Here is a 72,089-nt window from a genome sequence, read left to right as displayed (position 1 = left end):
GGGAATGCAGTGCCTGCTCTGGGGGTTAGTTATTAGTGAGGGGGCAGTGGAGCAGGGGGCTGCTGAAACTTTTAAGTGTAATGACAGACTGATATGGGGTAATAGGAGGTGGTAAGTTATTGCTCGTGATTTGTCTGGTTATTTCTGGACACCCCTTGTATTAATCAAGTCACGTGTGAAGTAACTGGGTCAGTGTATTCTTAGACCTAGTGTAACCCTGCTGCAGTCTAAACAAGCGCTACAGTTTAATGATGCTTGCCGTCATCACTGTACACAGGATTGCACCGTGCACAGTGATGAGGCACATACAGGGAGAAGCCGAGGGCTCGGCGCTAACAGCTGTTCGCATTATGACCTGCGTATGACTTTCCCATTCTTTAAAATAGAAGCCATACGTTCCCTAAATACACGTCCTGTGATGGAATTACGGCGCTGACATTTTACATTAGAGTGGGGCTGAGTGTGAAAATAACATGTTCTTCTGCAGCTTTGTAGTGGTTGAACAGAGCGTAGTATCAACGGCATGCAGGAGACTAACTTCGCAGTGACGTTCCTCCTACTGTGTGGTATAATCTAAAGGGCCAATCAGCAGGAGAATGATTTTCTTAATACTGTTTTAACACGTAGCCCTGGCCGGCCTTGACTTCTGCTATGTCTATAAATAGCAAAAAGACCCCCTCTTTGGGCTGTTTTAAAAAAAAAATCACAAACCACAGAGGGTAATGGTAGCTTTACAGAATAGGCTGAGCTGTTTGTTTCATAAAAAAAACCCTCAATTATAGGCAAAGGCCTTCCTTCGGGGGCCTGGTGGCTGTGTCGGGACGATGGTGAATAGCAGGGTGGAGTATTTGTTCTGTCTCTCTTTCTAGCTCCCCTGTGCCACCCGCAAGCATGGGCAGCGTTTGCCAGAGTTATCCTTGGCAGAGGCGGGCAGGAAACCATATCAAAGCATATGAAACATGAAGGGAATGTCAACACAAACGCATACTGGCAAAGTGATGAGCGCAGTCCTTCCCCCCCCCACCCCGCTTTACCCTTCAACCCCCTCCAAATCCGCTCCCCCAGGAGAGCACGGATGAAGCCAGCTCTGCATTTCACAGGAACATGCCTTAAGCGTGTAGCCGCACTAAAAATGTCCCTCTTGGAAAGCGGCGAGGATATCATGTTGCTCTTAACAGTTCGGCCCTTGTGTTTGCATGTGAGGAGAGCGTCTGCTGAACAATCACCATATAGCGCCCGCTCCATTCACGATGCATGCTCTCACTCATTTCTCTGTTACAGTGCAATAATCCTCTCTGCTCCAGAATAATTCACCACAAACCCAACACTGCGGCAGAAGTCCTTTTCCTTTCCACTAACATGACAGCAGGCAAACTCTAGCAGCATTACCCCATCCTAATCCTGACAGCACTGCACCAACCTCTATTAGGCAGGGTGTGAAGTAAAGCAAGTGCCCGCGCTCACTCACCTAAGATATTCCAGTGGGGAGATCTTGATCCTTCCCAGGTATCGGCGTTGGACTCCTGATCGCTGCAGCTTCAGACTGATGTGTGAGAGTGTGTGAGCGGCTGGGGTGCTGCTCTCCTGGCTTGTTGACACTGCCCCGCCTTCTGTCTCTGCCTTGGGGCTGCACTCCTGTCGGCTAGGACGTCTGCCGGACAGCTGTTTTGGAATTCCTCTCAGGCTCCTATTCCCTTCTGAAGCAGCCAGTCTCCTCCTACCCCTCCCTCCCCTCTTGCTCTCTCTCTCTCTTTCCTCTCTCTCTCCTCTGTCTCTAACAGCCTCTCTCTTCCCCTTCTCTCTCTCTCTCTCTCTGTGTTTCTTACCCTCTGTAGCAGCACCTGTGCTTGTCTATCCTACACAGAGCTCATATTTTTTTTAGCAGCTCTGTGGTGTTTGAGGATCCTCCCGGCTTCCCGTCCCTGGGTGTAGCTGCGGTGATACACAGCTGACCTGTCACAAGCTCTCTGGTCTTGCAGCAACAGTATCATACACCCAGCGCAATGTGGAGAAGGCGGACGCTGTGCCCGTTGCCTCATGGGATGTCTGGCTATCTCTCCCCGCTGCCTCCCTGCCTCTGTCTGCTTGGCTTTGAGACTGCCTGAATCTGATAAGAGCTATTCTGTAAATTCAGCCGGCAGCGAGCAGACACTTGACTGGCTGTGTACTCGCTGTCTGGCTCTCTCTCTCTCTCTCTCTCTCTCCCTCTCCCACTCTCTCTCTCTCCTCGAGCCTCATATCTCTATGCTTATCTGTCCCACACACAAGGCTCAGTCCCCCATTATTTAACTCCTATTCTCTGAAAAAACACACTGACTTACACCTAATGCTATCTGTCTCCTGCAAGCGCCTGCATTTTTGAAAGAGGTAGCAGAATAAGGCTGTATTGTACTGAATGGGCTAATTACTGCAGAACACCGCAGCACTGCACCACGTCAGAGGACATTTATAAATTGCCTAATGGGCAGCGCATGAGCTACTGCAACCGAAATAGACTTCCTCAGTGGAAGTCATTGTTTTTTTTTTTTTTATCATCTTTTCCTGTGCGTGGATGGAGAAAGCCTCTTTCTCCTGATGGTTTAAAGGCTCTCACCTGATGCCCTCAAGTCAAGGACACCGAGAGCCTCATGCCTGCACTTGATTTTTTTGCAGCCTCTTCATGCCCCTTGCTCTGCTCTATTCCTGTCCAAAAAAAAAAAATAATAATCCCATCTCCTTGGAAACAGGTGCTGCTCAGAGGTGATGTCACGCTCTGTAAAAAAAAGACAATGGGGAAAGCGAAGGAGAGGTGTGCATGGCAAGAAAGAGAGAGGATGAATGTGGGGGGAAGGGTGCTTATGTCTCAATCGGAGGATATATTTGTGTGTGTGTGTGTGTGTGTGTTTGTGCTTCCGTCTGCAGTGAGGAAAACGGGTGAATGCATGTCCCCACAAGTCTTAATAGCACTTCAGCAATAATCCTGTCTTTTCCAACATTTGAGGAAGCACAGCCTTCAACAAACACCGCAAATTCCCTCCCTCCCACTCACCGCTCGATAGCTCATTCTCCTTTATCCGCTTTCTCCTCACGGTCCTACTTTACGTGATAGATGGGGCGGGCGTAATAAGTAGCAATATGTAAAGCTTGCAGCAAAACGAATGCATGTGTAAGGTTGTGTCTGTGTGCGGACAGCTCGCAGTTGCTGAAACACCCTCTATTTAAGTTGCACGGCCGTCATTTGGCACCAGTTAAAGAGCACTTGCGAACGAGGGCCTTTTAGCATGGTGTTGCAGTGTCGCCGGGGGTGATGTCATCGCGGCGTCCATGTGGGCCGCACATGATCTGTAAGTAGAACGCGCACCGCTGTCTTCTCATTTAGGTTGACTGCAAAACCTTGGAAACTCCAGAGCAGCCTGACGTGCTAAATCAACCCCAAAAATAACTCATCCCACAAGATAATTTGCTCAGTAGTAGAGCAATGGGACATTTAGTCAGTGCTAAGTAGAAAGTTTGCACCAATCCAAGGTCAGATCTTCTTTGACCTTGACAGCTCTTCACGCTCCATGCTTGGCGAACTCGCTCACAGTTATTTGGGGCATCTCTCCTCCCCGCCGTTCACAGCTATTCTTGCTCGGATTCGCCCGAGAGGCAAAAGTACAAGCTTCAATACACAATAAGTGCCAGGAATATGCTTGTCATCTCATTTGTTTTTTTCCATCACAAGTTGTGTTTTGGGTTGCGTTACGGGGAGAACAAGCGCCCTCTTTTTTTTTTCATTCCAGTGCATCCAGTTCCATTAGGAGTCATTTCTTTTGGCCCAGTGTCTTTGCCCCTTGAACAAGAAGGCTCTCTGTGTGTGAAGCGGCTCTCTCCACTCTTTAGGTGTCTTGTCTGAGTTGTTCCACTGAGGTCACTTCCCTGCAACCAACACACCGCTCACTGATCCCTGGCCAGGTGAACAAGCCTGTCTCAGTCTATCAGAGAGAAAAGTCAAAGGAAAAACAGGATTTCAAGCCATAAATGGATTTTGTTGCCCTCTCGCTGTTGTGACCTGGTTTTAACTCACGAGGAACAGGATACTGCTATATTTAGGCGATGACTTCCTCCTCCGTCTCGCAGATTTCGCATTTCAAGTTAACAGCTCATCCAATTGACACATCAGATTCTGTATCCCACCCTTCCTCCTCCAGCTGCTTGTGACAGATGTGTTCACACCCATTATGGAGTGAGCTACATCCTTATCACTTGGTGTCTGAGGGTGACAAAGTGAGTGAAGTGAGGAACATGAAACACTAACACAAAGAACAGGTTTGGGATAGACTGTCTTCTAGAGACAAAAAGCTACAAATGTCTTTTCAGCGAATTTTTGGTTTTGATTTGGTCAAGCCAGGATTCATTAAGTGACATGTATAGCTAAACAATTTGAAATTTGCCATACTTTGACCATATTACCAGGCGTGAAAATCCCATTTCATTATTGGGGGGGACAATAAACAGCAAAATTTCAGAGAGTAATTCCTGGGGGGGGGGCATGAAAAAACTGCTGTCTGGCACGACTGTACCACCCTCTTTCTCTCTTAGGCTCCTTTAAAATTTGCCGTACAGCGTTGAGCACTCAGCATGTTCATATGTTTTAAATAATGGTATTGAAAGAACTACAGTCCATCAAAGTAGCTTTACAAGGACTAGAAACTCAAAATAAGCTCTTAAACTAGAAGAAATATCTTGAATAATCCAACTACATCAAACTATTCTTCAAAAAAACATAATTTATTTTAGTGTCAACAAAAAACAAAGCAAGATATGGCATCAAATAGTGACATACAGTATATGTTTGAGCTGTACACTGTCCCTTTTAGATTAAATAAGAAAATGAAACTATGCCACATAACAATGCAACTTTTTTGGCAACTTTATGGATGGAGGGGTCTTGTCCCCCTTGACCCCCCTGGGATTTCCGCCTATGCATTATGTCAATCATCTTAAAGTAACCAGTCCAGATAAGACATCCGTAAAGCATGTATGAACAGCATATAAAGATAGATAGGGGAAATATTGAAAACATTAATTATTGTCATGGTAGATTTATAGAGGGAGCTTTCAGGCCAAGTGTGGAATCAGACCAATGTCAACTCTAAGATGTAATTTCAAAAAAATCTGAAAAAAAACTGCAATTAGATGACAAGTGCAACCACATAAAAACAAAACTTCTCTGAAATAACAAAGATACCGTATTGTAATAACAATTGCATTCCTCCCCACATCCTTCACTCTCTGGGGAGGGGAGGAAGAGTTCAGGCAATTATGCACTCCCTTATTTCAGGATATTTGTCATCATTTTGAACAGCATTAAATAACATTTCATGAACAAAGTGTTCCATTTGTATTTAATATACATAGTGAATACTCCGAGCCTTGAGGCCTGTCTAAGGCCAGTCTATTATGGCTCCATTTACAATCTTATCAGCCTTTTCTCTCAGGGCTGTACTACTTTACTGTTGGTCCTCCTGTGGAAATTTATTTTCATCCTGACAGTAAACATTTCACAATGTTCTCAGCCCTACAGGCAGTACATTGGGAGGGACCCAATACTGAGGGTATTGGCCAGTGTTCTGAGTAAAGGAGATCAGTCGCTAGGAGGAGAGAGGAGGGGATTGTGGGTAGTCTAAACACCGACCTGCTCTGTGGTCATAACCCAGAATGATTTTAATGTGTGTGAGGGCGATACACCACCCTGCATTACAGTCGACCACACACCGGAGGGAGCACCTTGGCTCGTGTCTATTTTAGCAGCGCTTCAAACAGGACAGGAGGCGAAAGGTCAGAGAGTAAAAGTGCCGGGAGAGCAATGTGTCGGCTTTCAATTAAAATTCACTATCAAAAGTTATTATAGTCAATGGCATTCATCAGGTGTATTATACAAAGCTATTGGCAGTGTAATCACCGTGTTCAGAGATTTGGTGCATACATGCAACCTGATTGATTTCTATTGGAATGCCACCCCTGACCTGCAAGAAAAACTTTATGTATGTAGTATAAATTAGATAGTAAAAAGATTGCAGCAGCATTCAAATTGTAGTGGGAAAAATCCACCCTTATTTACTGCTGTAATAGTTGAAGTTTCCCCAAACTAAACATCACATTTTGGTGTAAGTCCCTCAGTCTAAAGAAAAGAATGGCTTCTTTGTTGACTCACCATTTTGAATCACTGTTCAATAATCACACAGGGAGAAATCCGCTGGAGAGGCAATGAGACCAATTTCTGCACCCACATTAGCCTCAATGAACCAGAGGCCGGTGCAGCCACAAAACATGTTTTGTTTTGACTAAGAAGAACGAATCACTTTTTCTTGACCCGTTCAATTCTCACTGCTGTGCTCTTCCTAAGTGTTGCAAGCTGCAGTGTCCATGCAACTTTTTGGCATATTTGAATTTGAAAATTGAGCCAAAGAAAGTGTGAATCAATGTTATCAGTTACATTATGCAAGTTATTTTGAAAAGCAGGCGGCTGTAATTTATTGTGTCATCCAATGTGGGCAACCAAACAGTTCAGAGGATGGAGAGATTTGGTGACCTCGTTGCTCTGGCGGGAGTGGTGATATGACATCAATGTTACTTTCAAGAATTAAATCCAAGAAAATGTGTTTCCATGTCCATCTGCACCTAATGTGCACTCATAATGTGCTCTCATCATTAAACAGAGCAGAAACAAAGTCGCTGCTACATCATTGTTTCTTCAAATAAATGATTTCCATCAGCCTTTCACTGCATTTTCTCTTCATCCATTCACCAACTTATCAACTTCAGCTGAGGGTAGAAAACCTCTTTGTGAATTGTTGTAAGAGATTCTGTGAAATTTCAGCTTTTCTCATGCATAAATTGAAAATTCACATAAAATAGGTAGATTTAAACCCCACTTCTGTTTTCACTGTTGTTCTTATCCATCTCCATTCAACAACTTCACACTCTTTTAGGGGAGTTGGTGAAAGGCATAGTGGGAAATGTTGGAAATCACTGAACCGATGCAGCACCTACAGAAAGCCAGTATAAGAAAAGGCTAAATTACAAGATGACATCCTGGAAAGCCTTGAACATCACAGACTGGTGATACAGTATTTAACACTGTAAGGTCATCTAGGATGGAGGGTGGGAGTGGGTTTCCTTTAACCTTACGGAGAAAAACTCCTTCTTCCACAATTAGACCATCTGACCACATCCATCCCTTATGTGACGATGTCTGGCACGCATCCGGAGAAAGAGAACAAGCGATATATCACATGGTGAGGAGGAGTGAGCCTTCTCATTGGAATTCCAGTAGCACTGCCACAGGCCACCCGCTCGCAATCAGCTCGGCTCGTGGTTGTCCGTTTCCACCAGCCTACATCCTGCTTCAAGCATAACCATAGCACTATTATGTCCATGACAACTGGCAGGCTGCCCTAGCCCATATCATGGAGTGGTGAGAGGCTAAAATACCATCTAATGTCAAACTGAGGCCAGCCTGAGGCCTTGACGTGAGCTGCGTTCACATAATTGGCCGGGCTGCGGGGAAGATATTAGCACTGACGCTGGTTAAGTTGTTCTCGTGTTGTGCTCTTAGAGGTGGTTTGGTAGCTTGAGGGCTGCAGCGTACTTGCGGTGCCTTTAAGCAGATCCCTGATTTATTCCTCGGACTTGGAGACTTGGCCCCTTGCAGTCTGTTTCTCATTACAAATGTGTTTAAGGAACATGCCCCACCATGTTGGAATTTGGAGAATGTACACCGACGTGGTTATATAACGCATTTCATGTGAAGATAGATAGTGCAAGAAAACTTATACTTGGATGCGTTTGCCAAGCAGCAACACTTACAGTACAGTAAGGTTTGCAGGGATGTTTCTAATTGGACACGAGGGCAGGGGAAGAAATAAACATTCACATTCCTTGTGTACAGATAGTGAGATACTGAATGAATAATTGGTCTGTTCCATTTTGACCTCGTAACATATTACATGGTTGTTGCATGGTGCTTTTAGTGTGGGGGGGTTATGGCCTCTTCTCAAATACATCATTGTCAGTTAACCTCCAATCTGATCAAAGGATGGCTTCCTGTTTTTCTCCATGCCTGCTATGATGTCCATGGGGAATCCATGTGTGGTTCCAGTTCATAGCTTTACGGATGTCTTATCTGCACGGTCGGTAAATAACATTCCTGGAATTGAGAAAAAAAAAAGCATGAGAAAGTGTCTATCTGTTGTAAACATTTGGATTTTTGTAGTGCCATTTTATGCTGTTTTTTTTTAAATGTTCCAAATTACACATTGCTGCTACTGGAGGCACACAGAGAGTTCTCAAAGTTATGTTTTTGATTCCAAAATTAATTGCACTGAAAGCAAAAAAATAATGCCAGATGTGGACGTGGATCACATTCACGTGCATTATACTGTACATTGTCAGAGCAACTGTGTTTTGGCCACTTTTCTTCTGCTTTAGATAGAGGAATGTGTGGTTTTGCTCTCAGAAATACGCTTTGTAACATCTGGCGAGATTATCTTCAGCTGCTTTGACTGAGTGAACGGCTCAGGTCATTACCAGCCATGGACGCTTCCATCTGCCAACTCTGAAACACTTTGATTAACTTGATTGCATTCGTGCTTCTTATAAAATTGCTTAATTGTGCTATTTGAAATAGGAAACACATTCTTGAGGGCTTCTCGGGCACTATGGCTGGTTTTAGCGGCAGTTCTGTGCGTGGCATCGATCCCACAGCAAAGCAAATGATTCAGCCCAGCACAGCACTGAGCACAGTGAGGCATAAAGGCATGGGGAGATTTGAGCCAGGGCTTTTTAATGTACCCAGACACCATCTGCTGTGCTCTTTATCAGCAACAGTTTCAATCTGAGACGCTGGGTCTTTTAAACAGTGAATATGACTCAGCATGCATCTCTTATCTATAGTAAATGGATCCAATTAATCTCAGTCATCTGCTGCCCCTTTCCGGGGGAGTTTGGATCATTCCCTCCCAAAGTCAATAATCAACCATATGGCTGCATATAAAATCTGTTGCAGTATGACATACCCAACATTTGAATAAAAGTTGGTTTTATTCTTACAAATGAATAACAGCACAGTTGTCTTACAATAGCATCGACTTACACTGCAGAAAATCTGCATGCTAACAAGTCATTTGGTCTCATATTCAGTCTTAAAATTCTGTTTTTCTTGAAACAAGTGCAAAAATCTGCCAGCAAGATGAGATAACCGCACTTGTTTCCAACGCTAATCGGCTTGTTTCCAGAATTTTCTTGAATCAAGAGTCATTTTCTTGATCCCAGTGGGCTGATCTGCCTCATGCTGCCTTGTTCCCATTGAACGTTAACACCGAATATGGCGCTAAACGACTTATGGAGATTTTTCGCAGTCACTGGGTTGAAATTAATAACATCTCACCAGACTGGTTTGTTAAATTTACAAACAACTGAATGATTTTACCTGCAAAATATCAACTTTTCAGCTATTTTAAGCCATGAGGTAGAGCCAAGGATGATGGATTTGCTGGGTTCAGTGTGGACACTTGTCCAAACTCGTCTGGAAAAGGGAGCAGCACTACAGGTATCACAACTTAAATCCTCTCTACATTGACCCTTCTGACTAAACTTGAGTCCTCTGACCCTGACATTCCTCTCAGCCTCTGTTCATTTTGACAAACCGACTCTACACTTTATATACCAAACACAATGTAACACCCTGCATTCCCAGCTCCACCAACGTAGAAATTACTTCAGAAAGTGTCTTGCAGAGGCCTGTAATAACGGCCTGTTCCTCAGAAACTCTAGTATGTGTCAAAGGCACAGGGAGCTGCTGCGGGGGCTAGGCGAATACCACGGATACCTCAGCCTTTATTGTATTCAGAGCCACTGAGCGTGTAGAGAAATATAGAGACACCAAGCGTGTGCGGTGAAACTGAGCGTGTGCGAAAGACAGAGGCACCAAGAGGCCACAAAAGAGCTGATCATGTGAAAGGAAGGGCATTTGATAGCTTGGAAGCAAACCGTGTGTGGCATCAACACAGTGACCATGAAAGAGGCCATTGATACGAGGCCTAGCTGGTAATTAACTGCATCTTCCACTTGACAAATTGGTAGTTTGAGAGCACAAGTCACTTAGCTGAGGTTATGATCTAATGCTGCATGAAAGCATCCAATATTTGGGATTACAGGTTTACTTCATCAAAGACCTGGGGGCTCTGAGGTTGCAAAATAGCGATTCAAAGAAAACCTGAGTGGGAGCATCGAGGGTGGAAATGATTCATAACAGTCAACCTCCTAATTGAACCTGAATACTTGACTTGTCTACTTTTACTTTTATTTTACTTGGGGAATGTGCTGACTGTGGCAATACTTCAGTACATTTTAAAATACATCCATCAGAAAGTGCACATTTTCTAACCTCTCCATAGACACTGCATCAGAAATTTGTATTTGCGTTGAATTCATGCTACTTTATTTTATTTATGTATACCACATGTTACCATGGAGTTTCAGGAAAGCCAATGAATATTTTTAAAGTCTGTTCCATACAACCATACTGTCCTAAATTCTTAGGACAAGTCATGGAATATCATCTATACATCCTCAGTTGTAAAAACAAAATTGCAAAACAATCTGCATTAACTATACAGCAAATCTAATATATATTTTCCACAGTTTTCATGTTTAGTTTCACTTTCCCTGCAGAATAAAACAGAGTAATAGACTTTAATAAGACCTGTGAATAAGAAGTGTGGGTAGCATTTTGGTTAAGGGAAACAAATCTCATGTTACACGTATATAGATCATGGAAAATAAATGTTTTAGTGATGGAAAGTTGTGAAAAAGTCAAGGAATTTTACTTCAGCATAGAGAGAGAACCCTGATTTTAAGAACACAGTCCTTTTTGACCATACTTCATGTGCCATCATGTATAACAATGATCTTATTTGTATAAAAGAACATTTTGTACGCTTTTCTGAGTATATTTTAACTAAACTAGTTATTTATATGTCTTAAGTAGATTTTCACACCAGCAATTTTTCTTCCACATCAGTGAAATTTCAACAAAGTATCTGCTGCTTGAGCAGGATATTTTGCTACTCCTCCCACCTGCGAGCAAACCACATGCTGAAACAAGGCATAAATCACGGCGATTGTAATTTTAGTGTGCAGCTTAAGGCGTGGACTCCTTAAACATCAATTAAATTGGAAGGTACTGGAGGAGTGAATGTTGTTTTAACTATTACAGAGCTATTGAAATGATGGAAGCCCAGAGTTTGGCTCAAGGTTATAGTGTTTGTCTGTGAGACTATCATTTTAGTAAGAAATCATTATGAGTGATATTGTAAATGAAACAGCACAAGCGTATGAGTCACCTGTGGGAGATTAAGATCCGAGACTTCAGATTTGTTTGTAGAAGCTGCTGTTTTGTACTGTAAGCAGATATATGTGGTAACTCCATGACCCGGTGCATCAAAGACAACAGCCAAAGATCACCATCAGTACTTTACTTTACTCTTCACCATTAAAATGCTGTTTTTCTTAAAACTAGTGAAAAAAACTGACAATGGAAAGATATAATCCCACTTATTTGGTGCTAATCAACTTTTTTCAAGAATTTTGTGGAAGCTATTGTGATTTTCTTGATCCTAATGGGCTGATCTGTCTTATTCTGTCTTCGTTAAACATATTCATACATGTTTCCAGAAATATTTCTGAAAAAAGTGAAACTGCATTGTAAAAAAGTGGGATCACCTCATCCCACTGGCAGGTTTTAATTCATTTTATTTTATTTATTTATTTACCTTATTTTAAGAGTGAATATGAGACTACATGCCTTGTTAATATTTTTTTCAGTGCATATTCAGTCCCCAGATTAACATTAATAACAGTCTGGTTTTATTGTTTGTAGTTTGTCACTGAGTGATATACAGTGTCCTGATCTCCTAACCTCACAGTTTAGCTGCGTCTTAAAGAAATGCTTACTGCAGCATGATAAGATTCTTTTCCTGGCCCATCAACTGTCTTCTATGGCCAGATTAACAACCATTTTTCAACCTGCTTTAAAGTAACATGTGCTGCTACCCTTACCAGACAACATCAGCATATAGGAAGACAGAGTTATTGTAAAAGTGATAAGATCAAAGTAAAAAATCAGGCCGTCAGCTATATTCTGCGACATGATTAACGGCCATATTTCACCCGGTGTCGTTTACTGCGCAGTAAAATATTCCTACTTCCCCGTCCGTGGTAGCCGGGTCATACAGAGGCTGCTGGCTGCCTTCGACTCGGTGAGGAAACACACCGTCCCTCTGGATGTCCTGATTCTCCCACAGGGCAGATCAAAAGGTGATCTACACCTCTCCCATGTGGTTCGTGTTTGACATGGGTGTGAAGGGGGAGTTGGAGCTGGACGGTTTAGGTGCAGCCAGGTTTTGTCCCCTCCGCTGTCCCAGACTCAGGGCTAAATCACACGGGCAGACACAGCTGACCTGCCCCATCTGGGCCTGCTTATCTCTGACTCTCTGGAGCCAAGGCTGGCCGTCAATCAGACCCTTCAGTCACTGATACAGACAAGGCTGCTTGAGTGGAGATGTGAAGGCATGAGTGGTGTGGATTTCAGGGCTCGGCAGTGCGAGACAGTGTGTGTTATGTTGGGGGATGGACGGCGGGGGGATTTGGGTTTCTTTATGTTTCTGTGTCAGTCTGGTTTGAAATGTGTTGGGATCCACAGTGTGGGCATGAGTAACTTCAGCCAGCAAACCATAAAGTCCAGGCCTGTCTGTGATGTACGTATAGGACAGCGGAGGAAAAACAGTAGTTGGCGGGTTTCCAGGGTACTAAAATGTGTGTGTGTGTGTGTGTGTGTGTGGGAGAGAGAGAGAGACAGGGAGATAGAGAGCGACTGAATGTACCCTCAAAAAATATTAATCTTTAGTCTCACATTCGTTGTTAAAATCCTGTTTTTCTTACAGCAGGTGGAAAAATCTGCCAGTGGAATGATCCCACTTTTATCCACTGCCAATCAACTTGTTGAGTCATTTTCATGCCCTGTTTCAACTCATTTATACCTTGCAGTTCTTGAAACGAGTGAAACTTGTGAAAACTGGAAACAAGTGGGTTTATCTCATCCCACTGGAGCATTTTTTCACCAACTCGAGAAAGAACAGGATTTTAAGACTGAATATAAGAATAAATAACTTGTTGAGATGGATTTTTTTTTTTTTTTTTTTTTTTTTTGCCAGTGTATGTAAGTGGGAGACACAGCAGGCGTTTAAGCTTTGTACAGTGCTCATTCTTCTACAATGAATGTCTGTGTTTGTGTGCTTCACCAGGTGCCTGGAATGCATCTGGACAAGCAGGCAATATTTCACTCATATGGTCCTTTGTGCTCGTGAATACCCCACATTTAAGTCAGCAAAGACAGTCGGAGAATTACAAATGTTAACTTAGTCCTCCCTTAAAACAATACCACTCTGTGTACGGCTGAAGAATTCCCCGATAGGCTTTCATTACATTGTTTTGAATTTATATTTCCCAGCGGTGCAGTTCGCTCAGACGTTCCAGTACCAAACAAAAGGAATGTTTCGCATTTCTTTCAGATGATGCTGCTCTGCCCAGAGGTGGCTAAACATTCATTAGTCACTGAATTAGAGTTAATCAGCTCCACATAATTACGGGATCAACAAGAATAATGTCCCAGGAATGTCCTTGTTATTGTTCAAGTGCGTGTCTCTCCGATGACTGACACCATGATTAACAACAACGTGGGGTGTGTTTATCCATTTTCCGTTGCTGCTTACATTTTTATATCCAGTAATAATGTTACCAATTTATTTTTTCCTCTGGCACTACGCTAGACAGACATTTACATTAAAGCACTTTAGCTCCAGACCCAGACCAACTGAGAACAGGGGTAAAAATAGGATAATTTAATAATATTCCTGTATCTCCAGCGTAAGAAGCAGATGAAAATAAGAGGCACATGAGTGAGACAACAGCATGTAGACAGTATCTTTGACAAGTAATCCTGTGACCCTCACAGGATACATCCTTCAGTAATTACACTGAAGTGAATACACAAGAGCCAAGCAGGGAAAAAAAGTCAGACAGGAGCAAACAAGTCATAGATGAAGATAGTAAAATAAGCATAAACTTTTAAATGATTTCTTAAAAGTTACATTAGGGTATTTTCTTCATGTGGCTGTTAGACACTTTGTTTTATTTCCTTACATCAGGATTTTACTATAAACTTTTCTTTTATCCTTGTTTTTATTGTAAACAAAGATGTTCTACCTTTTAGTCCCATTATTCATCATTACATTGTCTTGCACTCTGGTGATTTTATGTTGTTTTGTAAAGTACTACGTTGCCCTGTTTTGAAATGGACTATAATAAAGCTTTTTATATAATTATTATTATAGGGGAGAGGGCAGAGTGATGGCTTATCTGCCCTATTCCACTGATCTCCTGGCACGCTTTCTCCTTCAAACTCAATTTTCTCCGTACCTTTCATTTCCTCGTGCCCATCCACCTCATTTTCCAGTGCTTTATCAGTATAGTAGGCAGCTATAGTGTGTGTATGTGAGATAGAGAGAGAGAGACTGAAATAGCTGAGGGTGTGTAGGCCGGGCCCTGACCACTGGCATGCATGAGGAAGCAGCCTCCATTCCACAGGCCGGCGGATGGTTTAGAAACACTACAGAGCGCACAGCTCAGCAGCCCACATGCAAGTCCGCTCGCCTTCCCCACCCTCTGCTATTCTGGGCCTCTCTGCCACTGTGGTGGCTTTCACTCAGCGACCGCACAAATAAAGCCTGAGAGAGAAAAACATGAGAAACTGAAGCTTCAGGCAAGGAGGGCGGAGATTCATTGTTCATTGTTTGTCTTGTTTTTTTTTATTGCCGTTTGCCATCATCTGGTTTTCTAGCTGATTTAAGGCACCGCAGCACTGCCAAGACATCCTGCTGCAGTCCTCTGTATTGTATCGATAGGATCACCAGCCACCACACGGACATGAGCACCACTCAGTTTAAAGCTACACAAAGACAGAGCTGTATGTAAAAACTGACTCTGCAGCCTAAATGACAAAGTAGGGCAGCAACAGATAAGAGCTTATCATTAACTGAGACGCCATAGTTTCATAGTTTCCCAAATTAAATTTTATCTGGTCCACTCACTGACAGGAAATAATTTTCTCCAAAAAAGTGACTGATCAAACCTTAAGAGCCAACATTAGAGCTCCGCCTCCTGTGGTATCATGTGGTATAGTGCAGGTTAACAATATGAGTATGGTGTGGGCTATTTACTTATTTATCTAAAACCCTTGCAAGTTGACGGTCAGAGATTGGCCCTTGGTGGCCCTTAGTGGCCCTTGGTGGCCCTTGGCGTTGTCAGGCCATTGTGTGGTCATCTGGGGCCAACAATCACCTGTCGTTTGTGCAACACGTCCTGCACCATCAGCCCACGTCAGTCCTCGTCTACGAAGGCCGTGAGAAATTTCTGATCGGTGCTTCAATCAGGGCACAAGAAGAAAAATGAAAATCATGTTGTTGTTGTTGTGCTGACTACAGTAGCTTGCAAGCCAGCCAACCAGAGAAAGATAGTTGTGGTAAACAAAGATCAAAGATATCTTTATTACCCCCGCGGGGAAATTTATCGTACAGTCGGCAGGAACCACAACAAACAAACCGTCTTCCTCACGAAAGAGACCCTCAGGTTGGCAATGCCAGCCAGCTCAAATCTCTCATCAGACATATTTGTGATTTGTATAATGAAACTGATTCAGAGAGGTGTGAAAATCACGGGTTGATGCTAGTTTGTCTCCATATCTTACTGTTACCCCAAGGCTTTCAGTTTACTGTTTTGAAAGACTAGCATAGAGAGATAGTTCCTCTCAAGCTGATGCAGAAATGCTGTGTTCATCCGTCAGCTGTAGACTGTGCGGAGAGTTCATGTGCAATTTCTCGCAGGCAACATGATTTGGCACAAAGCGATCTGACCACTAGCCTTGGTCGGCACCAGTTCTTTGTCATTGGCTTGATGTGTCCTGGGCTTTGGGATTTCTGTGTATTGAATCAAAAAAATGACATGTTGTGCAAGAAAGGCCAGCAGCGACTTTACTGCCTGAGAAAAACTGGCCAAGTTTCACGTCGATAGGTCCCTGATGTCTCTGTTTTACAAGTCTTCCACTGAGTCTATCTTAACATTTTCCATTATATGGTTGTATGACTATATATCTGAGAAATCAAAGAATGCACTTACTAAAATAGTGAAGGCCGCTACCCTCCTGCACTTGGGGACAAAGAGGCAACTAAGATTATTTGGGAACGTCTATCATTTTATCTCAACTATTTATTCCTGTTTTTAGTGGTCTGTATATTTGCTAGTGGTCTATATATTAATTATCTGATTGATATTATTTATTACTTCACTGTTGTAATACTGTTTAAAGTCATTGTTTTAACCCGCCCTTTCGCGTTTTTATGGTGTTTTTATGTTTTATGTACACTCAGGACGCAAAACTAATTGCCCTGCAGGGACAAATATAGTCAATTTGAACTTGAACTTGAAAACAGCTGCCATTTGCTGTCATTTGTAGCTACCAGTGGGCCAAATTTCCTATAGTGTCACTTGAAAATAACAAATATGAAATATGAAATATGCATTTTTGTCTGGAGCTGCTGAAGCATCCATACAATAATAACTGGGAGGCTCATTTTATGCACACCTAGAAAATTGTTATACCCAAACTGGTTTCACTCTGGATTAATATTGTCATCTTTGAACCAGAGAGGATACCCTCATCAGCAGAAAACATCCCTACAATCTCTTAGTCATTTTTTTATCGTCTCACGCAGACTGTCTTAGGATCAGCATGAGGAATTCTTCAGTTCCCCTTTAAGGCCCCACTGGATGCAGACAGTATGTGCTGGATGCTGTACCAGTTCATTGTGCCACGGACAATAAACCATCTCCTTCTCAACTTTCTGTAACCTGCCACCAGAATCCCTCTGCAGTCGTGTTTCATGACACGGCTTCACCTTAGTCTGTCCTGGAGGCCTAATCAGCTCTGCTTACAGATAATCCCACAGTAAATGTTGTGCTGGACTACCAAAGCAAATAAGAGGATGGAAGAGATATTTGACAACCAACCTAATGATATACAGTGTAAATACCAGCTGTGATTAATTGTATTCTGGCAAACGGTGTACTGCTGAAGATATAATTACACCAGTGGCAACAATTTATGCATTAAAAATTGCTGAAAAGGGATGAGCATACACACTTCTACTCTTGTTTCTCCGCTTAGCTTTGAGTGGAGGGTACTCCTCGCTGTGAACTCTGTTTAATTAAATGAAAATTTAAACAACATCCTTATCCAAGATCCTTATTTTGGTCATATTAGCACAGCCATGGCTTGTGTTGGAGGTATCAGGAGACCCCCGATGGAGGCCTTGTTATGTTGTCGCTTTTCTGCACCAATAAAGACAGCTGTTAAGACCATCCATCAACCCCTAAGAGCAGCTGAATTTGTTTTTCCTTTCTAGCCTTTTCTGGTTTGTGCATAGCATCACCGTTATTTTTTCTCCAAAGAAAATATAGATACTTTATTTGACAACTGATGGGGATTAAAATACATCACTACATCTTCCCTTTGGTTGTTTTGAAACTACATATTCAGTCTCAGGTTTCAAGTTTATTTCGGTGGTGAAGTGCATTTATCAAGGATGGTGCAATATGGTGGTGCAGGATGAGGAGGCTAAAAACAGTGCGGCGTGTAAAAACTGTATATACTGCAAAACAATATTTGCAGTATATTCAGCAAAATCAACCCATGCACAAATGATGGCAGGAGTTCCGGATGGGATGTGATGATGAGGTATATTTTGAGCTTGAGGTTGACTTTTGAATCTTGCTCTGCTCTATTTTTGAGGTTGTTTTGTTGTTTTTCAGACACTGGCATTGGGATTGTTCCAGTATGTTGACTTGAGGCTACAGGACATGATTTGTGTTACATGTGATCATCATCATCCTGGCTTTAGACAAAAAAATACAAAGTTTGGAATACTTAAAAGTCAAATATGCAGGAACTGTATATATTTTCAAAACAAGCTTTGCACCAACAATTGTTTTGAACCATCCGCCTTCCTGTCTACCGTAAACGGAGTCTTGTTTGGTAACTCCTAATTATTATTTTCTGGTCTACCTGATGAGGACAGACATACTGTAACGACTGGAGACAGTGACTCAGGCTTGCCTAACCCATCCACATTCATACGGAGATGCAGACTGTGCAAGGCCTTTAGAGCTGAGAACACACACTGCAGCGTGGATTGTGTGTAAGAGCGGATTATCTTGATTGCTGGCTTACTCCACCCAGACCTGCAGAGCTGTTTTGGGCTGATGCAGTATGGATAGTGAAATTCGTTGCTTGTATTACAAAACAAAGACATTACAGTGGATTACAACTGGCAGCATCCCTGCTTCCCTCTGAAGTCTTACCTGTGCTCTTCACACAGGGTTCATCTCTCGGGATCTCAATAATAGTTCTGTAGGCGCCACCTGCTGGCCATGGATGGACTTTCCTCATTTTGCCCGCTGGTAATAATTCAAGCTATAGAAATTTTTGTGTAAATATTTGGTGGGCATGGTGATTTTGATTATATTACACCACTTTCTTTTGGACTTCCCATGCAAATTTGCCATAGTCTGAGGAAAGTACATTAATATGTGGTCTTATGAAAATGCAATCTATTGTTTGAACAAAATTTTGCAGGTAAAAGCCTTAATTATTTGAGGAAAATAAAGATATTGGCTGATATCCATTCTTATGTAATATTCTGGAGTCTGTACTTAGTAAGGGCAGGTGGTGGTGGTGGTGGTGGTGGTGGTGGTGTGTTGGAGTTCAGGGCCAAGAATGTCTTGTTGTTATTTTTGAACCTGTTGTTTAAAGACCTTGTTGTTTGTTCCTACTACAGTTCTGCCTTCAATAAGATCAAGAAAAGCTGCATTTGAATTTAAGCAACATACCGACTGTTAGAGGAAAAAAAAAACAGATTGAAAGCGAGAGAGAAAGAGACACAAAAGAAAGAGAGAGACAATATAACAGGAAAGGATTTCTCAGAAGAAAAAAAAAAAAAAACTCCCACAAGCTTGGTGTAAGCGATGTGTATCTGCTGACAGAGGAATGCATGTAATCTGCTGGCAGGAGTCACATACTGTCCCTGCTGGAAAGGACGAGGAGGAGGAAGGAAGGAATCAACATCATCCGTCCCCTATAGGTCGCCCTGACGTCACTCAGCCACAAAGCCAAAAAAGTCACGGAGAGGTCTCTGATGTAATCTGGCCGCTTCATATTTTCCCAGCATTCATCATTTGTCAGGGACAGTAATTACATTGTGTCATAACTTTAATCATTTCCCTTGTGATTACTCAAGATGACACTACAGAAACTGTGGTTTATGTTTAACATGCAATCCCAAAATGTCATTACAGCACGCACTCCACCATGTTGTCACTCTGCGCAAATACTCAGTGACTATACTTGGATTTATGTATGGCCAAATACTGATTCTTGACCTTTCCTTTTTCACTATAATGTTCTCTTTCTTGTATTTGCGCACCGTGAAATAGCCATCAATATGTCAACAGTAGATTTGTTGCACTCGGCGATCAGTGACTTTGATGATTTTGATTCATTAACTCGGATGAGGACAATGCAAAAATGTTGCACATTCTCTTTTTTTTTATCTGCCAACCCATCTCCATGTAAACATTGTTATGTAATCAGTGCTTATTCAGAAATGATCTCGCCTTCCACTGCTCCTTTGTTTGCCACACAAGGGTGTACTAGGAAGTGACTGTCAGACAGGGGTAACAGGATTTTAATTAGGCAGGTAGGTTCGATGTGTTTACGTGGGTGTGTTTCTCAGTGAGACTAGTGTTTACACACTGAGGGACGGTGCTGCCTCAGTCAAAACTTTCTTTTTTGGCCTCTTTTCTCCCCAAGATACCTCAGTGGAAACATGTATGGCAGTAAACAGTGGACAAATGAGTAGACACAACCTGTTCAGTCCACCAGCTATTAATGCTCCCATCAGCTGACTCTTGATCTGCTGCAGAGGTGCAATAAACCACAGTTGTTGACAACAGGGGAGGGAGTTGTACAGACAAGCAATGGTGAATTTGGATGAAAGCCATGCCAAGCTTCTCTGTGGGCTGCCAGGCTGTGATTATGTACATGACATGCCACAGTAATGTAGAGGACGCTGTTAATTTGATTATAAGGAAGGAAAGTGAATTAGTAATAATCTCCACTCCCCAAACAAACACTGTTCCGGTGATGATGAGCAAAAATCCCTTTGTTAAAGATGATACGATACGACATGAATGACTTTATTGTCCCGTATAAGCAAATTTGTCTCCCACACAGTGTTTACACAAAGTCACTATGCACAAAAATAAATAAAAAGGCATGAATAGTACTGAAGTGAAACTATGAAAGTGTATGAACATGAAGCGGGGTGTAGATGAGCTGCATCACGTCTTCCCTTTACAAGCAAAGGTTAAAAAGAAAGACATTTCAACATCTTTATCTGCAGCTCATTGAAATGCACTAATAGAGCGTGTAAATATTGTTTTTGAAATATTAATAACCATTGACAAGGACAGCCAAGGACACTGAGTCATGGTATCTTTAATGCAGGGCCAAAAAACATAGACACAAAGTTTTCCAAAAATCACATACACAGACAAATCAGCATTGCGTGCCTAGGTGGCTAATTGTGTAATATTAGAAGGAGATGTTGACGGGAACTGTGCACCTATACATCGAATGTGACAGGTACACCAGCAAAGAATTTTCACCGCTAACATTCCAGTTTTACTGTCGAGGGGGTTTACATGAGTTTATGATGATATTTGTTATTGCTTTTGTTTCTTTGGAAACATTCCCTAATTACAAGAGGAGGCCGGGCTCTTCAGGTAGGCCTAAGGATAAGAACATTGAGTACATTGCAGCTAAGATAGACATCAATAGAGCAAGTGTAGGCCTATAAGTTGGACTTCCCCAGTTCCTCATGAATACTAGAGTCAAATGATAACGTGCCTTCAGTTACACAACACTTGCCACATCTTCATAGCTGAATGAATCTTTAAACTATCTGTAAACACGGCATGCAACTGATACAGAAGTTAGTTTTCCTTCCACTGAAGCAGGCACCTTATGCACACGGGAAAAAACACTTGCACAACTGACAGGGAATAATTGAGCTTCACACTCTTGTCAGTGGACTCCTGATAGTAATGCCTTGTTTCACCCTGATTCTTCTCACATGTATTGTTTGACAACTGTAATGGGCTTATTTCTGTGCACAAAAGCGAATCTGTGGCTGTTTTTATTTCTTCCCCTGTGGCATTAGACCTTGGGCAGATGTGTGGTGGGCGGATAAAACGGCACCGACGACAGCCCCTTATCTGCTGGCTTTGACCAAATGGGAGCAAGGCCATGGTTGGATGCGCCTCCCTTATCGGCCCATCTCCGTCTGTGGGGTGAACCCAGGGCCGCTGGCCAACCTTTTTTTTTTTCGACGCCATGCTTCTGGGTTTCAGGTGGGCTTTTTGTTCCATGTGCTGGCTGAATGCAGGCTGTGGGCTGAGGAACAATACTGTGTTCAGAGTGCAGTTAAGAAACTGCACGAAGCGATCATCACATCACTACATGCAAGGGAGCTCCCCGTTGCCCCTGTATCCCAACAAAAAAAAAAAAATGCCTACTATAGATTGTAAGAACTAACAAGTGAGAGACTTCTTTCACCTCTGCCAAGATAAATAAACATTATCACTCACTAGAGAGATTTTTTATAGAACATATCACGTCTTGAGGTCATAAAACATATTGTTTTTTTTTCATAACAAAACAGTTTTATGGGCAATGCCATTAATAAAGAACATTGCAAACTGTCTATGTGCAGGAAGATGAGATAAGATGAAGCTTTAATGATCCCCGTGGGCAAATTAGGCTGTGGCAGTAAAAGGATGATGATTCAGCAGCAGGACTAAAAAAAAAAAAAAAAAATTACATTATAGCCGCACAACTCAAATGTATGAGCAATCAAAAATTGTGGAAATGAATGAATGAGAAAACAATAAGAGCCACATAATAGGCCTTAAACAGTTGCAGTGCCGTCTAAATGTTGCCAAGAAGTTTAACACTCCTTTGAGGCTGTGAAAGTGGAAATCATGAGAAGGAGTGTGGAATGCTTTACAGCTGATCCATACAGATGGTATTAACAGGGCCCTACTTAAATATGAATTATTAAATATGAGACATTTGGTGTACCTGTGGGTATAAATAAGCAAACATTCATGCATTGGTAGAAGTAAATCTAATTATGTGCAAGGTATATGATGTATTGTTATCATATTAGTGGTGACTGGTGGGCCCCCAACTCCAGGTCAGAAATATGTAAATATGGTGGATCCATTGTCCATAAGATAAGAGAAGTGAAATGATCTAGTGACAGACTGAGGGTAAGCATGTTCCATGTAACTGAATAAGATCTGGGCTTTTTTCCTGATAAGGGAACTTTGATGTAGGAAAAAAATCAAAAAACAAAAAAAAAAAAAACTACAAAACAAAAAAGTGCTTGCACAGAATAAAATATGTCACCACTTCTATTTTTCAAGACTGAAGGAAAATACCAGTTAAAAAGCCAAAAGTTCAAACTCTCCCACCTCAGCTCTGTTGCTATTTGTGACGCTGGAGCTGAAGCCAAGAAGGACAGCTCCACTTGGAACGGCTACAGGGTCAAGGTTTATTTGATTATAAATGTATTTGCAAACCCTTTTAATGCCAGTGCACGATCTGTCTGAGCGTACTGCAGGGAAACTGTTAAGGACACCAAATCACCCAGGTGAGTCATTATTTGAGCTTTCTGTTTTTAGAATGCTGATTTTGATCAGCATAACATAATCAGATCGTGAAAGATTTGCAAAATCTTAAAAAAAAATAACCACCATCCACCATCGTTAACGGAGGTAAAAATGTTCACTGTTAGCTGATTTCTGGTCAGGCAATTCTTGCTGTTGAATCTGATGGCAGAACATGCCACAAGATGTGTGTACAAATGGAAGTTTGCTGTTTGCACTGATGGACTATAATTTAAAAGTATTCCATAACATTTTGCAGTCAAATGAAATTCTCAGTTTGCATGTCTTTGCCATGGCTTGACAGTGGCATGTACAGGGAGGGAAAGGGGAAAATTCCCAGAATAAAAAGGAACATTTTCTGGATTGTCATGGGGTTCAGCTGGCTGAGTCGCCTGTCATGTTGGAAAGCAAACTTTAAAAAAAAAAAATAAAAATCTGCTTTTAAAACTAAGTGAATTTTACTCACTCACATGGACTAAATCTTTTTTTCATCTTTCACTGATTAAGTAATACACTTCAATCTTAAAATTGCAGCAATAAAATGAACAGCAAATTGAGCAAAACTTAAACATGGACCCAGAGTGATGTTGGCTGGAGCTGTTGGGTTCAAGGTGATTTCAGCTTTGACTGAGGTCAACTCAACATCCGGTGATTTGCTCTCCTGGCACCCGCGGCACCCCTGGCCAGGCTTCAAGGGGCTTCCCTCTCTCTGTGGTCCTTCCAAAGATTTTCATCCCTCTTGTCTTCAGTTTTATTTATTTATTCTATTCAAACTGTGGGCCTGTAAAGCCCTTTCAGACTGTCACAGTGACTAATAAGTGAATAACACATTCAAATACATTTAAACGTATTGCGTGCCACAATCTGTACCCTGTAATGTGCCAGTGGATTAATGATTCCCTTCAAGGACAGTTGTTTCCTTGCCATGTAATTGAAAGGCCACATCACAACACAAGTTCCAGTGCTGATGTGACTCTGTTGTGGTGAACTTTGGTCATTCTGAGGGTTCATTGATCGTGTGTGAAGATACATTGTTCACGTGTTGTGACAACAAGCTTGAAGAGAGAGACCTTTTCTGCAGCTTTCTGAACAGGCTATCTACAGAAACAAGATGGCAAAGAAATCTGCTTGTTTTTTAGCTGTAGAGCATTTACAGAATAAATAACCCATAAACACTTTAGAAGAAAAATAAGTAGGTAATGACACAATCAGGAGAAAATAAAATTAGATGCACAAAATGAGCTCGAATGGGACATGTGTAGGTTGGGTGGAAGAGTGTGTGTGTGTGTGTGTCAAGGGGGGTTTACTTTCAGTTCAAGTTTATTTATTGCCCTCAATTACTGTTTATCATTGTCCCTAAGGGCTTCACAGGCACATGGTTTATACAACACAAAACGACACCTCGAACCCACATGAAAACACTTCAAGAAAACAAATAAGCACTCCACAGATCTATGAAAAAATGAAATAATATCAAATCCAAATCGATCCACAGGAAAGAAAGAACTAAAAAAAAAAAAAAAAGCCGTTCAGTGCAATGCAAGATAATAAATAAATGCTGATTTACGCTTTAGAAACACAACGGGAGGTTTGCAAATTTTGAAGACATAAATGTATTCAGTTTTCCCGGCTGGAGGTTGGGATAGGAGGGTCGGATCAATTAAGATCAAATATCTACAAAGTAGCCTATTATTAGCCTGTTATAATGAAGCAGATACATCCCGGAACGTTTCTATGTGGCCCGTGAGGCCAGACGGACTGTTTTGGTCGGTACACCACCGAGCTGTCAAACCACCAAGCGACTGAAGTGCCTCCCTGCCTCCCCGCAGTAGGTCTCTATCATTGTCAATTTTACAGTTTTAGCAAGAACATAGTCGTGTAACTCGTTGACGTGATTCTGTAACACTGAAAGTAAACAGGAAGAGTGTATTTAGCCGCATAACCTTGAGGAATAACTTTGTTTTCTCCTTAGCGCGGTGGTTTAGCGAGCTAGCAGGACTTTGAACGGGGCAAACACACAACGCGTGTCTTTACAGTTAGCGTGTGTCATTTGTGTGTTTCTGTCATGATTTAACACCATTTGTTTGGTAGTAAACAGACTGTATGCTTGTACTAGGCTGTTATCGGATTTGTCTATGTGTGAATGGCTTTGTAGGGCTTCCATTATCAAAAGTGCTGGCTAACATACTCGCTCAGCGATTAGTGTGTTTATCCAATTAGCTAAGCTAGCCAGTTAGATGGGCAAACAGGCTTAACGCTGGTTCCCTGTAACGTTAAACACCAACCATGCTGTAGATGAATTACAGACAGTTGTCCATTTGTTCACACTATCTAACTTTAGCACCTGGGATCTATATCGTGTCAGTCAAAGTCCTCACCCAGAGTTCATTGACATATGCCAATATTTACACTTTGACATATTGTCATATGTCAATGACCTCTGGATAGGTGAAACTACTATATATTAGCTTCACTAAAAGCAATAGAGGCTGCTGGCAGGGCTCAGTAAATTATTGAGCAGAAGAGTATGACTATTAAATCAGCTGCCCAAACACAGTACAGCCTGTTTTTTTTTTTTTTTTTTTTTAATTACTCATTGCTCAAATCCTCTCTATACCAGCCTCCCATTTAAAGATTGACTCATTTTTTATTCTGTTTCAGAGTACAAATGAAACATGGCACAAGTTGAAGAGGCACACAGAAACTTTGAGTACACAGTTTAATACTATGAGGGAGCTTGGAGCAATTTCAAACAGCATAATGATCGCTGATCTGTAGATTGAGGAATTAACCCCGGGTCTCTGATAACATGAGCGAGGTATCTCACTGTGGGACACACCCCCCCCATGCTGTCCCCCAGAGGCTATTTTCCCCTAAGCCAGTTTTAACTGGTAGGCTAGGTAGAAGTGACGTCCGCTTCCAAGAGGAGAGACTTCCCCCTACTTTAAAAGCCTGACATAATATAAGCCCTTCAGTCTAAGTAACACCTCATCCTTGTTCCAGAGAAGGATAGTGGTCAGGCGAGATACCTCACTCATGTTGTCAGAGAACCGGGGTTAATTCATTAACCTAAAGTTCTCTTTCAAACATTTTTTTAATTATCTCACCAGGGGATATTGTGTCTCCCATATGGCCAGACAAGCAGACATTAGGGATAGGGATAGGTATAATTGTAGGGGTTTAAGGTTAGGGTAAGGCAAAATTAGGTTTAGGTGTGGAAGGAGTTTGTTAGGTTTAGGAAGGGGGTTGGGTTGGGTATATCGGGTTGGTGGTTTTTAGGGGGAGAAAAAACTACTCTAAATATATTGTCCTAAGTTCATAAGTTTCATAATTATTTTTTATTTTTTTTTTTTTTTTTTTTTTTTTTTTGTGTGGGGGACATTTGTGAGTGTTGCTGACTCCCGGGAATGGGTCTCAGCAACCGCTCCCATATGTCCCGTTGTTTTTGTTTTGTCCTGTCGTACCCCATTTGTCTGACTCCCGGGAATGGGTCTCAGTGATTGTTAACTCCTGTCTAGCTGGTTTTAGTTGAGAATAGTTACCTGTCCTTCCTGTGCCCGACTCCCTAGCCTGGGTCTCAGGCACCTGAAGGCGTTTTATATTTTATATCTAATGTTGGATATTAATTCTTAATCTAACTCCTAGAGTTATGTCTTAGGTTTCTAAAGGTAATTTGTTTTTTGGTCTTATTTTAGTGCTGCTATAAGTTTTGGCAGAATGTTGTTTATGGGCGCTTGGTTTTTCCGTCATATCCGTTTTTTAATTCCTAAATTTCGGGTTGACTATGGAACATTTCATCAGTAGTGTCACCACAGAATCATCGAGGGTTTCGGCCGTTTACACACTAGACCCTCTCCTCCGTGGAGGCCAGCTGGGGTGATCAGATCCCAGCTAATGTTCCAGGCTATTTTTGAATTTTTACTTTAGGATTTCTTGCCAATGTTGTAGACTTGGGCATTAACACATCAACTCACACAGGCGTATTAGGCGCTGAACCCACACTCAGGAGAGTATGTGCCAACGGAGGCTCAGTGATGTCCAATTTTTAGTATCTGGTGGTATGGGGCATCGGCCAGCTGGCAGCCGCACATATCTCTTTAATAGTAGTAATACCCTGGAAGACTGCCCATGATGTTACCAAACCACAAGTGGAATGGGCGCACAGACCTGCCGGGAGTCACACCTGCTTGCTATTGTAGGCTGTAGCAAAAGCTCCTACAGTGTAATGTGAGAGACGTTGCATTGTTAGGGCTTTTCCCAAATGTGGCACAACCCATGACACAAACAGCTGCTCTGACAGCTGTATGTCTTGTTTGTCCTATTGACATACATGCATAAATCCTGAGGCACCCTTTAGCTCCAGCGGTTTGCTCTGACTCAGGGAAGCTGCCTGGGCTCGAGGCTGACACTTGGGGATGTGGCAGGCCGGCCAAGTCACCACTTGGGCAAATATCTGCTGTTGGTGTGGTGGGGGAGGGAGTCCAAACATAGGACAGGCGAGCTTGGTTTGCTAGCCTGTGTCAGTGGGTCTTAAGAGAGAGCCATGTGCAATCCTTGCAAGTAGCTGGTGAAGCTAACACGGCCTGGCATGTTGCAGCCCAAGGTACGTGGAGCAGTTAGGATGTGTGTCTGTCCCGGAGATGTTGGAGGATGTTCCTCCTTTTCGAAGAAGACGTCATATTTGCCTGCCAGTCAGGACCGGCATAGTGGAAAATAGCTCCTGGGGGACAGCATGGGGGGCGTATCCCATTGTAAGATACCAAAATGAATGTCTGAAAGAGAACCTATATTACAGAGTTTTCACAGATCTTCTTGGACTTCTTCTTATGGGATTGAAGAATGGAAATGCAGGTCAAATGGGTGTGCTTCTCACTTAACATTCAGTTAGTTACTAAAACCATTCAACCTAAATTATTTGTAATATGCTTTGTTTGTGAGATTGTTGCAGCTCTTAGCTGAATAGCTTGTTAATCCAGCAACATGTTTACAAAACTAGTATAACATATCACTGTCTCTTTTCTGCAGGCCTGCAGGATGGCCCAGGCAGACAGCAAGGTGCTGGTTCTGGGAGCGTTGGCAGGAGTGGCTGGAATCGGCTTGGCTGTGGTCTGGTACCAGGGCATCAAGTCCAGACGAAGAGGCTCCTGGCCAGGCTTCTACCTCAATGGCAGTAATGAACGCGCTGCTGGTGTCACGATGGTTGATGGTCCAGGAACACCCAGTGGCCAGGCTGAGGTGCTGGAGCGCCTTGAAGCCCTGATTCAGTGTGTGTCGGAGCTGAAGGATGAGATGAAGGCGCTGAAGAATGCTCTGCCGACACTTCCGGACCAAGTCAGAGAGGAGCTGAGGGGCCACAGCGGGGCAGAAGGGGGAGTTGGGGTTCGCCGATCCAGCCCTCTCCACAGGACCACACCCACACGAAGGAAGAGGGCAGCAGGCTCCGTCAGCAGGGCCAGAGCTGAGGGTCAGAGCTCAGAAGAAGCAGAGAGTGAGGGAGGGTGAGTACCGTTAAAACCCTGTAACCCTCACTGAGGAGCTACATTTAAAATTCCTGAATTCCAGTTTTATAACATATGATTTGACATTAAACATGAGCTATGGTCAGACTAGTTAATTAAACTTCTAAGCCCAGTTTAAAGCTTGTCTAGTCGGGGGTGGGGGTTACTTGGGTCTGACTGTCAGCCCAGAGTTTTCTTTTTAGTGAACACACTTAAGGCTGCCATCTCTGGTTGTTTGGCCTTGCACAGTTTTTTCAAACATGTTTGGTTTTGTTGGCCTGAGTCTGGTTGTCTGGTGTGAAGTGGTCCAAGCCAAGACTCACCAAAACTGAAATCTGAGAGTGTTGCTGGCAGCAGCTGCTGGCATAGATACAGGGAGGAGAGGAAGAAAGCAAACTGGAAGAGAAGTCATATTTAACATCACCTACTCATGCAGATATTAGACAGCAAGAATTTCCATTGTTTTCCTTATTACCAGTGAAAATGTCAGTTAACAATTATACCCTCTAATTACATTCAAGACTTTAACATTTACAAATGTTTACACTTTGCTCACATTGCATGGAAATTTATCCTCAGGTAGCTTATGATCATTGCATTCATATCAACGCCATCCAGTATATATGGAAGCTCTTTAGCCCCATAATAGAATAAATAGAAATTTAGAAATAGAAATTTAACCACTCTTGAACCAATGATACACGCGGAAGTTTTTGGGGCAAATTTAGGGTGAAATTTGATGGCAGTTTTTCTCACTGAAGACAGTTTGTCAGTTGGAAATCTAGCTGAGCTAGATCAGAGAGCAAGTTTTGCTGGCATGGTAATCAGTTCACTGATAGCTGCAAACATTACATTTCCTTAAGCAAAAAGTCTAAATGATTAACATTGTTTAACATTTCTCATTTGCTCACATTGAACCAGTGACATGCGCTGGGCTCTAGCCTTTCACTTCTTCTAGCTATCTTGTCAACTAAACATGATTGAGTGCATAGTTGGCATAGTTCAATACTATCCGATTTCCAAACCACTACAAAATGCTGGCAGATGATTTAAGAATCAGACCATTTTCTTCTGTAACATCAGCATGGCAAGGCAGGCAAAGCTGCTGCAAGTGATCTCCAATATCTTCAATATTTTGGATGCTTGCTCTCATGACAGGTATTTGCTGTCCGCATTACCAGGTGCTAAAAGGATCTTCATTACAACTGTTATGTATGTAGAAGCAATTCATAGGCTTCTGCTGTCTGTGCAATGTCATTAGCCTCTGCCACTTTGTGGTGGAAACCAGCAGCAACTAGTACAGATAACAGTGTTTGTGGCTATTGTCGTCTGGTGTTTGCCTCATGACTTCTGAATAAATGCTGTACTTGTTATGCCCATTTCATGGATAGTAATTGCGTTCTTAGATAATGACTAAGCATAATTGTGTGTCTTGCTCTATTTCCCCCCAGTGAGGAAGAATGGATCAGGGCAGAGCTGAATCAGTGTATTACTTTTCCTCCTGGATTTGGTACACATACAGGCTTTCTATTTAATGTTACATTAAACAGTGGCGTCCAATGTTTTAATGGCCGTTGACACTGAAGAGTTTAAATAGGATAGGGATGGTGCCTGGTGTTTCCAGTATGTTCTGCAGCAGAGGGGGAAAAACGACGTTACCTGGCTGGTTAGGATCTTTAATGATTGTGTAATGAATGCCCTAAGCCTCACCTTAAGATATGAGGTGCAGAATGTGGTAAAGCATCGTATTAAATCGTTACAGAAGAAAAATAACAAGCAATAGGCCTACCTGCAAAAATGCTCTCAATGATTTGTTGAGCCACTTAATTGTTTAGAGCATTCACTCAGAATAATTACCATTCTTTACAAATGGCACATACAGAGCAATTTTTGGTTATGTGTTGCAGCTGCCAAAGAATTTTTGCAGGAATTAGCCTGGAGATTAAAAATGCAGAAAATCATACTATGTCAAAGCTCAAGTAATTAGGATACTGTAATTTTCTCTGTATTTTCAGTGCTGGTTTCTGCTTTGCAAACAAGCTTTATCTTTCAAAATTGAATGACCAGGCAGTGGTAAAATAAAGGATAAGGCTGACTTTAAAGGCAGCCACTGGTAGTTGTTGTTCAAGAAGAGCAACAAAAGCATATAGAAGAGGTATGGCGTGCCAAAGTGGCAGTGGGAGGAGTAGTAAGCAGTTATTAACTTTTAATTTGTTGCAATGGAAACGCATTTTTAATTAGGAAAAGAGAACAGAATACCAGCCTGAGTGCAAACTAGCTTGCCAAAAGGGCCTTGAGGACAAAAGCGATGTTCATGAGGGGCAAATAAGGGCTGATTAGTCAAAGGAACGTGTGGTAGATTATTGGTGATGATCATTTGAATATATTCTTACTGCCCAAAAAGCCAAAGCTTGCTCACTTGTGGGATTTCACAAATAACTCCAGCACATGCACAAAAGAGATACATGTGGCAGGCATGGCTTTTTTGTGAGGACGAGCCCACGTTCTGGTCCACCGTTTTGGCTCACATTGCTTGCCCCATGTTGCTCCTCTGCTGGCCTCTCATTGAAAATTAATTAAGGCCAGGCGATTTTTTTGTTGCCCATGTAAAAAGCCTTTGTACTGTAGCTGTACCACTCATGTACCTCATGTAACCTTACACATAATACCAACAACAATAATGATAATAATAATAATAATGATATTAAAAAAAAAAAGAAGAACTCTGGTATCGGTATCGGCAGATGTCTAAATTCACAAATCGAAATTGAACTGGAACTGAAAAAAAAAAAAAAAAAAAAAAAAATGGATACGTGCATCTCTATTCGAGTTAGCAGCAGAGGAATCTTGCACCACATGCCCAGTCATCCACCTCAATCCACAGCCAAATACCTTGATCACACGCCAGCCTAGAATAACATAAACAACAGATGTCTCCTTTTGAATGGACTGCCACTTAAATCTCATCTTAAGAAAACAAATATCAGCAGTTAAACGACGATCATTAAGCCAAAAGGCTTTACATTTTTCAACAGTCAGGCAAGCTCAAGGTTATCTTGGACATGAATGAGATATATTCTCAACACGCATCTCAGAAATAGTATCAAATCTGTGAACAGGACAAACAACGTTCAGTTTGAAGATCTCAGCGCATGGCAGCAGGAGATTTGAACCAGGATCTGGATGGACTTTTTGTCCAGGGAGCCAACAGTTGGATTGATTCTATCTTTGCTTCTTCTCTGTCGAACAATAACATTGACCTAATACTAACAATAACACTACCTAGTCTGACATGCTAACTAAGCAGTTTGGAGGTGTGTAATGGGCCTTAGATCAGTGCTGTATGGCTCCGCCCAATTACTGCTCCAATTTATTATCCTGGCAAGAAATGTACAGCTGCCTTGGAGCAATTTTTTACAGCTACAACAAAGCAAGGCAGGCCAGCTGAACATCCCGTGTGCTCGGGATAATTAATCAATGTTGTGTTTTGCTGTCTGCGTTTTCAAAGAAACATGTTCCACACGTAGGCAGGCTACAGCAGTATATTTTTCTTCAGCAGTTTACAAGCCAAGATATGCTCTTATTGGGTTTTTGAAGATACCACAGTATGATGCCAGGACGACTCAGATGCAATCCAATGTTTTGATTCATCAACAGAGCATGTCTTGGGAACACACCTAAACCGACAAATTACAAACATCTATTTTAGTAAAAATGTCAGGGTGTAATCTAAGATACCACTTTTTTGGACGCATTAGTGTTGAACCTAGAGAAGAAGATAATGTTTTAGTTTATTGGAGAGGTTGGGGAAAAAGGATGTAACTGCATTTAATTTTGAGAAAATTTACTGGGAGGGATTGAAGGTGCTTTTTCAGATAAATTTAAAGTCATAGCTGTGAATCATAATGAGTAGCACTTATAGAAATAATGTCAAAAGATGCTGAAAGAAAGTCTAATTACTGCAGGCAGGTGCAACACATGGCTCGGGAGCCAGATGTGACCCAATGACCAATAAAGTCTGGCCTATGACATGACCTTTTGGTCTGGGATGATATGCTTATCTTGATATGATACTATCATGATACTTGGGTACCGATTTGATATGTATCACGATTTTTAATTATTGTGATTCTACAAATATTGTGATTTGATATTATGATTTATTTTTGATTTTTAGCTTTTTGAATTATCCTCTAGTTTGTGGATGTAAAGTTTCATGAAGCTCTGATTATCCTAAAGGTGGGTAATTTTACACAGTGATGTTCCCAGTATGCATAAATACACCAGTTTAGAATAGGCCAAAATAACACATTTGTACTGCATGCAACAAACTGCATGGTGTTTGCCCCAAATTGCATGGGATTAGCATAAAGTGGGCATGTCTGCATAGGGGAGGCCTGTTGGTGACCATAGAACCCATTTTCATTCAGATAACTTGGGGTCAGAGGTCAAGGAGACCCCTTTGAAAATGACAATGCCAGGTTTTTCCTTGCCAAAATTTAGTCAAACCTTGCAGCGATATTTAGTTCCCTTGCTGACAGAGCCGACTCAGAAATTAAAAAAAAACTCATCATTCATTCATTTTCCAAGATGCTTATCCTCGTAAGGGTCACTGGAGCCTATCCCAGTGCTCACTGGGCGTAAGGCAGGTTAACACCCTGGACAGGTCGCCGGTCCATCACAGGGCAGACAGACAAACACCTGACCTGCATGTCTTTAGACTGTGGGAGGAAACAGGAGCTCCCGGCAGAAACCCACACAGACACAGCAGAGCATGCAGACTCTACACAGAAAGGACTCTGGTTGGCTGGGAATCAAACCCAGGACCTTCTTGCTGTAAGCCGATAGCGCTGACCACTGCAACACCATGATGCTACACTGTGCCACTACCACTGTGCCACTATGCCATTCACATGCAAAATTTTGAGAAATGATTTTCTAACATTGTCATTATTATAGTTGAAGTTTTGAATGTATATCCATGCCAGATTCGCATATATTTGTGTTTGTGCAAACATAGATAATTAGGTAGGAGAAGAGGAAGAAGCAGTTTTAAACATGCACTTTGTGGTCCTCTGATTTATCTCTCAAGCCACCGCTGGCTCCCATGGCAAATTAGTTGTGCACCCCTGGTCCAATGGTGTGGCCTTGCTCAAAATAAGAACGACACAGGGTTAAAATGTGAAAGGTGCTGAGATCATCCTTAAAGTATCCTCTTGCGTTGTAAGAGTTTGTTGACACTGGAAATAAGAAAGCTCCTCGCCAGGGAATACCCCGCTGTGTAAGTGGTCTTTCATTTGGCATGAAGTGCTCTATATGATGGATGAACAGGGTCATTTGGGGTCATCCTTCCCCTTGCTATGTAAACATCACCCTCCCTTTTGGCTACCGAGGCAGACAGAGGTGTAAAGACTGCCCTCTAGCACATGTGGATCCAAGGTTTTGAGTGACAGTCAGCGGCCTCATCAAATGCTCTTAATTACAGCCTAGGTTATTATGCTTTAAAAGAAATCACATCACGCACACACCTCCTGTAATTAAAGAGTCTTTCCCGCCGCTCTGTTATTTGTATGAGCAGAGGGTGTGGGGTTAGTGGGAATGGTGCAGTGAAGAAATTCCAGCCCCTTAGGGAATGCCTGGCTTTCACCCAGAGGAACCAGTTACACCCCTAATCCTCACATCCATTTAAAGGGCTCTCCATGTCTATTGGGCTGTCTTGGAATAGTATGCAGTAACAGCATAATATTGCTGCACAATATCCCCATAAGCACCAAGATGCAAAGGGTTGGGCAATGCTTCTCAGTATTGTCATTGCTCATTCACTGGGATCTCAAAGCCTTAAGAATACAGCAAAGATTAGCAAGATTAGTCAATACTTTGGTGCGTGCAAGATGCAGGTTTGCAAAGATTTCATTTCAACATTTTACAGGCTCCAAATACATGCAGCATACATCTTCAACAGCAGCAACTTCAGTAACAAACTGATGCATCATGTAAACCATAAATACACAAAACACTATTTATTAGTATTTTTATTGTTTGTTGTTTTTATTTGTTTTGGTGTGTATGTAATCATTTATTCATTTTTACAATAGCCCTTATCTTTCTAGAGCTGACTGTTTTGTTGTTTCTAGAGCTGTTGTTTCATGTTTGTCTAACCTTTTCCAAACCACTATTGACTTTTTAGTTGAAGTGCAAATAACTGCAGTTGATTGATTAAGAAAAAACAAAACTATCTCGTAATCTTTTTCAAGCAGGTTTTCTGGTGTGTTTGTAGAGGTAATCCAACTGTGACCACTGTTGTCATATTTACAGATGAGGCAGTGTTGCTCAAGCCTGAGCCAGCATAAGACGACACGTTACTTTGTAAAATACTGCTGGGGAAATGTGACAAAATCAGTGTGACATATCAGAGTTGTGGAGGCGGATGGACTCAGAACAATGAACACGTAGATCTAGCCAATGAAAAGGTGAGGGTTTCAATTGTTTACTCCATTTACTCCTTACTTAACGGCTTCCTCAGAGCTACCTCTACTTGTAAGGAGATCCATCAATCACATTGATTGTGTGCCAAGCTGTCAGAGGCCTCATTTAAAAGTGTCTTGTAGGAACTTGTAATTCCTCCAACAGTTCCCACTGCAGTTTATTCACATTGCATTGCTGTAGCTCAAGGACATTATAATGTCTTTTTTCCTTCTCCAGAAAAACAGCATGTGTGACACTGGATAGTTGTTGATTTAAGCACAGCAGTTTTGTTTAGTGACGGGCATGCCCGGTCAGCACGCATAGAAATGTTTATAAAGAGAAAAAGGAACTCATTGTCTGCTTTGTGATTAAAAGCTTTAGTATAACTATTCTGTGACATCATGCTAGATGTCGGTGAGTGTCTAAGACATTTACATTAACAGGCTCAAATTCCTGCTTGCGTTGAAAGGCATTCAGGTCAAATGAGCATGTTTACTTAATTTTTAAAAATGTAGTGGTATCGGGTGCACATAAACCATGTATCCTAATCAGCTCAGATGTAAGATGTGTCCCCACAGTCACCCTGGCCGGTCTCTGACCTACATCTGTCAAGTACAGCTGCCCACCCACAGCTCCATTGTACTGTAGTTACCTAGGTTTACTTTGTCATGCTCCAGGAATGCTCATACTTCACACATAAATTTGGGGGCTCATGACAAGTTGGCCTTGCTTCCAGAATCAGTGATTTTCTCCCGATTTCTGTTTTGCATGGAAAGCAAAACCTGTTTTTTGTTTTTATCTGAGGTATGATCACATTCTTTTATAATAATGGCACAGAGGGTCAAAGGATTTTTCTAAATGAGGCTCCTGAGTCTTCTGCTGCTGATCGTCATGCAGATGTGTACATCTGGCTGCACTGTTTCATAGCGCAACAGCATGCAAACCACATAGCTTAATATTTTATGTTTTTGCAAAGGAGAGTAAAAATGCAACATGAAATTCTGCACAGGAATAATATGAACAGCAGAGCCTTCTTGGTTGGGTTTCCTCATCTTCTCATTCTTTACAGCAGTGGTATTCAGTTAAAATTTTAGGTGGTCCAGGTACTCAAAGGTCCTCCCCAGCAAAGTGAGTTTCCGTAAAAATAGAAAATAAATTAAAATATTGTTCACTTCAGTTCTCATCTGAACAAGACTGGCTCTTTATCCTGAGCATTTATCAGTAATCCAACAAGAAGATAAAGAGCCTGCTGGAAAACTGAGGTAACATTGGGCAGAATAAAAACACAGCAGTTTTAAGGAATGAAATCAAAGTGATTATTTTGAACAAATGCAAATTTATTTTTAACACATCTTTGACATTTTTCTTTTCCTTTTTCTCCTACATTTGCTTCTCTCTCTCTCTGAATGCAAGCGCTTCCTGCTGTACATTCGCTTTGATTGACTGAGATGGTTGAGTGTTTTAAGTAATGCACAGGACACCGATACAGTAGCCACGATGCTATAAAAAGTTTGTGAACTGTTTAGCAGTCCAGGTGGAACCATTAGGGGGCCTGGACCTGAACCAGAGTTGGCCAATCGGTGGTGTCTGCTTTACAGTATTCTGCGGAAACATAGGTACCATGGTTTTTTCCGCAGTGATGTCAGTGAGGGTTTTTCACAGCCTTTTTCTTTTTCTTTCATTTCTTGAGGCACATTCATATTTTTCTTGTAAGTGTAGTGTAGGCGTCACACCCCCTTCACCCTGTGATCGTATTAGATTGAGAAACATTTCTTGCCTCATTGCCTTTTGGCAAGATTCATTACAAGCCAAAGCGCCTTTTGTATATAAATAAATTCTTTGTGCAGATGTGATATCTTGGGGCAAAATCTCAGCCTCCAGACTTATTATCCCTCCTATTTTATAGAGCTGGGACAAATCAGTTACAATGTCCTTTAACAAACCTGCTCCTCTAGTGAGGCTAGTAAAATTGCCAGTTGCTGTTGCTCAGTGTCAACATGAAAAGCAATCTAGTGGGAAGGTGTTAACACACAGCTTGACTTACCGCCATTACTCATGTACTCATAATGTCACAATATGTCTTTGACAAGTGAATGTGACCTTATTGCTCAGCCTTCACTTTGTTTTTCTGCATGCCATTACTTATCATGACATACAGGGGGCATTGTTGGCACCTGTTGGTTTCATGATGCTGAAGGTGGTAGAAACCAAGTGATGTCACCACCTGGGTTGTTCAGCAGCTAATATGTGGGAATCATGGGAGTTAAGGGGTGTCTTTGTAGAGATTCAACCCCAGTTCCACCCTCTGGGCACCTGGAGATGTCTGCACACTTTCCAGTCAGCCATTGTTGTGGAGCCAGCTTTCACTGGCCCTGTCACCAGTGTTACTCAGACTGAATAAGCTGGGCTGAATGCTCTCAGGCCCAGTGATGTTGGGATGGTAACTCTTCATCAGGTTTGTTTTGAACATTGTAGCCGTGGCGACTGCCATTGCTAAGCTCCCTTGAAAGACTCTCTCATTCCCCCCGGATTCTGTTTATTGAATGGCCGACCTCCCCTAGTGGGTGCACACTCAGTCGAAAAAGATGGTTAGAACTTGCCAGCCCGAGCTCTTGTATCACTTATTCTGTGCAAAGTGTGACAAGGTTCGACACAATATCAGGTGCTAGAAAGATAGAGAAATGCTTGTGCTGCGTTGCTTGGTGCATAGAGCCAAATACAAACTTAATTTTGCATAAAGGTTTAGTGACACTGGTCGTGTTTAGCGTAATGATGTTATGTTTAATATTCCGCAGTTCATTATCAGACTCTGTTAGCATGGCAACTTTATTGGAATATTTTATTTTGGATGTGTATCCATAGAATTAGATACAGTTTTAAACCACTGAACTCTGATTATCCCCTTAAATTTCCCCTTAAGTAGTTTAAACATTAGAATAAATATTTATTCCATATTGTATGACAATGCCTCATATGTATTTTTTATCTGCAGTGCTTCGTTGAAGCTACATCTCACTTTTATTTAGTCGAATATTCAAAACCAAGATGCAAGTTGTTTCATTTGTTTCATAGCTGCACCATTACATTAAATAGAAAATATCTAAATGCCATGTGCATCATTTTATACACATGGCATGTTTAGAATTTCCACGAGAATTTAAAATAAAATTCGGTGTGTTTTAACAAAGCTTGGCCAGGTGGCATGCATTTGTAATGCTGAGCATGCTGATGGGCCCGGCCAAGGTTGAAGAGGTTTTAATGTGTTCAAATGTGTGCAAGACCACTAGTATTATATTTTTACTCGATATATGCACCATGACTGTTCAGTCAGAAGGTTTAGACTGCTTCCCCTTCCTCCCCTTCAAGGTCAAAAAATGGAAAACATACATTCCCAGTTTTTAGCCTTTACATTCTGCCCCAGAGTATAATCATACTTATGCAGATGTTCAAAGACATCTGGTGTCTTGAATGATCTGTGCCATACTCTCTGCACTGGCCTCACCTTGAGCGTTAAGTGACCTAACTAAAAACAATAATTTTAATGTTAAATGTTAAATTCATAAATGTCCTACTGCTGATTGATGTCATTTTCTGTGCTGGCACTCTCACAGTGCAATATTAAGCAGATTGATTGCACTGAATGCATGTTAATGTGTTACTTTATATGTTGTCTATTGTAGATGAATATATGTGTATTTTTCTGTGCTGGCCTTGCAGACTGATTTTTCCCTCTGAAAAAAAAAAAAATAATGGTATTGTGTTTTATCATGGTGTATTGCGAGACACTGGAGGGCGTGGTGGTATATGTACTTAGTCACAATGTTGAAATCACACTTCCAGACTTGGACTTAGACGTGCTTGTTCTTTCAAAGCAGTGCTCTGCTAGTAGCATTTGAAGGATAATGATGGTACGCGCACACACGCGTGCAAACTTATATACACACTAATACAAATAGATCCTTTGCTTTTTTTTCAGTCTTTCAACTGAAGTGATTCATGAGCCATGGAATGGCGTGACAGGAATGCGCTGATCACTCAGTACTTTGCTGCCTCTCTCACCAACTTCATTGAGTAAATAACCGCAGGGAGGGAGGGAGAGAAAATGGACTGCTGAATGAATGAAAGAACAAATGAATGAATGAATTAGTAAATGAATGAATGACAGAACCAGAATAAAATGACAGTCTTGTCATAGTTAGCAAAGGCTGGGCCTGCCTTGTGCAAGACAGTGCTCTGTGCAGCATGTTGTAAGACAAAGAGAGAGACCACAACAGTCGGAGTAAATGACCATTACTCAAACTAAAACCCAAATATTCAGATGTTTAAGCTGAGTTGTATTGGCCAATAAAAGGTTTGAGCCCTGCCTGCAGGTTTTATGGTGTACTCTGGGGTCACTGCATAGACAGGGCAATATGAATCTGGGATCATAAAAAGGGCTTTGGTGTACTGTCCCACAAGGTGCACAGTATGAAAACAAATGGGCAGCAAAACAAAGGTATTCCATGCCTAATTCCTTATATGGATTACGGCTAGATTGATTGTTGTTTTCCTACAAAGCGAGTGGATGTGGATGTGGATGAGGTGCAATCCAATGGCCCAAAGAGTGGCTTGATCAGGAATCTTCCTCCCAAGAAAACTAACTTTAAAACAACAAGCAGGGGGAGTGTTTGAGCTAACAGGCTGGGCAGGCCGACCACACACAGAAACGAGAGGAGAGATTGACATCTGATTTTATACAGAAGGCATTTATACCACTGGGTGTGCCTCCTTGAATCTCACTCTAGTTGGCCTCAAAAAAGGGGAAAGAATACGCTTGTAACAATGATGTTTTTACTGTTTTGCGTAGAATGCACAAAACATTTACCTTTGCCTCAAGACACTCTTAGACCACTTATCCTATGGTTTTTTCATTGTTTTTCACCTTTTTTTGTTACAAATTTTGATTCAGAATCAGTTTGGTGGTACCAGACAAGGTCTCCATGCTTTGCTGTGTCTTTGTGCTGTTGCCATGCTATGTTAGCCAATCTAAAGCCGTGCTTTTGACAGTTGTTGTTTTTCTTGACTGAACAAAATCTGTGCAGCTCATACACCCTCATATTATTCCTGTAATCACAGCACCCTGACCTGAAGGTGTGTGTGTTCGGGGGTGGAGTCTGGATGGAGCCTCCAGCATGAGGCACCTGTTGGGTCCATAGTGTTTCTGTCTTTGGCCCGCTGCGACACATCCCTCCAGAACCATGGCTTACAGACCAAAATATTCCCTTAACCGCCAATGACGCACATGCAGCCGCTGCCAACACTTAATAGAGGCTTTTCATATTTTCACCCTTCTCGATGTCTTTCATTTCTACCTTTGCCATTAATACAGTTATTTTTTACAGCTCCTTCTTAAGTGTTAGCTTGAGGTGTTTGGTGCTTACTTACAGTAGTTGAAAGGGGACCATAAAACATCTAATGCAAGTGTTGCGTGCCTCACCCTGACAAACAAGTCTCCCTGTGTTCAGTAGAAAAGCCTTTAGGTATCCATGTTAAGACGTCAAGTTTTTAACATCCAGTATTTATAAACAATTTAGGGAGCCTCTTTGTGTAAACAAACCTGTAGCCCTTTGCGTGTAAACATGCAGTGAGTGTGGATCCATAATCATCATCTGGCAGAGAAAAGGCCTGTAAAAACTACTCGTTATGACTTGATTTTGATTGATCTTAGTCATCGTCTGAGAAATTCCTCAGCTGAGGTATTTTCATTCCACCGCACAAGGAGAAGATGGTTTTACATTGAGTTACTGGGATACAGGCCATATTCTAGTAATCCAGGAGAACTGCCATAGCCAACGCTGAATGAGCCACTCAAAGCTGTTTATTGACACACGCCAAGGCCAAGTTGTACATCTTGCTGAGGACAGATTGGACACAATGATACTTTGTGATTGGAACCAGCCAAGTTCTCACCAGTAAAGTTCAGTTGCATATGACGAGAGCAACCTGAAACTGTACTTTTGGTTTTGCTAATAAATGATCCCCTGTGTTTTATTGTGTCTTCAGATATATAACTGCACTGACAGACTCTGAGGAAGAGGAGCCAAATGATGAAGGTCAGAGGGGGGAGGAAGAACCTGTAGACAATCTGTCTGTCCTTCTTGCGAGAATCGACTCTTTGCACCACGGCACCGAAACCGACAAGAGAGAAAGTCTCAACACCCTGCTAGACAACAGAGAGGAGGTGTGTCGAACTGGGTGTGAACTACCTTTTTGGATTAGGTTGACATTTATAAGTACTGTTGATAATGCTCTTGCTAATTATAACATCATTTGTCTAAACACTTTGGTCAACCTTTCTGTCTTTGTTGTAGTTTGGACAGAACTCCGTGTTTTTATGGCGACTAATCCGGGCTTACTGTGATGTTCATGACGTCAGCTCCAGCCTGGAGGAAAAGAAAACCTATGCAGAGACTGGTAATCTATCATAATTATCTATTAAATCTTGTTATATACCTCATTTATCATGGTTTTCACTCTGGGTGCAAAGAGATGTAAGGTCATAAATATAGCTTTGATAGCGTCTAAACCCTGAACATTAGAGTCTCCGGAACAGAGAGCTCTGATAGTAGCCCTGGCACACAGAATGAAGTGCTGACTGACTTCTGGAAAGCCCAAGTCCGCATCCGTCTCTGTTTCCTGTAATGATCTCAGTCAGCTGGTTTGAGTTTTGGAACCACAGGCAATTGGCAGAAAGTGTTTGGCAAGCTTTGACCAAACTCATAAATTCAGTTGTCTGTGGTGACGTGACGGCCTGCGATGGACCAGAGACGATCAACTGCAAGTAGAAACTTGTAGCTTTGTCGGCATTGTCCACATGAATCAAACGCTGGAAAATCAGGACATTAATACTTAATTGTAATTGTAACGTCATGTATTATTCCTCACTTGAAACAGTATATCCACTGTACAGTTGCAAAGTGCTGCTGATAGTAACACAGCAACATTGCCATTTTAACATGACAATTTTTCATTTTTGCATCACAAACTGTACTTGTGTGCTTGTAAAAATAATTAAAATAAGTAAAATGATTAAAATTTGGAAGAAAGATAGAGGAAATTTAAGTTAGGTTTCCGTGCGCACATATTTATTTTTATTGGCACTCGAGTCAATGGAGCAATGTGTTTTTTTTTAGGCTGATACTGATATCGGATTTCTTCAAATCCCTGTGCAAAACAGGTTCAGCTTTTCTGACAGGCCTGTCTCCAAACCATGTTAGTTTTATTCTGTTGCTATTCTGACGGTTGTATAAAGACACACTAAATATGGTTTTTGGACTTATACCAGTATTACTATTTAAAGCTGATATTAGCTGATACTGATGGTCTGTCGGTATGCAAGCCCATCCCTGCTAGTTGATGCATTATAATTATGCAGAACGCCTAAACAAATAATTAGGATTGCACTCAACAAAGGGGACAGTGTTGTTTATTTAAATTTCATGTTGGAGAAAATGCTTTTGGCCCTCATAACCTTTCCATATCTCTACTGGCTTATTTCCCTGAGATCTTTTAATAGCAGAATACAAAAACTTACCGCACTCGGCTTGTCTTGTGTTACACTCTAACCTTACGTGGATCATAATGTCTTTTTCTTAAACAGAGGCTGTTGTGTGATCATACTGAAGTTCAGACTGGATTGACCTGTTTCTCTGTAATCCTTCCTCATTAATGTGCCTCTAATCAGTACAGGCCAGGTGCTTTCCGCAAAGATACCATTGTCAAAGGGTTTGACAGGGTTATAGACATGGATATTTAAAGTAACAGGGCATCATATTGAGCCTTTATTCAGGCCTTAATAGAGCAAGTGGAATGAGACAGTTGCCACTGAGTGATGAAGGATTTAAGACTGAGCTCTTTTCCTGGATTGCATATCACTTTTGTTTTTATTGCTGTAATGCACTGCCTATAGTTGTGTCTTGATTTATGTAGCCGCTCTTATGTTTTCTCAGTCAACACACCCCTTAATTCTACTAATCCATACTCTTTTCTTCTGTCATGTGAACAAGAACGTCCTGGATGGATTGTGGTGTTGAGTTTGTGTTTCAGTGCAGCGTCATTGTCTGTGGTCTAATATCCCTCTTTCCCCCTCAGGAAAGACAGTTGGAGAGGAGGCGGTGAAGCTGAACCCTTCATGTGCTGAAAGTCATCAGTGGTAGGTTTAAGTTTCCACATTCATTCATCCTCCCACCGAGTTTGTGTATTGTTGCCGCTGGTGCGCCTCCATCAGAGAGGGTCTGCACAATGCTGTTGGTTAAAAACTACTTATTGGAAATGTTCTGAAAATGTGATGTTCACATAATAAATTGATCGTTGCTATTGTGCTGTTAGCATTAAGACTGCAGCTAAAGTTTGGTAGATTAAAATAGCCAAAGTCAAAAGCAGTATCTGACTGAATCCTAGCAACATTGCTGGGATTCAGCATCCTAAACATCCTAGGCATTCGTACAAATTACTCCTGGCACAGTGGAAACCGCTTGTAGTTATATATATAACTACTCGGATATATAACTCTAATAATACTATATCCTATCCTACCAAACTGTTGCTTAGTATTTGTGCTGCTGATGATATTTTACTGTATTTTGAAACAGTGAGTAAAATTCAGTAAAGAGTGAAGTTGTCCGTTTAATAACTTTATATTCATATAATAAGTATGAAAATGTCAATTAGATGGTCATCTGAAAGAAAAATAACAAAAATCAATTGTAATCATCCACTTAAAGTGATCACCTATAACCACTGTAAACAGTTTCCACTACTAGTTCCTTTGTTCATAGTCTCTTTTGCAGCATTTGTTGCCAAAATCTGTGTGAAAATCTGATGGAAATGCATTCGTCCCAGGCCACTGTGATAAACACTTAGCCTTGATACACGGTTCGCTGTTTACTAGATGCCACCGGGGTGCATCATGGATCACCAAGAGAGGCAGGTCACCAAAGTTAACAAGTATCATCATGTAGCCATCATGATGTTGTAACCAAATTTCATGGCAATGCTATAATAATTTTTGAGACATTAGTGCGCAAGATTAAAAGTATCACCTGCTGGTGGCGCTAGAGGGAAGATCATGGGGTCACCACAAGTGATGGGTTTCATGCTGTGAGCAACGGGAACGTTGTCACCAAATTTTACAGCAATGCACCAAAAAGAACTGGAGATGTTCCACAACTTATTCACATATTGTCCGCTGGTGACATTAGATGGAGGGTCATGGTGTGGCCAAAATAAACAGTTTTCATCCTCTAGCCAACAAGAATGATGTTGCCAAATTGACAGATTTGGATACGTCCAGCTGACTGACACGGTGGCATAAAGCCTTGTGCTTCTCAACAGGGCAAAAATATTAAATAAGATCATTATAACTATTCATTGTATTGAATAGTGTTGATCAAGCGCGTCCTGAATGAATTGTGTATGGCAACTAGTATTCTTCTTGATTTCTTCAAGGTTCAGGAGAGGGACTGATTTGTGAATTGACCCAAAATCTGGTGCGTACACAAGGTCATTCAAGTGTAGCAGGTGAATAGAGGCTAGTGTTACCACCTCTGAGGCACATTGTGGTCTGCAGCTCAAAGAGTGTTGTGTTGTAATGGAGTCTGTCTCTCTCCTCCCTCTCTCCTTTGCTGCTGTGTGTTCATTCTGCAGCCTGAAAGGTACGATCATGCATATCGGTACGGTGATACTACCAAGAAGGTGTTTCCAACCATCCTTGGAAAGCAAACCACTTGATGACATCATTCGGTGTCTTCTGGCCCCCTTATTGTATGTTAAATCTGCAGTAATTAGAATCGCACAAACAACGGCCATTTAGATTCATTTGACAAAAATGTGGAATAAGCATATAATTGATTAGCAATTCTGGGAATCATGGAGACTCAGCCATCAAATTACATGCTTATTCTACGCATTTGTAAGCTGAGCCTAAGGGTCCTAATTAAATCATTCCTTTGCAATTTTGGTTACTGGAGCCTTACTTACTGATGGTACAATTATCCAGTTAACTTGTTTCATTGCTCATTTAATAGCTTTAGCACGAGACAGTATGAAAATACACAACAGCTACTGTATTTTCTGCAGAGAGGTTTGGGTGGGCCTCTAGTTCAGAACGATAATCTTGGCCTGGAGGAGCTGATCAGTGACTCACACCGGTCTTCTTTCTTGGAATAGTTCAACGAAATCATCATAAATGAATCATAAGGGATCTCTTAGAAAGCTGATTGATGTATAGGGGTAGAAGAGACACTGATTTAGATGTGTGTATGTATGTGTGTATGTTGTGTGTATGTGCTTTACTTGAACTCTGCCTCAGTTCTGCCTTGAACTCTGGTTAAAAAAAAAAATTAATAAAAAAAAAGACAAGTGAGTAAGTGGAACATTGCACACCATATGTGTATCCTGCATGTTCTGTAGACCTCCATGTTTGGGAGATAATCGTAGCTGGCCTCTCAGCATCCCCTTCCTGCAGACCCCACCCCCTCCACCTGATAGCATCACTTCCCTTCCAGTTCCCAGAATGTAAACATGGCCTGGGCTCACTCTGATAGCCTGACGGTTGCACTGCATTAACACACGCATGTGATTAATGGTCCTCTGTTTTTGCAGTTGCTGGCAGTCGCTTCACACCATGAGCCATACATATTTAGAGCTTGGGGTCATCCTGGTCACTCTGCAGGCTGTAACATGTAAAGCACCAGTCACTCTTTGGTTTGAGTCTATCTCATGACCTTTCTTTGACCTTTTGTTTTTCTCTCCTAACCTTTGTCACTCAGACCTAAATATATTTTATGTACATTTGTGCTACAACTGTGATATACGAAGGCTGATTCAGCGTAGACATGAGTAGGCTATAGCATGCAAGTTCAAATTTGGTGTCTCCAAAGAAAACATGCAAAGAAAGGAAATCAACAGCCTTTGCTTCCTACGTGCTTTTCGACAAAAAGCAAAACAGGCAGTTCGCAAAAACAGTTGCTCAGGGAAAAATCCCCTCGCTTTTAATTAGCTGTGCAGAGTGGGCCTGATGGCATGGATACTGTTTGCATTCGTGCAGGCCCCAGTGCTGCATTCCTCATCTGAAACACCGCTCATGTCAAAACATGACTGCTGATCATACACTGAATCCACGGCTGGAGCAGAGCTGATGAAGATTGCACCAGATTAAGTTCTGAGATTGGCCTGGGTTGGAAAACAACTTTTGGCTCTGTGCAGGTCCCAGAAAAATGGCAGCATTGAGCATATAGAAGATGTTGACGCTGTAGTCCATATTTTTAATTTTTTTATATTTGGCTGCACATGGCCTGGATATAAAGCTTATGAAAAGGGTTTAAAATTTTAATAATCTTTGTTTGTATAAGCTAACACTTTCCCCAGTGTGCATTTATTACATTCCCCAAGTGAGTGTCATGTGTAATTGAACTCCAGTTTGTGGTAATTCTCCTTTTACAGGTGTGTGGAGTTTTCTCATGGAAAACAGACCCGGAGTGCCTGGTTGAGCCAACGCTCCTGTTTGCTCTGCTCGTTAGGAAATAATTAGCATTAGCTCATGCACATACCGCAGCACTCGAGACGTCAAGTGAAAGAGAAGGCCGTGTTTGTTTAGTTAATTAAGAGCAACAGCTTAAAAAAGCTTAATGCTTAATCCTATATCCACTAATGGAATTTGTAAGATTCTTAAACTGATCAAAAACACTGTCTAAGTTGAATGGACGGGGAAAAGTAGATAAAGCCGCACTGTGAGAAGGGAGGAGATGGAGACTGGGGTTGGTGCCAGGCAGTGTCGCAAGGCAGTTTATGTTTGAGGTAACTGTTTACCTACTATACCGGTGTCGTGAGAAAACTTGTCACCTGTTTTTCCGAATGCTGCCAAGCTAGTCACAAATTTGGCAGATGCCATTTAGGTGCTCTGTGTGTCAGTTCCTGCACCGCCACAGAAACTGCTGGCAGGGCAGTGTTGACGCAGCCACGGCGAATATCTTATACCAACTTTTATGTTGCCATCCTGCCCCGTGTAATTTTATTGAAGTCTTGGCAGAATGTGAGAATGAAGTGAGAGTATGAGTGCAGTGTCCATCGAACAGTCATCACTTCTCAAGAGATTGTGCATACTTTCCCAGTTTATGTCATGCACAGAAGGACAGCTCTGAGCTTTTCCCAGGAGAGGCAGAGGTGGATGAGGACTCTTTTGAGCTCAGATGTGCAGGGAGGCTGTCGACTCTGTAAAAGAGCCCTATTGAGCCGAAACCTGTCAGTCTCTCACCGGCCCTCAGCACCGTCTCCACGTAGCTTCTGAACTCCTCTGTGTATGTCAGCCTGGACACCTGCACCTCTGTCCTTTCATGTAACTTTCAGCAAAAGCTCCCCAGTAGCACAAAGGTGTTGTATGTACTGATGGTGTTTATTATGATATTTTATTGCTGTTCTTTTAACTGTAAAGTCATCCATTGTATGTATGCTTGTATATTGTAGACTTAGTTTCACTCTTTTCTTACCTTTACTTTAGGAAAACTTTCTCATACCACTTTTATGCCAATCACCTGCGTTTTACACTTTTTTTTTTGGTTGTTTGTTTTTTGTTTTTACCTGTGACTACCACTGGAAAAAAAAAGTGGCTGACACGGTTTACATTAGCAGAAGACCAAAGGGTGGCAATTTATCGGTAACTTTGAGTTACAGGATTGCCTGCCTAAAATGTAGAGCATTCCCTGTATCAAGCGTTTGCAGGTTACAAATTAGCAGGTGACCCATTTACACCTCTGCTGATCAGAGCTGAAAAGGTATTATCCTTGCACCTTGGGCCCCAGAGTATGAATTCCCTCACACATCAGCTTATGTGTGTGTGTGTGTGTGTGTGACAATGAAATAATAAACCAGTACGGTAGAACTTTCCGATAAACCACTTTAAAATGTAGTAAAAAATATTCTGTAAGTGAAATATATTTTACAATGTGTGTCTGTGTGTGTATAGAAATGTGAAAGTGCGTGTGAACAGGCATGGTTTCCTGCACACGTCCCCAAACGGGGTTGCGTGGCATGCTTTCGTGACAGCGAGCGTGAAGCCTATTTATATAATCTCGGCAGGCTGGCGGCCGCGAGACGTGATTGCATTCTTCCATCGCCGGCTTTGTTTATAGGTGCGTTTTCATTGATCTCACTGTGTGAATTCAGCCCATGTAAATCCCTGACTATAGGGCCCCTCGGATGGTACAAAGGCCTCTGGATTAAACAGGAAGCCTGTGGCAGTGCCAGTCGGAGGGGTGGGAGGGTGGGGGGGAAGTTGGAAGGGGGTCAGTGTGACCTCTGGAACAACAACTTTGAAACTGAACACATGCCTTTGTTGCCGCGGTCAAAGTTTGGGTCGTTCTGACATCACTGTGCTCACTTCCCTCATGCTTTATCAGTAGCAATGGAAACTTTGTGTGCACTTACACCTCTAAGCTTGTTTGGGGTGTTTTGAGCCATTGAATAAGATCCAGTTCTGTGGGAAGACTTGACACGCAGTGACAATCATCACAAATCCCACCTCCCACGCAAAAACAACTAAATACATCAGCACACTTCACTCATTCCCACACAATCGTTCACACAGGTTGTCCTCGAATTCCTCGAGTTCCTCCTCCTGTTTCGGTGCAGGTTTTAGCCTGGAGCGCTGCCTGGTCCTCTCTGTCTTTGAATGAGCTCTCTATGTTTGGATTTGAGGCCTGAAATCAATCTGCTGTTTCCGCCAAGCAGCTGACACTTACAGGCCCTTTTGTTTTTGCCCAGCAGAGTGGGGGATTTCACTGAGCCACGATGAAAATGTGGACTAGCCTTGCACAATTAAATGTTCCGTCTCAATCTCGTCTTCCCCCCTGTCATAAATGTTTTGCCCGCCCCACACCCCTTCACACACACACACACACACACACACACACCCCTTTCCTCCTCATCTTGATATTCCCCCTCTGTGCTGTAGAAAGTCAAGAGAGATAGTATTTCAACACAGAGAAGAAAGGAAAGGCTAAACAACAGCAGGTAGGCCCCTGAGGCAAGACACACCTCTCCACACATTCACATCCCATCTCCTCCACTCTTTCTTACTCCCTCCCCCGCTCCATCCCCACCTCTCCCTCTCTCTGGGGGCACGGCTCGCTGCAAATATAAACTTTACGTAACAACTTCCACATAAACTAGATATGCCCCCCTTTCTCGCTATTTCTTCATGCATCACAATGAAGAAAAGTCAACCTTTAGAAATGTTATCTGTGGCTGGATTTGAATTACATCACGTAGAGGATACAGATACATAATAGAAATATACTATAACATAATCAGTGGATTTGTCCTTTGCTAGATGAAAACTCCTCCCAGTATTTCTACATAGGGAAAGTCCAGGTGGGGAGATGAGCCAGCACGATTATGCACTTGGCCAATCACGATGAGCTCTGCCACCGGCACTCTTGGGTCTGCATACTTCATCATTAAGTACTGCCCGAATTGCTACATGCTGAATAAAGGTAGAGCCAGCCAATCAAAAATAGGGAAAAGTATGTCCTGCGGTAGCCCAGATGTTGAGCAATCTCTCCCACAGCCCTCACCTGTGCAATGCTTGATCTCAATCATGATTAGCACTCTCCTCTGGTATGTCACTCTCTCCTCACCTGACCTCAGGTTAGATTTACCGCATTTAATCACATATTATATTTCAGAATGCATGCATAAAATAGGGGAGTTATTGGCTGGTTAGCATAACTCCTTGAAAACGGGAGGTGGTTGAGCTCATTAGCTTATTACCTACCTTGAAATCACATAGCATCGCGGGAGAAGAATGCACACCCACCTCTTGTGTAATTACTAGGACCAGATTAGCCTGCTAATCACCTGCTGCTTCTTGTTTATTTCCTGGGACTCGAATAGTCAGTTGATCTTCAAGTAGAGATCTTCCTTTACATTGTACTGTATTACTTTCAGTTTCCCCGAGTGTTTACCCCAGCAGGTGGCCCCCTAGATACTGACTGGCGCCAGTATTTTCAGTTTTGTTAAATGCTCCACTGCCACACCAGCTCCAATTCTGTTCTCACTGATGGTGTTTGAGCCATAGCTGTTTTGGATTCTCATTTAAGTTGTACCATGCACACTGCCTGTTGAACCACAGGACACCAGAGGCAGCAGTGTTGTCCGGCGAAGGCTCGAAATTGGGGTGAATGTGGTGGCCAAGCGCAAACTGACAGTACTCTGGCTCGATTTCCTCACAACAGGTACAGTAGTCAGCCATCGGTGGTGGATTTGCTCAAAGCCTTTACATCCAGCAGTATGTTTTCATTGGAAGTGAGGCAGCACAACTGCAGACAGATAGCATCTCAGCTCCTGTGATGTTTTATAGCTCCCCACTCATCGAGCGCCAACCAGCGGTGGTACGGCCGCGCCCCGTACTGCCTTAAGAAAATAAACACATCTTTTCGGTTACAGTTAAACACTATTCCCCTACCTTTGTTGCTTTGTCACTCGACGGGGAATGTTTAAGGCACTTGGGAGTATGATGTGGTTAGTACTTGTTTTAACATTTTCAGTTTTCCACCCCACCCACAGTAAATCGAAGTCACAGAGATTTATGTTTGCGTGCAATTGCACACAATTACAAGCACCTCAGCTGTGATTTTTTTTTCTTTTATTGTTTTTTTCCCTTTGTGCCCTCTGATCAAAAACTGGAACAATGACAGTTAATGTCAAATAGCTCAATTTCCTACCTGCCAAAGAGACAGATCTTATGCTGTACATGATCTTACTATTGTAATTACCTGCTAATCATGTAATGCCATTTGCACTCTGCCACAACTCACTAAATAATCCTCTTTTTTTTTTTTTCATTGTTGTCTCTTGGCGTTTCAAAGCGTGCAGGCATGCTGCGCCCGCTTCATTTCCCCTGATTAAAATCCAAAGAGAGAGAGCGAGGGAGAGAGATAAAGAGAGAGAGAGAGAGAGAGAGAGAGAGAGACAGAGTAAGCCCACCTCAAACTCATGCCCAGCTAAAAAATCCACACATACCAGGCACCTCGATACACACACTCAATTACAGATTCTATCTACCATCAGCACCACCATGTCAGAGGACACGGTCAGATGACCTTTGTACCTGCCGATCCGTCATATAAAAAGGTGTTTGTGTGGTGCTGTGGTGTTTGACACAGAGTACCAGCAGGATTAAAGCAGCCTTGCGGTGAAAAGTCTTTGATCACCTCTCTCCTCTCTTCTCCAAACCCTCAGCAACATGCCAGCTTACAGTACGCAAAGTAGAATCCGCTCTTTGTTTTTCCTCCTCCTGCTCACTGGTCCAAGTCTGTGTATTAATTAGGAGGCAGAGTGAGGGAATAGAGGTGAAGCGGCTTATCTCTGCTGATGTTGTCTAATGAGGAATCTCGCTAAGGAAGGCTGAGTGTTGCTGGCTTTTCGGTGCCCCCTGGGTGAGCTGGTGGCTACTGACCCAGAGAATGGGTGCTATGACCTAAAGGTGCTTCCCAGCCCCGCCCTCCACCCAAAGCTTCACTACCTGACTCTCCTGTATTAGAATCAGTAGGGCTGTGTACCCAAAAGCAATGCTTATCTGCACCACTCTGCTTTCAGATAAGGTTCAGTATTGGCAACGGCCTCATTGTACAGTATGTATCACAGTCATGATGTGCTTTCTAATACTCAGAATCTTCTTCAAAATCTGCAAAATGCTAGAAATACAACCTACTGCATAACATCTGGGTCAATTAAAAAAAAAAAGTACAACAAATTATATGATTAATCAGATGGCTGTGCTGATTCTGTTTTAATAAATTTGAACAGGAATTTTGAACTAAATTGAAAATCTTGAGTCAGACTGTGCACTTAATACACAGAATCGATGTAGTAGTACTGCAAAAAATATCGCAGCACTCAGCAGTATATTTTTTGTTCTCCGCGGCTCACATTGCAGAAAACGCACTGAAATAAACATTGTTTATCAACCGCTGTATAAAAATGTGGCAAGCGGACAGCTGTGAAAATAAACCCCGGAGCACCTGGGAAAATTAGAGTGGGTTAAGTGAATGAGTAATGCTCAGTAAGTACTGGTGAGATGCCCTTGAGCAAGGCACTAACCCCCCAGCTTCAGTGGAGCTGCTCAGTGGTGGACAGTAGAAGATTATTTGGTTGTGCTGGGCAGTTATGAGTCGTGAATGTGTTCAACCGCATGAATATGAAGCAAGGCAACGCAAGCGAGAGTGAGCATGATCAGTCGACTTTCCCCAGATACATAAAAGATAAAGAAAAACTGTCTTTTTTTGTCTAACTGTTTAATCCAAGCTTCCATGTGTCAATGAGACATGCTCATTCACTCCAGCGGTGCAACTCATCAAACAGCAAAGAGAGAACAGAATGTCCTCTCTCCGCAGGTATGCCATCATGTGCGGTATCATGGCAGAATATGACACCGTGCAGAACAGGATAAAGAATGGATACATCTTCAAGGTAAGCTGTTGTAGAGCGCATAATCCACCAGCTGTGCCGGTGACTGTGCAAATTTTAATGCATATTTGGCCAAACCCTCTTGAGCGCCCAGTACACAATCATAAGTCCAAATGTTTTTTTGTGTGTATGAATGGGTCAGGACGTTCCTCCTCCTGGTGTAGAGGGGTTTGCCTCATTGCCTTGGGGCTAGATATCACTTCTCCCTACATGCCGCTCCCCCCCGCCAGTTAGTTGCATAAGGTGGAGGATGGAACAACAGCACGTAGCATTTATCTTCCTGTCAGCAGCTTCCCCAAACGCTGTGTACCTGCAAAACTCTTGACAGGTGCCACAGAAAGAGAGAGAGAGAGAGAAAGAGAGCTTAGAGAGGGAACATATGAAAAAAAAAAACCTGAATTGGAGAGAGAATGAGTGGAAAAGCAAGAGGGAGGGTGCGTGACAGCAAGGAGTGTGCGGTGTCTCAGTGCGATCGCGTGTGTGAGAGGTGTTTGCGAAATACTTGTGGGTTGGTGAAGCAGGACAGATCAGGTCAGAACAGAAGGGAATGGAAATAGCAGCCGTGTCATGAATCAACACTGAAAATCTTCTCCCTGCCTGTCTGTCTCCCCTCGCAGGATCATCTGGATAAAGCCATCGAGCTGAAGCCGCAGGACCCCATGTCGTACTACCTGCTGGGCCGCTGGTGCTACGCTGTACGTGACCCCCAACCCCCTCGTCCTATTGACCACACTGTTGTACCCGTGCAACCCCTGCAGCACACCTATTGTTCCCATCTCTCCTCACATCGACAAACACTGAATTTATGGAGGCTGACATGTCTGCATGGCCTCGTGCCTTGGCTAACCCACCCACGGTTTCCCCTCATTCATTCCCACTGTTTAGGTTTCCCTAAGGTTTGTTTTTCCCTCTGCGATAGCCGTAGGGAACGCTACGGGAGGTTAACTCCAGCCATTGTTAGCTTTAAATCAGATTGTACCAGCGGGGTATTTTTATCCTGTTTCTCTTCAGTCCATGTTCTCGCAGTCCTCGGAGTTGTTTCCGATGTAGCTCATGATTGTTTCAATGAACAATCATATCTTGTCTGCTGACCAGATATTCCCCTATGGACCCAGCAGTGGTTTCGCCATTCATGTTTGTAGCTTACTGGAAGTTAAATTGTTGAAAATGAAGCACTGGTCTTTTGTTTTTTTTTTCCCTTCATCACGCCACTGTTGCACATTATCCCCACACAATTTCCCATTACATAATTTTTTTTTTTTTAACTATGATTTGGAATATGACCCCTGTAATGATGGTGATACTAGAGGTCATTTACAAATGTAGATGGTGAAATTGTTTACTGTTGTTCTTGCACACGCTATTGCTGTTTCTTCCTGAGGTGCCTATCAGGTAACTTGCTGCCAGTTATCAGAGAAATGACCTGAACGAAAGGAGGCTATTTCGCAGCATAAAACAGACACGGTTGAGATCGCCCTGCTGAATTATATAATGCTCAGGTGCACTGTCTGTACAAGACCAGGGGCAGGGGGGGGCGAGTGACTGTGCACATTTAGAGGAGCGGTAACACCTGATGTTTTTGGGGGGTTGAATTTTATGGGCTCTCTGGTGTGCTCATGTTCAACAATGATCTACTGTTTGCATGCAGGTAGCGGCTCCCTTTGAAAGGTCGACACCAAGGCAATGCTACACCTGCAATTAGACATTGCTATGATGAATGGGGCGAGTGAGGAACAGTACATGTTTGACCTAAGCTCCTCCTGGTCATTATCTTCTTCTTGGAAAAATGGGACCAGTGTACAGTGCACCTGCAGTCATTGACAACCTGGAAAAGTCACAGAACTGGACAATTGTATTTTCCAGGGCTGGAATAGTTGTAAAAAATGATAGGTATCCGCGGTGGTTTTTGATTTTTTTTTTTTTCCTCTCCACAATCTCTTTTTCAGCTGTTGAAGCCTTTAATGTGACTTTTGGCAACTCGTAGATGCATTTACCTCTGAAGGGATAATAGGGCAAAAAAATGTAGCAAAAATGTAATCCAGACGACACAAATCCTCAGAGATAGTTGCGGTTTACTGAAACAGGATCTGGAATATCTTTTTTTTGAATTTTTGACAATACTTGGGCACTGGACGCAAATCTCGTGTTATATGTCCTTATGTCTTTATGAATGTCCGTATGGTCTCTTTGTGTCCCGCCAGTGCACAAGAAAAAAAAAATTGAAATGAATTGAATCGAATCAAATTGAATTGCAGGATATTATGCTGGCATTTTTTTTGTCTGTGTACAGAAACATTCTTGTGAACGGTCTTGGTCCCACTTTTTGAAGGTCTTGATCTTAACCTGGAATTTATCGTGTTTTTACTCTATCTTGTCTTGGATTCAGACAAAGAGGACTCAGGATTTTATTTCGGGACCGGTCACGACCACAGCTGCAGGGATCACTATAAATCACTAAATTACCTGTGCATTGTCTGATTTATTTGTTGACATTATTACTGTGATCGGATCAGGACAGGCGCCACAGGTGGGCTTGAGGAGGCTTTGGTCCCTCGATTTTACTCTCTGCCCCCTCAGTTGACATTTTATATTCTCTTTAAAAAAAATGGAAAAAACAATGAACTGATGATGGAGATAGAAGTGGGGAGAGAGTGCGCTGTTATTTCAGAACCACAGAGAGGGCTTTTTAGTGTTGAGGTCTGTGAAAGTCACAGGACGGTTAGTTTTGACCCTTCAGACTTGCCATAAAAAAGCCACCGAAACCCAAACTAAGTCAGCCAGCTGGTTAGTGCCGTAGCTTGTGAGTTTAGAAATTTGGAGCACACAGGGAGATGCTCCTTTGTGGATTCATCCTGGCGGCGGTCCTGGACTCGATGTAAAACTTTCCTCTTGAAATCTGACTCATTTCTAATTCATGCTCACACATACAGTGTATATATGGCAGTAAAAGAGATGAATTGTACACGCAGGAATCTTCATTTGTTTTCTGTGGTTTTTTTTATGAGAATGTGGATCTCGCAGATCAATTTAGGGAGTGCCTATGGTTTGCGTGTTCCACATTTTATTGTATGCGTGTCATGCAGAGTGGGACTCGCCCCGTCTTGGTCTTGGTCATGAGTTGGTCTCAGCTTAGGTGGGCTTAACTGCAACACTATTCTGAACACCAAAACTCATACTTACACCACAGATCTCCCCATTTCAGTGGATGAAGAGATTTGATTTTGGAGTACATTGCTGCATAAATTTGTGTTTTAATGAAGGAAGAACTCCCTTTCTTTTAACTACTACAGCTCCTTAAAGGTTCAAGATAAAACACCACAAGGTGTTACATAAAATCTAGAATGTTACATGGAAATATTTGCCAATTCCACTTAAATTAATGGCTTCATTAGCATAACTTTGTGTGTTTAACACATGCGTATAGGGGGACATTAGGCAGCTCAAGTGCCTTATCGTACAGTACCTGTCATTAATAGTGCCTTGTTTAATTTTGACTTGATTTGCAGGTGGCTCAGTTATCATGGATTGAGAGGAGAGTTGCTGCTACATTATTTGGAGAGCCTCCAAGCGCCACAGTTCAAGATGCACTGAAGAATTTTCTTAAGGTGGTGTGATTCATCCCGCTGGCATTCCCTCCACAACTGCAGATTTTTAATTGAGTCTCACACACAGACCGTCTGAGTACCTGCTGGGGACAAATAACTCACTGGCAGTTCGACAACTCTGTCTTGATTATATCTGCTATCATTGCAAAGATATTAATTCATCATTTTACGGTCTGTTTAGTCTGAGCACAGCCACACATGGAAAAGGTTACATGGCGCACTAAGAAACATACATCATTTTTGATTTTGCTCACTGATCATCTAAATTTGTGTGTTTTAGATGGGAACATACAAGCAGAGGACAAGTGTGTACCCCACTTGAGTTTTTTTCTGTTTAGATTTGCATCTATCGACTTTGTACTCACGCAAATAAGGGATGAACTTTATGTTTTTTGCTTTGTTGTTTTTCATGTTTTCCCTCGAGCTGCCCTAACTATTGAAACATGTAGCACACAGGGCCCTATTTGTCTGGTGCTAAATTGCAACTTGCCTCCAGGTCGCTCCTGCACCCAGTTTTTAAAGACCAAACCTTAGGTATTTACAGAGGCTTAATCTGTGTTCCCACATTTCACATGTTTATATAGTAGAGAAATGAAATTTGCTCCTGGCCAATATTCTCGTGCATGCCTCTTCCTCATGTCTTGTGTATCTCACCCATCAATTTGATTTAAGTGGTCCCTGTTATAACTTGTCGCTCATGGCCGCAAGGCCTCCGAGAGGCTGTCTCTGCCTTCAACAAACACATCCTGCAAGGTTATACAACATCTCCAGTCGCTAACCAGTGGCCAGGTGTTAACTGTACTTGACTAACTGTAGGCGGGCCGTTTGGGTTGTCGGACAGGAGAAAGACATGCAGGGATGAGTCAAGGAAAAAGACCATCGCTTGAGGCCCTAATAGTGATACTGTTAAAAGGAGTCTGCAACTGCCTGCATGAAGATAAATGTCTTCCTTTTAAATCCATACCATTTAAAACTAAATCCATACATGATTACATGGCCAATTTCAGGCCATTAAAAGGATAACATGATGATATTTTCTCTTAATGTCTGGTCCAATTAAAACATATACCATTACAGCTTTATTGATATAAGAATTCCCCTGAATATGTTCTACTTTGCCTTATATATTCTTTCCTATATGCTTAACGAGCAGGAGCCACGTCTTACGTCTGTTTTTATTCACAGGTCGAGGAGATCCAGCCCAAATATTCCAAACTCAACTATGTGTTTTTAGCCAAGGTCAGTACAAGTAACTGCTAAGTTATAGATGTAGTTATTTCATAGCTGGATTTGATGATGGGATCCTGCTGGGATCTTATTTCTGCACTATGCCTTGACCATTAACGTTGCTGTTTTCTGTGGACAGTGCTACAGAGACCTCGGGCTGAAGGGTGAGGCTAGGAGGATGTGTGAAGCTGCTTGTTCAATGGGCACCGTCTCCAAAGAGGTAGAGATCACCACGATGCTGTATTTATATCTACGTTTACATGCACAAAATAATCTGGTTTGTGCCCTTATTCTGAAAAAGACAGTATTCCTAATAAGCTGTTAACATGGCTAATGAAAATGAATATTCCACTAATATTCTCGTTGGCATGCAGCCATGCAAACACAACCTCACTTTTTCATTGATTCAACCGCCTTATTGAAAAGATGGGTGTCATAATGTTTAAAAGTAGATGTGCGTCTCCTTCCAAGCAGAAATGTGGGCTTTTCTTTTGTAAGCGCATGTCCAACCTAGCCTTGCAAACTGTTGGCTAGTTGGTTTGTTTACAACACACAGCGCTGACCGTAAACAGGCAGCTGTGTGTCCCAAACTGCACTAAAAAGCCCAATTGAGAAGCACAGTCCGAATGCACTGTGCACATGACCAAATAATGCTCCTAAAACACAGATAATATCGGCATATCCCACATGTCCTAACTGGAAAAAGCTACATTTGGAAAAAAGGACTAATTCAGAATATCCAAATGGAATACAGCTATTTACATGACCTGTGTCAAATTCAGAATATTGTCAGATTTAGAATAATAGTGGAAAATTAGTGCGCATGTAAATGTATGTAATGTATGTAAATGAGTGTTTTACTCTACATCTTATATCTTGTCACCATGCCTTAAGTTTCTGTACAACCTGGTCAAAGCTATCTGGATCATAAACCAGCCTGATTTCATAAGTTGTACTTTTTTCCTTGTTTTTTTTTTCCTCTTGTTGTTTGAGTAAGTCACTAATCAGCACAGACGTCAACAACCATCAACAACTGTAGCGCGGCGAGCTCCTGCAGGGTGGATAGGGTTAATGGAGATGAGGCAGTACACTGCAGAAAAGGGTATATTTATTGTATTGTTCTATTTCAAAGTGTTGCCTCTCTTCTAGGATGAAGAGGCGCAGAAGGAGCTGGACTCTCTTTGCCCATCGCTTGGAATTTGAAGCCAGTGTCCAATAAGCTTTCACTTTCCATGTGCTGGAGAGGAACCATCGTTCTCGACTGGCACGATATCCACTAGGGGCTCTGTGTGTGTGTGTGTGTGTGTGTGCGTTCGAGTGTGTCTATGAATATAGTGTGTGTTGAGAGTCCATCATGTTATTCACTCTGTGAGTGGACGTAGGTGGGCTGTCCATCTCGAGGTTAGCTGGGCACACTGACACGTCATGGCGGTGTGTGTGTTTCCAGATATTTACGCTCGCCACTGAGAGCGATGGGACGCCAGAGTCAGAACCGTCCTACAGCTTGTTGACTGACTATAACTTTGTGTGTAGGCAACTTTTTTTTTTTTTTTCTTTTCGGAGCATACAAGATCATATCTGATCAGTCAAGAGAGTTGTGTGTAGGTATTTGAATCCCTCTCCCAGTGTGCAGCAGCTATCCAAAGTGACATTTTGCTGAAAAGTCTGCTTGCACTGGCGAGGAGTGCAACAGTGCCGTGTCTCGAGGTTTCCTCAGTTTCCTTGACAACAAAGACCTGTCACATTTTGGGAAAGTGATCCACACAGCTTGTTGTTCCTTCCTGCCACGTCCTGTTTTTGTTGTGTCTCCCACTACGCATTCAAGTGGCAATAACAAAAAACTCTTCAAACAATGGTGCACCCAAACAAGGATCTTGGAGAGATGTGACCACTGGACGACCTTTTTCCCCCTTCCCCCTGCCACCATTCATACCGGCGTTGATTCTCACTGGCTACGTTTACATGCACACAACAAACTCATTACTCACCTGATGTCATTATGATGATTATTTAATTAGGCAGCGGGTAAAGGAAGAGTATTCGGTTTTTGTTCAGCTTTAATACTGTGATTATTGAGTGTTTTATTGCCCTACCGTTTGACCCCTTGACCTTTTGAAAAAGCTCTCCATGTGGCTTTATCACTTGATCAGCTCACCACACACAACCTTAATCAAAGAAACATAGATTAAATTTACATAAATCTGCCTTTTCGTAACTATGGTGTTGCATTAAGAGCCGCATCCTGATGTGCATGTAAGTGAAGTCACTGGGAGGCAACCTGGGGGCTCATCCTGTTATTTTATTTCATTTTATTTTACTTTTTTGTATTCATACTTCTCTTTGTGGGGGAAAATAAGCAATGTTTTTATGTGTTTCTAGTAAAAAAAAGATATTAATTGTAGCAGGGGTTCAGTCATCCTCTAGACCAGCCTTCACTTCGGCATGATATCGTGACGCTGGAGTTTCTATTCCACTTCAGCGTCTGCCGCTGAAATGATCGGATCAGACTGATTGGGTTTTAGAATCTAAATGATTATTTTATTTTATATTCAGTTGATTTTGGCCTGTTTTTAATTACTGTTTTATGCATTCCTGATTTTCAACTTGCGGTGGGCACGGTGACGTGTTAAGTCGTTATTCTACTCAATCTTTTAAGTCGAATGAATTAACATGAACATATCCTGTGGAACCTGTTGGCTGGATGAGTTTGTTAAAAAAAAAAAAAAATGTAGGGATTTTAATGGTTTATTTTTAAGGTTGTTTGATAAGATGCCAGGGATTTAGAACGTGAGGTTCATGATAATGTTTTATTTTGTTTTTAAGACTACCTGAATTATTAAAATTACATGAAGAACATGGGTTACATGGATTGTTTGTAGCTTTACAGATTTTTCTATCTCAGCACCGTGAATGTATTTGATTTTTTTTTTTTTTTTTTTTTTTTTTCGGCTAAGGGAATACCGTGTTCCTTAGCCTTATCTTGTAAATTATACACTACATAGAAATTATACTGTATAATGTCATGATCATTGCACTGAATGATAAATGGTACTGGAGTCTGTAATTAAATGTGTGCAGTCCTGATAACTGGTCAGTTTGTTATCTTACATATACGAGTGCATGAGCCTGCTTGCATGCTTGTTGACTTTAATGGTTTCTTGGGTTTTTTGTTTTGTTTTTGTTTTCTTGTTTTTTTAGGTATACTTGCTTGCATCAGTTAATTTTACGAGTACCGCATAATTGAAGACTAACAGGTATTTTTCTTGTACTATAAACCAAATTGGCATTCACCCTAATCCAAATACAACAGAAAAACAACAAGTAGGTTCTTGCATGACTAACAATGATGGTGTAGTTTTGACGCACCCCTTCCCTTTTTTTCCCCCCAGACTGTACGTTTTGTGCCAGGGCTATTGGGAATTTGTCACTGGATCAGATTCAGGCTAACCTCCCTCCAGTCTAGTCATGTTTCAACATTTTTTCTTCGGCAGAGCCACTGTGAAGAAGGACCTGCTGAATGAACACGAGTGTTTGTACAGTCTTGAAAGCAACTGTACCTTTCTTGCACTGATTTTTCACTAGCCTCCCACCCACGTTGATGAAAAGCCTCAGTTGAGACAGCTGCGTAGTTCAGTTATGGCAGTTATTCTTGAATATGATGAAAATATTTGATGTTATATCTCTGTTCAGAATTTGTGTGTCTGTGCAAGCGATTGCATCTAACCTTGAGGTGTCACACACACACATACACTTGCCTTAAATACGACCTGCTTGATTCAGGTTAAGTTCAGAATCATAAGTTATTTTTGCACCATTGCTATCGATTGGACAGTTCATTTTATTCTAAGTGCTACACCAAGTTGAAGGGATTCCACCTGCAGAAAAATGTGTCTGTAATCCTCTTCAAGCTTCTGCACTGATTACCTGAATGTTCATTTGTACAAGCACAGAGGAAAATTTTACCATTCTATGTTTTTTCTTTGTGCCTTGGTCTTGAATATGGCTCGCTTGGCTCTGGCATTGGCCTTGGCCTGGATTCAGCTAGAGCGGCTTTTCTCACCTCGAGTTGCCTTCAGCGTCCAAGAACAACAACAAAAAAAGGTTTTAATCACATGTCTCACAAAGAACAAAGGTTCCAAAAATTTTAGCCATTTTCTCATGTGCAAAAGAGTCCTCAAGGGTCAGATGTCAGCTTTTGAATCCCTTAATTTAGTGTATTATTACCTCTAGTTAATCATGGGCTCAGGAGCATCATTAGATCAGACCAATAGTATCATGTGGAGCAAAGGAAACCTCTCTAAAGGGTACAGTCAGTTTTGAGGCTTTCTCCAGGATAAAGTGAGTAACCATTCATTCGTATCATTCATATTATCCGTTCCTGTAGTATCTGATGTGTTTGAGACGTCAGTATTAAACTTAGGCCTGTGTTGCTAATACAATTAGGCAGAAAAGGCTTTAGGCATTTTTCTCCTCACCGCGGTTGCTCCGTATTTCATTGATGGTGTTTTCTGGGATTCGGCTGGACTTTTTTTTTTTTTTTCATTGTTCCACTGGAGGTTGATGTGAGATTGTGATGCTCCTTCTAAATCTCCACAATTGGGTCGTTTCTCAGAAAATAATCCCCTTTTTACTCTGCTGGTCTACTCTGTTTGGGGTATTCTTGACAGAGGACCTATGCAGTGCTGGATGACTGATCCAAGAGAGCTATACTCAGCCCAGAAGCTGCCAGAGAGAAAGAACTACTGCCTCCTGTGTCCTGACCGGCACTAAGCCAGCTACCTAACAAACCCCAACACTGCTAGAATACAAAAAAGAATAGATTGATGACTTTGACAAACGGCAAGAAAAAAAGAAACTCCTCCTGTGATGCAATTCAAGTCTTGACTCTGCATTTGTATGTTCAGCAATTCCCAAACGCATGCACCTTCGCTAAAACACTGCTAAGCAAGCCACTGGGAGCAGATGTGCAGTTTGAAGAATGTGCAGGCCCGTCCCTCTCAGGTGTCCATGCACGAGCCATTTTCTTCACATAGTTTATTTTGCAGTGTTGTAGTGAAAGTACGCTTGTTTGGGACGAACTGAAGATACAAATGGAGAGCCGAGACTTGGATGACACGACTCAAAGAGTTTGGAAATTTGAAACATACATTGTCATATCCTTCAGCTCATGTGGCTCATATATGGCTGGTTCCCTCTCCACAGTCCCATCTACATTCTTCCTGAATGCCTGGCTTGGGCATTCATTCTTGGCTAGGTATTAACTCATATCTTATATATGTTACACAAAACAGCAGGACCCAGACATGAGACTATTTTGCTCCCACAATAATGAAAGATTAATGTTTGTATTTTATCTTCAATCTGCATGCTTAGCACTAAATTCAGGATAGAGGCTTTTGCTAAAATCAAGAGAGATTCAGACTAATCTTGTTAATACACTTTTGACAGGTGTAAGCTGTGATGATATCGCCTCGCGAGCCCGACAAAACCTCACCAGCTGATCGTGCAAGATGTTGTATTGTTCGAAAAGCGAAGTCATAACTGCTTCTACCTGTCACGAATGTCCCCTAAAGCCATATGAGGTACATGCCTCATGCCTCACTATATGTAGATATGACATATGATTTCCCCCCTCATCAAACCTATGTGACCATTTCAGGCTTAATCGAGGATATAATTGTTTTTTGTCTGTTTAATTTCCTGGTGAATCTTGTCTATAATCACACTCTATGTTTGTGTGTTAGGAGTAGTTTCTACCGCACGCTGTTTCCTGTTATCCAAGAAGGAAAACAAAGAAAAACAAGCTTTGTTTGTGTTGTGCTGGAGCCACAACCCCTCCAGGCTGATATTGTCAGGAGTCATGCTCAAAGTCATTATCCCTCTGAACTGTGTATATCAAACACAACAGTGTCAGTTTCTCTGTACCTCTTGCTCATTTGTTTCATATAATCCATCGACTCCTTCACCAAGGAGGTGCAAATGCAACATTTGACTTCCTACTTTTCCTACTGATTCATAAAAATGATCCTTGGAGTGGTGCCACACATCCACTGGTAGTATTTAGTCTTCAGATTTCACGTTGCACTTGATGAAGGGGAGACGGAAAGAGAAAGCACAGAGAGTGCCATATCAGTAATCATCTGCACTACTTTTATCTGCATTTGTCACGCACTCCAAGTTGTCTGGCTGGCTGGCTGCAAGCCTCTCGCTGATCAAGTACAGGATGTTCTGGGAGGGCGAGATAAAACGCTGCGCAGGGAAAGGGCTCTCCCAAACACTTCCCTTTTGTTCCCACCTGACCTGGCAAGGTGCCTAGACGACAGTGCATTTTGTCTCAAGTCCACATTGACAGAAAATAAAAAGTTTTTCACTCAAAAATCTGCTTCATCAGCCTTAAATGTAGAGTCACTAGCATGTGAGATCTTTTGAGCCCCAGTTGCAGCAACAAGTCCGCAACTTTTTTATTTTCATCCTGACTTTCTTTACTTTAATTTTCTACCTTGAATCTGTTTAAGAGTAAATTGTGTCAATGAAACACAAAATATTAATCATTGTTACTGTTTATTTAGTATTACAGTTATATCATTTATAAACCACTTTGTATTATCCTCGAGCAAGAAGATTAAAGAAATAATCTGGAGAGCAACATCACAGCTGCAATAATGTATAGCAAAAAGCTTAAGTACTGGTACAGTGAATTGTGAAAAACGTTTTGCCCTGTTCGTTTAATTTGTATCCTCTGACAAAAGGTACATATGAGGTGTTTTTAGATTTTACTGGACCACCATTGTGGCAATTATGTTAAAATTGTCAGTTTCACAAATTAGAGGCAAACCATAAACATGTCAAGAGAGTGACAAAATTTTGGTGGCCTGGACCTTCAGTCAGTCGTTATCGAACATATATCGTTTTGGATGCATTGTGCACAGTTTGGCTATGCACAATGCGTCATATGGTTTCTCATTTTAACAAGGAAACATATGATAGGCCCATTATTATTTTTCCTAAAGCTGGAGCCTGACCAGAACTGAAGCTTTACTTTCAAATATCACATAGATGAGCATCGCAGAAATTTTCATAGACAGTGACTTCTACAATCAGTGTTTGATGTTAAAAAGTCAATAACAGCATAATAACATGGCAGTACTATCACTTTACAAGGACTTATCCCCATGAAGTCATTCTGAATAGTGTCTGAGTATTGTCAAAGTCACCGTTTACGTCTTCTTCAGCTCTTTTTTTATGCTTACTTACATCATTATGACATTATGAAATAATTTCTCAAGGCTCCAGCACTGGGGAACATTGTAAATGTTCACTAAAACAATTATGCTACTCTTAGGCCACATAAATAACATATTTAAGGTCTTAAATTTTCACAGTTTCCCCCTTTAATCTGTCCCGATATTAACGTTTAGTTAATGACGCCTGTAATTCAGGGGAGTAACCCAAACAACATTAATTTAACTTGGTTTGGCAGGAGGCCAACAAACAGCCAAATTCAAGGCCTTGCAGTCAGTGCGTTTGTCTCATATGTGTCTTTAGAGCAGAGGAGGCAAATTAGATGAAGACATGAAGAGGGAATTATTTGTTAACTGGCATCTTCAAAACAGGGCCTAAATGACCGGGTGTAGGTTTTTTTTTTTTTTTTTTTCATAAAGCAGCATCCTGTGATATTCAAACAGTAACGCAGTGGAACATTAGAAAAACCAACATGAATAACAAAAATAAGGAATACGTGACTATAATAACTGATCTAATATAGACCTAATATTAGTATGTTCATACAGATACATGCATTGTACAGCAGTTCACAGACACAAGCAACACTTGCAAACAACACTTGCAGCAGGTCAGAATTGATGTTTGGTGTACCCTTAATGCTCCATAGTCTCGTCCTTTGGAACAAAATCTAGTTGGGGGTTTGACAAGATGTTACAGGACATTCAAAAGCACTCTAGGTAGAATATTTGGCATTTTTTAGACATTATTCCTGAGTGACTATGCGTTTACACGTATATTAGGACAAAATTTTGTACTTAAAATGTAATTTTAGTGGACATTAGGGTGTTAAGGACTGGAACACTGCATGGTCGTGATTTTTACCTTTACTCTTGTAAATGGCTTATCACTGCCATTTACAACTCCTGTTTTTTTTTTTTTTTTTTTTTTTTCATGACTTTAACATTTTAAGTTTAGTTGAAGGATTAAATTCTCCCTATGTGGAATTACTTAACCATCCAAACTTATAGAATCCTTTTTAAAACTTGAAAAATGCACGGTTGTCAAGCCCAAACTCATTTTGAAAGGTTAACATTTTGTAGATAAAAGGAGTTTTTTTTGTTTGTTTTTTGTTTTTTGTTTTCGCAGTGTCGATCTGTAATTCAAAGCATGACAACATTGTGATACCTAAACTACCTACACAAACTCGAATGATCACGCTTTCGAAATCAACTCGCAGATTCTTTCATGTTGATTTCTTGTGGCAATTCTGCTGTAATGTCAGCGCTGTGTTACACTATCTTTTAATTAAGACTATAATTTGGCATGGTGCTGGTAACAAACCACAATGAGGTCCGGTTAAGCCTGATCTCAAGTGGTATGCAGCTGTCTGCGGTCCTTCACCTTACCGAGAACCAAAACATGCCAGCATTATTATGTTATACAATAACACTACAGCATTGTTCGGTCTAGGATACCATTTTTGTCCATTATCTCTAACTCAATCACTTGGATCAAATAAAGTCTTAAAAATGAATGAATTGGATGAAGGTACTAATTCTTGGCATGTCAGATTGCCTTTGCTGCTCCATGGTGTGTGAGGGGATAAGGGCCAAGAAAGAAGAAGTGTGCAAAAATAAGCCATGTTTTTCATGTAGACACCACAGTGAAATAGATGCCACCATCTGTTTCCATCTGTCACCTACGAACACCTAATACTTAAAAAAAAAAAAAGTCAGCAATCACTGATCACAAGTCATTGATCAATACTTTTCCTCAGATCAAGGTCATGTTAATATAAAAATAATGTTTGTAAAAAGTAAGAATTTTGCCTGAGTTTTCAGCTTATAAATATGTTTTTCAGAACTGTTAATATGATACCTGGTGGCACATGGTGATGAGCAACAGTTCATCAGTCTCTTCAGTGTTTTGTCCTTCAATCTTCATTTTTTAATTGTTATAATTATGATTTCAGCATCCATTTTTTTTTTTGTCAGTCTGAAGTCGGCTCGCCCTTAACTTCTTGGGTCTCTCCACTGAGAGTCTGTCTGCTGATCTCTTCCAGCAAAGCCATATTGTCTCGTAGACCCACTGATATATAGTACGGGTGGGGTTTGAGAGTCAGACCGTACTCATAGTCCATTGTGGGCTTCTTGGTCGGGTCTGAGGTGATATGACACTGGTGAGCGATCAGAGAGGTGAAGAGGAACAGCTGCATCTTGGACAGATCCTCGCCGATGCACCGCCGCTTCCCCAGGGAGAAGATGAGCACGCTGCTAGTCAAGTCCTTGTTCAGGGCTCCATCCTCATCCAGGAAACGCTCGGGGTCAAAGGTCTCCGGCTGCATCCAAATCGCCGGGTCATGGTTGATGGACCACTGGTTGACAAAGACCACTGAGTTCTTTGGTATGAAGTAGCCCATGAGGGAGGTGTCCGCGGTGGTGCTGTGGGGGATGGTGAGCGGCACGAAGGAGGTGTAGCGCATGATCTCGTAGATGAACGCCATGACATAAGGCAGCTGCGTCTGGTCCTCGATGGTGGGAAGCCGACTGCGGTCCACCACCTTGTCCACCTCCTGCTGGAGACGCACCTGCATCTCAGGAAACCTGCATTCAAGTCGATTTTAGGTGAAAACTCGGTGACTGAGGTTACACACATAGTGACAGCAAGCAATAACTAAGAAACCAATCTGTCTATAAAGCCTGAAAAAAAGACATTTGGAACAAAAGAAACCAAAGGTGTAACATGCAGTTGGAGTTTCACTTTGCAGAGCATGGTGATGAGGCATTTTCCAGACTCTCTTTTCAAAAAAGCCCCTCATAAATAAGGTTATCATTACCACTATTTGCTGCAGGACAGGGTGTTGCTCCAGCCTGCTGTGCACAGCATTGGGCACTGATAGGGCTTGAACTATCGATGCCCCCCAGTCAGCAAATATTAGAAAATGAACTCATGGGAAATTTGCTATATGCTGTCAAAACTTGTGTGCTTATAAATGCTGTGTAGGCACTTAATTCACTTTCACTGGTGTGCAGTCTCAGAGCTTCGTGTCATGTTGCCAATAGCAGCCTGTGTGCCTCAGCTCCCCAGTAGGACTGGTATTACATAACATGAAAGCTACTTAAGTTCATTGCCTCTCTGCAGGATATAGACCAACTCTTTAATTGTCTACATTTGTATATTTAGAAGACAAGAATTTGAATATAGTCCCTGGAAAATCACAGAAAATCTTTTTTTACCTCACAAGTATCAGGATGATCCATTGCAGTGCGGTTGACAGAGTGTCTTGGCTTGCTCCAAATATATCCCCAACAATGGGGGACACGTAGTCCTTCCCGCTTGTCACCCCAGCAGCAGTTTCTCTTAGTTGGTCCAGTGCCAGTATAAAAGCATCTGTCATGTCCCTGATGGTGCTTGACTGCACTGTTTTTCTGTGTTCAACGACTTTATCTCGGATGAACGTGCTAAACTCCAGGTTGAGCTGTTTAAAGTTGTCAAAAATAGTTCTGATGGGGTTGGGGAAGTACTGGAGCCAGGGCATCACGTCCACCACACTCCCTGCGCCCACTGTTTTGGTGAACTGGTCGTTCCTCCCCACCACCTGCCTAAACTCCTCGTCCTCATAGGTGTACCTCTTGCCAAAGCACACCGCGCTCATTATGTTAGCCGTGGACACCACCATGTAGGTCATGGGTTGGAAATATTGGTGTTGCTCCGTTTTCTCCACAAAAAGTCGGAGGAGCTCCTTGAACTCGCACACGACGTGGTTTTCAAAGGTTTTTTTGGTGTGCTCGTTCCCGGTGGAGAACATCCGGACGGTGGAGTGGACCACTTTGCGGTGCACCTTCCACCAGTCGCTGATGGTGCCAAAAGCGATGCTGTTACCGTTGGAGATGTACTGGAAGGAGGTGAAGTCCGGTCTGCCGGCAAATTCAGCTCCCTGCTTAACCAACGCCTGCTTGATGGAGGCACCGTTCAGCACCACCACTGTCCGACAGCCCAATTTAATCTGGAAAACGTTTCCATATTTCTTCGCCATGCGCGCAAAATAAACGTGCGGGCTTTTCCCCATTTGCGCAGCGTTTCCAATCAGCGGCCAGGCGACCGGTCCGGGCGGGCAGTGGATCATCCCCTGCCGGAGCCACCGCCACAGGTGAAGGGAGACCAACAGAGTCACAGATGCCAGTAACAGACTCCTTGGAGATGTCTGTTTAATCCCCTCCAGTATAATATCCATGGTGGGCATCCTACAGTGGAAGTCGAAATTAAAACGCACAGGTTACGCCAGGTTTAATAGGCTACATCATATTTCAGAACAGACCTGTGCATTAAGAGGTGACCAGGTACCTGGATGTCAGTCCTTGGTTCCTCGATCAGTCAGCCTTATCCAAACTGTCTCTATTTTCTGTTTGTATTTTGGATTGTGTTTTTTTTTTCTACCTCTCAGCCCACTTTGTTTCTGTGTTTGTCCATCACTCTACATGTCTAGACTACATTTTTTAACTGAAGAGTCCAAAATTTCTTTAAAAAAGTCCACTTCTTACAATAAATCCTGGTAGATATAGTCTATATTTTGCCAATGATAAGCAAAATTTGCTTGAAATAAAACCCATCCACAAGTGGCCAGCCTCCTGCGCATCACTGGCTGTGCCGGAGCGCACCGAGCTCCATGCTGTCTCTGCTCCGCCCGCCCGGGATGTGAAGCCCCTGAGCGCCAAGTCAAGTCACTTATCCTGCAGCAGGGCAGCAGCAGCATCACGGCGCGTCGGCGTCTGTGTCTCGGTTTGTTACAGTGGGTGGGTTAGCTGGAAAGGGTGTCACCCCCCTCCCACCCCACCCACCTCTCTCTCTCTCTCTTTCTCTCTCTCTCTCTCTCTCTCTCTCTCTCTCTCTCTCTCTCTCTCTCTCTCTCTCTCTCTCTTTCTCTCTCGGTGCAGTCGCCGATACTCAGCGTGTAAATTGAGCGTCGATTGCTTAGAATAAACATAGAATAAACAACGGAGGCGCGTCTCAATTAGTCCTATAATAGTGCAATAACAGCCTTATTGTCACAGCGAATAAATAAATAAATAAATAAATAAATACCAGTCACCATATTAATGCGAATAACTAGCCTACATGCCGAGTATGTTTTTAGATTAATAATGATTGGCATTATTATACTATGAGTTAATAATTAATTAACAAAATTACCCTGTTTTTTTTTTTTTTTTTTAATCCTATTTATTTTGTTTTGAGTTTTGTTATATTTTATTTGTATACATGTTGTTTTGTTTTTTTTAAACTGTAGGAAAAATATAGCCTAGATTCTACAGATTAAATCTCAAACTCTTCTCACTGTCTGCGCAAATTAGCCTACAGTATCGAAATCAAATTGTGTTTATCAAATTTAGACACTCTTTACTATCTTTATTTATCAGACTTCGACACTGGACAGTATCCTGCACTGAGCCCGACTTGAAATCCGCCTGTGCAGGAGACTGGTTTCCTAATTCCCGTCTCGCCTCTCGTACTGAAACTTGAAGGTTTCTGTATGGATGCCAATAATGAGAAGCATCAGATTTTATCGAGGTATAGTCACAGATTTTAGATATAGATTTTTCAACGGAGATAGATAACCAGATATAAAATAAATACATTATTTTAAGATTTAAAAAAAAAAAAATCTTTCTAAAATGTTTCTAATTTGTCATCCGACGAACCGGAATGGCATTGTTTTACTTTGTTTAGCTGCACATATCTACAATATACCTTATTATTATTATCATTATCATCATTATTATTTAGTGTACAGGGTGCCGTTGTGATTATGCCTATTGCCTATTTAGCTGTAAGCTATAGGCCTAACTTACGTGTATTTGCGGACATCACTTAATTTTGAGCATTTTCTGTGTGTGTGTGTGTTTTATATATTATATGTGTGTGTGTGTGTGTGTGTGTGTGTGTGTGTGTGTGTATACATATACACATATATACATATATACATATAATAAAATCAGCGTTTCTTTTGGTTGTGTCATTATTATGTAAAGAAAAGGAGATCTAAACTCCTTCCTAACAATAAATAAATAAATACATTTAGGACAAAGTACTGGAACAAGGACTAAATCCTGTACCTGTCCGGTTGACACACCTGTCAGCTCCTGAATGCGCCCTGTGCAGTCAGACTGCTCCGGCTGAGACGAGGCTGCGCTTTTCCATCAAGCCACCAGGAGGAGGCGAACATGTATTAGCTCATTAATTTCCCCTAATTAACATGAACATCAGTCCACCAGCCTTCATTTGTGGATGTGCTGACTATATGATACAACTAAACCTAAGGAAATGTGTCTTCATTGCTGCACCTGCAGGTTAGTAGCTATACAGGCGAATAGGGATAAGATCAATTATCATCTGTTTGCATGATTTTGCGTGTCCACTAATGACGGATTGGTAATTTAATAACTCTTAACCCATCTCTGCTCTGTTTCTGCGCTCTGCAAGGCTCCGATGAAAAGGCGTCCGTATCCTCACATTGTTATATCATTTTCGTTTTATTTGATTTAGTTTGTTTGCCTTTCCCATCCGTATGTTTGTTTTTAAAAATGAGAGAAGATTTATGTAATATGAAGCTGGTGCTGTGGGTTTTTCCTCTGGTTGGGCCCTCCTGCTCAGAGAGAAGCAAATGTGGGAGAAAGAGAAAAATCCCGAAGATGTGTTAAAGAATAAAGATAAACTCGTATTTGTTCAAAATAATCACTTTGTTTTTCATCCATTAAAACTGCTGTGTGTTTTTATTCTACTGCAACCTCAGTTTTCCAGCAGGCTCTTTATCTTCTTGTTGGATTACTGATAAATGCTCAGGATAAAGAGCCAGTCTTTTTCAGATGAGATCTGAGGTGAGCAATATTTGATTTGATTTTTTATTTTTAAGGGAAACTCACTCTGGTACTTTCATCTAGGAATAGGCAAGCTTATTTATTTTTTCTTACTTTTATTATGCGTCTCACATGAGAATGGTTGCGAAAGGCATATATTTCTAAATTGTACTTTATTACATTTTATAGTTATACTCACACACACACACACACACACACACACACACGCACGCACGCACGCACGCACGCACGCACGCCTATACACATACAGATGCTCAACATAACATCCATATATATATAAATATGACGGCTTGGACCTTTGCTGGACCTCCTAAAAATTTAATTGCATATCCCTGCCCTATAGTGTCTCTGCAAATTCCTATAATATTCGCATAGAATATTATATGCAATTTATAGTTTATATTATATTTATATGGATTTCCTCAGAGGAAGTGTAACAAATTCAGTGTGAATAATTAATTAATGTGCCATATAATTGTAAAAGCTAAATTCCAAGTACAGCTACCACAACCACTAATATATATATATATATATATATATATATATATATATATATATATATATATATATATATGTGTGTGTGTGTGTGTGTGTGTGTGTGTACCTCCAGATATTTCAACTGAGACAAATACAGTGTAATGAAACATTACTTTAACAGCTAAATATTGGTAATGCACTATGATGATGATTATTATGATTATTATCATCATAATTATGATTATTATGATTATTATCTATCTATTTATCTATAGATAGATAGATAGATAGAT

General features: G+C 41.7%; 3 protein-coding genes across 5 annotated transcripts in view; 1 reads left to right on the top strand and 2 right to left on the bottom strand.

Moving 5' to 3' along the window:
• cdc42ep3 (CDC42 effector protein (Rho GTPase binding) 3) overlaps positions 1-1,713 on the bottom strand; it is a 7,043-nt gene extending 5,330 nt beyond the window's left edge. The window contains exon 1 of the mRNA XM_030069876.1: positions 1,469-1,713. The gene's annotated coding sequence lies outside the window, so the exon portion shown is untranslated. The remainder of the gene's footprint in view (positions 1-1,468) is intronic.
• Positions 1,714-24,662: 22,949 nt separating this feature from the next.
• rmdn2 (regulator of microtubule dynamics 2) lies at positions 24,663-60,304 on the top strand. 3 transcript variants are annotated; one of them, XM_030070527.1, is made up of 12 exons: positions 24,663-24,751; positions 27,949-28,421; positions 40,929-41,106; positions 41,237-41,339; positions 43,017-43,077; positions 44,571-44,687; positions 52,316-52,391; positions 53,006-53,083; positions 55,895-55,993; positions 57,179-57,232; positions 57,360-57,440; positions 58,370-60,304. In XM_030070527.1, exons 2-12 carry the CDS (start codon positions 27,958-27,960, stop codon positions 58,421-58,423), a joined length of 1,365 nt encoding a protein of 454 aa, XP_029926387.1. In that variant the 5' UTR covers positions 24,663-24,751; positions 27,949-27,957; the 3' UTR covers positions 58,424-60,304. The 3 variants fall into 3 exon arrangements, with proteins under 3 accessions (XP_029926387.1, XP_029926388.1, XP_029926389.1); XM_030070528.1 differs by having other exon boundaries at positions 24,678-24,755; XM_030070529.1 differs by lacking the exons at positions 24,663-24,751; positions 44,571-44,687 and having other exon boundaries at positions 27,958-28,421; positions 58,370-58,429.
• Positions 60,305-65,375: 5,071 nt separating this feature from the next.
• Positions 65,376-69,209, bottom strand: cyp1b1 (cytochrome P450, family 1, subfamily B, polypeptide 1). The gene is made up of 3 exons (XM_030070833.1): positions 68,789-69,209; positions 67,681-68,688; positions 65,376-67,047 (listed from the first exon to the last, which is right to left on the bottom strand). Exons 2-3 carry the CDS (start codon positions 68,685-68,687, stop codon positions 66,435-66,437), a joined length of 1,620 nt encoding a protein of 539 aa, XP_029926693.1. The 5' UTR covers position 68,688; positions 68,789-69,209; the 3' UTR covers positions 65,376-66,434.
• Between the last annotated feature and the right edge of the window lie 2,880 nt (positions 69,210-72,089).

The sequence above is a fragment of the Myripristis murdjan genome, chromosome 15, assembly GCF_902150065.1.
Source record: "Myripristis murdjan chromosome 15, fMyrMur1.1, whole genome shotgun sequence".
NCBI classification, from domain to species: Eukaryota; Metazoa; Chordata; class Actinopteri; order Holocentriformes; family Holocentridae; genus Myripristis; species Myripristis murdjan.
This window is presented reverse-complemented; position numbering and strand designations above follow the sequence as displayed.

Coding starts and splice junctions, on each gene's coding strand:
- rmdn2 (XM_030070527.1), top strand. CDS start 27,958: ATGGCCCAGGCAGACAGCAAGGTGCTGGTTCTGGGAGCGTTGGCAGGA. Junction 41,107..41,236: donor TGCTAGACAACAGAGAGGAG/GTGTGTCGAACT, acceptor TCTTTGTTGTAG/TTTGGACAGAACTCCGTGTT. Junction 57,233..57,359: donor ACTATGTGTTTTTAGCCAAG/GTCAGTACAAGT, acceptor TTCTGTGGACAG/TGCTACAGAGACCTCGGGCT.
- cyp1b1 (XM_030070833.1), bottom strand. CDS start 68,687: ATGCCCACCATGGATATTATACTGGAGGGGATTAAACAGACATCTCCA. Junction 67,048..67,680: donor ATCATCCTGATACTTGTGAG/GTAAAAAAAGAT, acceptor ACTTGAATGCAG/GTTTCCTGAGATGCAGGTGC.